Here is a 64,544-nt window from a genome sequence, read left to right on the forward strand (position 1 = left end):
TATATATTCAGAGAGAAAAACTTTTAGAAGCAAATTAGCCTGGACAAGTTAAAATAAAGAGCTTATTCAGAGAACACCTGAATGATAATTAAATATTGATAAAGGGAAAGGGAAAGGTAATTAAATTAATTGGTTGCTAAGGTATTTTTCCCAATTAAAAGTCAATCCCATAGGGTTAAATAAAGACTTTCTGTGTGTCGAAATTTCATTTACTATTCCATTATTCATCCATTCAAAAACAGCACATTTATGTAATGTGAACTATATGCTAGGCATTGTGGGAGAGGAAAGATCAAGGGGTAGGAGCATGCAAAGGGAAATTCATATGATAAGCAAGGTGCTTTTTTCAAATCATAAATATACAAAAAAATGCTCATCCTCACCAATAAAGAATACAAATTAATAAAAATATCAAATAGGATTGAGAAAAATTAGAAAGACTAATAACATTTAAAATTGGCAAAGAGAGAGAGACATTCTCATCTACTGTTTGGGAGAGTATAAATTGTTACAATTATTCTGGGGAGGCAAGTTAACAATATCTACCTAAATTTAAAATGTGCAAGCCTAAAATTCCAATTTTAAGAATTTATCCTATAGAAATAATTTCTTGAGGACATAAAGATAAACATACAAAGAGGTTTTGTTGCAGCATTGTTTATAATAGCAAAAAAGGAAGGAGGAGAGCAACAGAATAGTGTACACCTGTATTAGCTATGTATTGCTGTGTAACAAATTACCCCCAAAATTATCAGTTGAAAACAACAAATATCTATTACCTTATTTCTTTAAGGGTCATGAATTTGGTTTTGGCTTAGCTGGGTGCTTCTGGCTCAGAGTCTCTCATGAGATTACAGTCAGGATGTTGAACAGGACTGGAGGCTTTGAAGACTTGACTGGGACTGAAGGATCTGCTTCCAAGATGGCCCACTCCTGTCTGTTGGCAGAGGACCTCAGTCCCTCTCTACATGGACCGTGTGAACCTTTCCGTGGAGCTTCTTGAGCATCCTCATGACATGGAAGCTGGCTTCTCTCAGGAAAAATGATCTAAAAGACAGCAAGAAGGAAGCTGCAATGCCTTTTATGAACTAGTCTTGGAGATCACACATTATCATTTCTATAATATTCTATTCATCAGCACCAAGTCAACAAATCCAGTCTAAGCTCAAGGGAAAGTGAATTAGGCTCCATTTTTGGAGGAAAGTGTGTTGAATGATTTATGGATGTATTTTAAAACTCTTTAACTTGTCCTCTGGCCACAGATTAAAATTATTCTCACATAGAAAATATACTCATCCCCTTCCAACATCCCCCAACCAACCTGTTTCAACAATTTATTGCATCGGTTTAAAGTCCAGAAACATGTCAACTTAATCAGATCCAGGTGAGGCTTCGGCTTGTCAGGTGTCATTCCTTAAGTGAAACTCCTTGAGTATGGTTCCTTAGATCTCAAGCCCTGTGAACTAAAGAGACAAGTTATCCATATATATATACATCCATATACACATACATAAATACATACATGAGGGGATAACTCATCCTATATATATACGGGACAGGCACAGGATAACCACTCTGGACATTCTTGTTCAAAAGGAGAAAAAATGAGATGTCCAAAGCAGTCACTGTTCCATAGCAATTCTGAAATCCACTCAGCTACATGTTAGAAGTTCTTGATTCAAACTCATTCCTACTCCTGACCAGGAATGATTGTTCATGGCTCTTGGCTTCAAGAACCTCTGAAGGTCACCTGGTACATCAGGTACATTTTCTACTTTCCTGATTCATTCCTTGAAAGTTAGCCTATTTTGGAGCTGTGTAGTTTTCTCAGTAAAATTTTGGAGTTCCAAATGCCTGTTTTCATTGTGTACTATCTCCTTCAGTCTAAGCTGGTGTTATTTCTGTAATTATAATTATTTTTAGAAACTCTGTGGGCCTGCCATGAATCTTATCAGGGTTTACTTCATTAGACAAAAGCCACACCCACAAATCTCTTCAAGGTAAATTCTTCTCTACCTTGAACTTCTGCTGAACTATGGAAGGACAGTATCCTTTAGCTTCTTCAAAGCTCTGTTGTTTGAACAGTTCTCTGAGGCACCATCTTAGATCTTCCTGAGGTCATAAGCAAAGTATTTTAAAGCTATACTCTTAGCCTCATCTCTAAACTAGGCTTTCTTGGCAGTGGCCTGGAATTGATCTTTGCTGCAAACCCATTTCTTCATTTTAGTTTTGTTTGCCATCTGCAAAGACAGAATTTTTAAAAACCATCCAGTTCTGGCTTCTTTGTGTTTGACAATCCTTCCTTTGGTTTCTCTCTTTCCTCTCATATTTCATTACAATCAGCAAGAAGAAACCAGGTGGCACCTTCAGCATTTTACCTGGAAATGTCCTTAACTAGATCACCTGGCACATCATGTACATTTTCTACTTTCCACATTACCACAGGGGACAGTCTTACTAAACTTTCTGCCACTATGTAACAAGGATCCCCTTTTCTCCAGTTTCCCTAAAGCTGTTCCTCACTTTCCTGTAAGCTCTCACCAGAGTCTCCCTATGGCAACCAGGCCTCTATTAACACTTTCTGACACTCTCCTCAAAGCCTTTACAGCCTTTGCCCACTACCCAGTTCCAAAGCCACTTCCACATTTTTAGGTACTTATTAGGATAGCACCCAACTTCCAGGTATCAAAATCAGTATCATTATCTACTGCTGTGTAACAAATTACTCCAAAACATAGCAGCTTATAACAACCATTTATTATATCACAATTGCTGTGGGTCAAGAATCAGGAAGCAATTTAACTGGGTGGCTTTGGCTCAGGGTCTCTCATGAGATTATAGTCAAGATGTCAGTGGGGCTGTTTTCACTTTTGTAAATTGAAGTATAGTTAATTTACACAGTTGTGTTAGTTTCAAGTGTACAGCGAAGTGACTCAGTTATATATATATATATATATATATATATATATATATATATATATATATATATATATATAAAATCTTTCTCAGATTATTTTCCATTATAGTTCCATTATAGGTATTACAAGATATTGAGTACAGTTCCCTGTGCTATACAGTAGGTCCTTGCTGTTTATCTATTTTATATACAATAGTGTATATATGTTAATCCCAAACTCCTCCCGTGGCATTCTTTTAAAGGCTTCAGTGGGGCTGGAGAATCCACTGCCAAGATGGTTCACTTGAATGTGTACTGTCAGAGGGCCACTGTTCCTCACTGGCTGTTGGCATGGGACCTTAGTTCCTGGCCATATAGGTCTTTCTTCAGGGCTTCTTGAATGTCCTCATGACAAAAAACTGGCTTCTCTCAGAATGAGTGATCTGAGAGAGAAAGAGAAAAGGGGAAGCTGCTATGCCTTTTATGATCTAGTCTCAGAAGTCACATAATGTCACTTCCACCACATTCTATTCATTAGAAGCGAGTCACTAAGTTCAGTCCACACTCAGGGGAGGGGAATTAGGCTCCACCTTTTGGAAAGGAGTATCAAGAATTAATGGACTTCTTTTACTTTGTGAATGTATTTTAAAACCATATCGATACCCATTAAAAATAATGAGGTATGTTAAAAAATACTAACTTAGAAAAGCATTGTTGATATATCATTAATTAAAAAGAACAGAGCAAGCAATGATATATATAGCATGATTTTTTATTTTATTTTTATTTTTTATATATTTATATATATAGCGTGATTTTTTAATTTAATTTTATTTTATATATAGCGTGATTTTTTTATTTTGCAACCAAATCTTACATATGTAGGTGTAAGCATAAAAGTTTCTAGAAGCTTACAGATGAAAATGTTGATAGTACTTACAGAGGTATGGTAGGTGGTTGGAAATGAACCTAGTGGACTGCAGAGGAGTTTTACACATTACATTGAAAAAGAGGAATAATTACAAGCAATTTTTTACTCCTTCTTTGTGTCTTTCTGTGATTCCAAACTTGCTAAAATAAACATGTATTGCTTATATAATTAGAAGGTAGCAAGTGTGCATAACAGGGGAGATTTAACTTTTAGCTATAAACATTGGATTGAGATTGGAAGAGAATGGAGATGAGACCTTACCCAGATCTCAACATAATGATCAGAAGCCCAACAGAAACACCAGTTTGTTAGTACTGAAGACCTGATTTGTTGAAAGTGGATAAAATCAGCCCTGTAAATTGTGAAAAACATAATTTCAATTCTATCTGTTGGACGACAGGGTGTTAACAAGATTTTAAGAAAGAATATATAACAAAGGATTTCTGATTAATACAGAAGATTGAAACATACCTTCCCTACTCTCCTCTCCTGAAATTCCACTACAATGTCAATAGAAGATGAGCTAGACACACACACACACACACACACACACACACACACACACACACAGAAATAGAAGAAGAGGGGAGAGGGAGGTAGATACTGATAGAGAAAGAGAGAGGGAGAGAGAGAGAGAGATTGCAAGAGAGAGAGAGAGAATGAGAGAGAGAAGGAGGAGAGAGAAAGGGAAGGGAACAGGAAGAGAAAGAACAGGAAGGAAGACAGTGCTGTAATTTTGGCAGCTGGAAAGCTGATGGATTAGTGGTGACTGACTCCTTAGACCAGGGGAAGCTGAAATCTAAGCCTACAAGAGCTGAAGTACGTCAACTCATGCCAGGGATTTCCAGAAAAGAAAGCTCAGGAATTGAATCCACCAAGTACTTCAAAATATTGGGGAACAGGTAGGGAAGAAAACAGAGTGTTGATTGAACATCTACATAGGGTGTACCCAGATCCTTCCCTCTATACCATTCCCCAGCTGGATAACTGCCTCTTCTTGAATCTGGCAGAAAACTAGAGGTTTACTCTCTGGAGATGTCAAACCAGAGGTCTCCAGACTTAGGGCATTCAGCAGAGAGGAGGATGGAGTACCATACCAAAAACAGGGGAACTGAATGAAAGCCTCTATTCTAAACAACCTCTTCCATGGCTCAGCTCTTAGAATGCTGGCAGTCATATTTAAAGGCAGGAGATTAGAGGATTCCTCTCTGAGGAAAGTGATCAGCCAAAGAGGAAAATGAGAAAAACAAAATAAACTACTTGCACTTGGGAGACCCCTGATGAAATAGCTGTGTTCTACTCATTATCCTTCAGTGAAGCCAAGTCTTTAATAGGCCCTATTCTCTCTTCTCACAATTTTAAGTCCTCTTTCTTAAATATGAGCAAAATAAGAATAACAAGAGATTTGGGGAAACTTTTAACAGCAGACAGACCAAAACAAATAGAAAAAGTTAGCACAGATGAAACAACATAGGAAGCAGAAAAAACAAAAACAAAAAACTATAATCATCTTCACGGATGATTACATCCCTCCATTACATCCATGACACATGCACACAAAAGTTATAAAAAGAACATTTAGAAAACCAAATAGACCTTAGAAATTTTAAAATATGATACAAGAAATTACAATTCTGGAATAAAGTTTAGAATGCATTAATGATAGGTATATAGAAAGTTATCAAATGAAAAAAGTTAACTATTAATTCTAGGGAAAACATAACATTATAAAAGAAAAGAATATAATACAGTACTTAGCTAAGATAAAAATAATGTTCACATAGACAAAATAATGCAAACTCAAATAGTGATCTATTTAAAAATATGATATAGATAAATGTGTGGGTAGATGAAGGAGGAGTCTGTGTGGTGTCCAGGGGTGTCATGATGTATCTTCAACAGTGGGGAGAGCCTAGAAAATCTCTAAAATACAAAATTAATAAATAGTAGAATAAACTTGCTCATTAGAAAGCTGTGGTAGGTATTTGTCATTTCTTTTCAGGCTGTCTAACTCCTTTTGAACAACATACTGTTATATTTGGGGAATTTACTGCCATATGAATCCTGTATCCCCAAAATAAACTCCCAAATTCTGTTCCAGTGTCCTTTTCAGCTAGCACAGACCCATGTGACCTGGGCTCTGCCAGCAGACTCACTCCCGTGAGATTCTGATCTAGAAGTGAGCAACTTGAGGAAGGTGATCCCATATGGAAAGCATTTGGCTGGTGAGGGCTGTAGCAGAGCAATTCAGCTTTGGAGGGCGGCCACAAGGTTGAGTTCCAGAGCAGAATTGACATCCATGGGGCACGTGGTGGTAGAATGTGTCTTTTTTCAGGGGAGTCTGCTGTATGGTTTAATCACTGTTCTTGGAAGCTTAGCATCCCCATGAGCTACCCCATGTCTAGAGTCAGTCTGTTGTTTCCAAGTACCTAACAACTCTCAGAACTACAGAGGCAAATACGAAAAGAATAGCTAAAGAACTTGAGATGGTTACCTCTGGGAGTGAAAATCAAGGGTGGGAAGAGGTTGATCAGGAAACTACTGATTTTTGTCTTTCTCTTGGGCTTTCTAACCATGACTATTTGACTTTCTAGCTATGTACATATATAAGTTTGATAAAAATTAAAACTGAAACAAAAGAAAACAAAGAGACAATAAGAACTATCTTTTGGAGAGTATAAATGCACCACAGAGTGCTGCATCTCCTTTTTTTGTCTGTGGGAGACATCACCAACCGATAAAGCTCTCATTCCCTACAGAGGCTGGAATCTCACTCACAGTCGTTCCCAACACTTATTTTTAGATATATTGGAGTTCAGTCTTCAGTTGAAAACTCTTTGCCATTCTTGGCCTAAGAGGAGATGCTCAGTCTTGTGTAGGCCTGGCCTTGCATTTCTGAACTTAAGTGAAAGAAAGCCCAGAATATGTTTCACGGTATACAGAATTAGAACATATATCCTAATTCTGAGAAATACCTTTATTAAAGGATGTACGTCAGTACTATAGAACTCTGTTATTCCAGTGAAACTGCTACAGTTGAAAGAAGTCATTTAGGTTTCTGAACATTAACATGAAGATATACTTTGAAGCTTTACAGCACTATGATTAATAGAATTTTATTACCTCAGAGTTTTCAAAGTAGCTTAATCTCTTCACTAGCAGTATCGGCCTAGCATTTTATAAGAAAATCATGTTCCTTCAAGTCAACATATAATTAATTCACATCTGGAGATGAGGCTACTATGACAACATGACAATTTATTGTGGTTTGAACACCTTTGGAAAAGGAATTATTAAAAGGAAGAGAACAGAAATGCTTTGGGATAGAAAAATAGAATACCAGAATTATCTGGACAATTTTTAACAGTCATTTGCAAGGACTTATTGGCACTCTTTTATCTTGGTGTTCTTTCTTTCTTTTTTCATTTCTATGACACAGTGGTAGAATTATTTGTTCTCTAATGAAAATGAGTTTCTGTACAAGATTCAAGAAGCATACTTAAATTCATCAAGTACAGCATCTGTTAAAATCTCCTGGCATTAAAGAAAATGTTTAACTGGATTTATTTCCAACCTTTTTATGAAATGCAGAACAATTGAGAACTAATTAGAGATCTAATAACCCTCTCTACTATTTCTACAGGTTGGACCATTGCTTTATGTAGAGAGAGGTATATCAAAAAACCACTTTCTAAACAGCTTTAGGGTAGACATGAAATTGAATAGAAGGAATACATTTTTCTCTGAGTCTACTGTCTTCATTGTAAAGGTACAGAAAGACGTTAGCTACGAGATGAAAGCCTTATGTGAAATGTGTAGAACAGGAGCTAGTGGGTTCCCTCAGAGCTTCCTGACACAGCCATGACATCTGTGCTATTCCTCAAGCAGGACACATCTGCACTGTCTTTGATTCTTCCTGCTCTCTCACTTTTTTTTCTCAAATTGAAGTACAGTTGATGTAAAGTATTATATTAGATTCAAGTGTTCAACATAGTGATTTGACAATCAAATACATGACAAAATGATCAACACAATAATTCTAGTAATCATTTGTTACATACAAAATTATTACAGTATTATTGACTACATTCCTTATGTTGTCTATTACATCTTGTGACTCATTTATTTTATAACTGGAAGTTTGTACCTCTTAATCCCGTTCACCTATTTTGCCAAACTCTGCCTCCTCCTCCCCGGCAATCGCCTGTTTGTTCTTTGTATCAATGAATCCATTTCTGTTTTGTTTGCTCATCTGTTTTGTTTAGATTCCACATATAAGTGAAATTATACAATATTTGTCCTTATCCGACTCATTTCACTTAGCATAATACCTCTAGGTGCATCCATGCTGTCACAAATGGCAAAATTTTATTCTTTTTTATGGCTGAGTAATATTCCTGTGTGTGTGTGTGTGTGTGTGTGTGTGTGTGTGTTACATCTTCTTTGTCCACTCATCTATCCATGAGCATTCAGGTTGCTTCCATATCTTGGCTTTTGTAAATAATGCTGCAGTGAATATAGGGTGCATATATCCTTTCAAATTAGTGAAAATTTGTTTTCTTAAGGTAAATACCCAGAAGTGGAATTGCTGGATCATATGGTAGTTCTGTTTTTAATGTTTTGCAGAACCTCCACAGTGTTTTCCATAGTGGCTGCACCAATTCACATTCTCACCAGCAGTGCACAAGGGTTCCCTTTCTCTGCCTACTTGCCAACACTTGTTATTTATTGTGTACTTGATAACTACCATCTTAACAGGTGTGAGGTGGTATCTCACTGTGGTTTTGATTTGCATTTCCCTGATGATTCGTGATGTTGAGCATCTTTTCATGTACCTGTTGGCCATCTGTATGTCTTCTTTGGAAAAATGTCTATTCAGAACATCCACCCATTTTTTAAGTGGATTGCTGGGTTTTTTAAAGAAAAATATTGAGTTGTATGAGTTATTCATATATTTTGGATATTAACCTCTTATCAGACATTTTTGCAAATATTTTTCCCATTTGGTAGGCTGCCTTTATATTTAGTTGATATTTTTCTTCTCGGTGTAAAAGCTTTTTTAGTTTGATATAGTCCCATTTGTTTATTTTTCCTTTTGTTTCGGTTGCCTGGCTCCAATGCCAGCCAAGGGCACCTGCCAGGCCTGGTGAAGTGTGGGGGCTGCTTTGGAAGAGCACCGTGCTGTTGGGTTCATGGGTGAATCCAGGGTTAATTGGTTGCATGGGGAGACTCAGTAATGGCACCTGCCAGCACTGGGCCAGCTAGGTAGAGGGTGAGCTAGAAAGAAAAAAACCCAACCAACCAAACAACAAAACTGGCATCCACCAGCTCCTTTATAAGAAAAAGTTCCATCAGATCCCTGCCCTCAGGCACATACCCTAAACTTGGTCAATGAATCTCTAGGTGCCTTTCATACTGCTGCTTCTGTGCTGGGCCTTGGAGTTTTTGTGCGTGCCCCTTAAGTGTGGATTCTCAGTTTCCTACAGCCCTCTGGCCCACTTGGATATAAGTCCCACTTGTTTTCAAAGCCGGATGTCATGGGGGCTCATCTTCCCTGTGTGGGTGCCCCGGGCTGGGGACCCCAATGTGGGATTTGGAGCCCTTGCTCCTCAGGGGGAACCTCTGAGGCTGTGATTTCCCTTCTGCCTGTGGGATGTGGATCCCAGCCAGACCGTGTCTCCACCCCTCCTATTCATCTCAATGTGGCTTTTACCCTTTACCTTTTTACTTATTTATTTTTTGGCCACCACGTGGCATGAGGTATCTTAGTTCCCCTACTGGGGATGGAACCTGTGCCCCCTGCAGTGGAAGTGTGGAGTCTTAACCACTGGACCGCCAGAGAAGTCCCTACCCTTTATCTTTAGTTGTAGCCCTCTTTTTTGCTAGTCTTCAGGCTGTTCTCAGAGATAGTTTCCCCATATGTAGTTGTAAATTTGGTGTGTCCATGGGAGGAGGTGAGCTCAGGATCTTCCTACTCTGCCATCTTGAACCACCTCCACACCTTTACCCTGGCATTTTTCAGTCACACTTTCCTATTCCTTGGAATTTGATTGTGTCTGTCTCGTCTTTATTTTAATCACATGGCTAATGTGCAAGGGCACATGTTTATATCTTGAATTTTCTGGCCCACAAAGTCTCAGAGGAGGTTGCGTCTCAGGTCCTGGAGAGGAAGACCCAGCAGGGCATGGTAAATGAGATATGGGGCAATGTGGGTAATGACACAGTGTTAGACAAAGCATCAGAAAAACTAGGTTCCCAAATTCTGCCAAAGCAGTGGAGCGACTTTGGGTAAGCCACTTAACCTCTGAATTTCATTTCTCTCATCTGTGAAATGAGATGATTGGGTTTAATCATCTCTAAGATCCTTCCCTGCACCCAATCCCTTAATATTGATGTGGCATGTCTTAACCTTTTAGAATTCCTATGGATGAGTGTTAAACATAGAAAGTATGTAGGAAGGGTAGCCTGTATTCTCTTAGGGTAGAGGTTTTTTTAACCAAAAAACATGACCAGTGTTAAAGCAGTGCCAAGACAAGTAGAGTTCACGTAGGAATCCATCTGAGTAGTTTAAGGTTGCTATGATTATGTCTAGTTAGAAAAAGGTATTAAGAAGCTGAGTATAAAATATCTTTATAGGAACTATCTATGTAAAGAACAAAGCTTCAAGAAAAATGAAACGTAAACTCCCTAAAGGCATAAAGTGACTCACATATGTTTTTAGTTGTTTGTTTTTGAACAATGTATAAAAAGGAATAGTATACTTTTTTGGTAAGGATACTTAACTTGGTTGGGTAGGATATGGGGGGTGGGGGCAATTCAGATCACAGCCTTAGCCCTATCTCACAAATTTGGGCAAAGTAATTATTTTTCTTTATTTCTGGTTCATCATCTTTTAAACTTTGAAGGTTTACTGTTTACTTTTTAGTACTGTATAAAGGAAGGTAATTCAGCAGAGTGTTAGGGGACAAAGACTGTAGAGTCAGACAGAACTGGAGTTGAATCCCAGCCCCATGACTTACCTCTCATGTGTCCTTGGGAAAATGAAGTAATCTCTTTGAGCTCAGTTTTCTCATCTGCGAGGAGAGAACAGAAATCTTCCATTTTTGCCTGCCAGGCATTTTTCTACCTTCCCGTAGGGACACTCACTCCACGTGCTTAGCTCAGTAGGGGTTGAGCTCTGTTCTATTCGCATGGTTGGATATGACCTGGGCCTGGTCAACCACATTGCCCACCTCCCTAATCAATCTCAACTTCAGGGAGAGGCAGAACGCCCAAGGGAGCCAATCAGACAATTCCCTGGGATTTTACTCCCAGACTGTAGAGAAGATGCTTCCTTTTTGTTTGGGTTACTAAGGGGGTAGAATATAAGTTTGAGTCTATTGACGCCCACCATGATTGCTATAGGAAGAGAGATTTTGGCGAGATAGAGATGGGGATAAGGAAAGGGATATAGATGGAGCTCGAGACAGAGGAGAGGATAGAGATAGAGCTGAGGAGAGGAGTAGAGTTAGGGATAGGAATAGGAATACAGTTAGAGATAGGCATAGAGATAGAGTTGGAAGTAGGGATAGGGACGGGGATGAGGGTAGGGTTAGAGGTAGGGATACAGATAGTACCTTAATAGCACTGTTTGAGCCCTGGATCCAGCTGAACCACTACCCCCAGATCCTTTGGCTAATTGAGCCAGTAAATTCGTTTTGCTTAAACTAGTTTGACTTGTGTTCCTATCATTTACAACTAAAAGAATCTGAACATAATACTTATCTCGTGGAGTTATGGCAAAAATTAAATAGAACAAAGCATGGAAAGCACATACCACAGGGCTTGGCAGGGACAAGTTGCCACAGTAAGATGCTAAACAGGTGGTGGCCATTATGATAAGTAATTAAAGCTAACATGTACTTATTTATACTTTTATGCCATTTTTTACCCTAAGAAGGTTCAAGACAAAGAAGGTAAAATATAAAAATTTAAAACAGTATAGTATAAAATGTTGATATGTTTTTTTAAAAAAATAAAAGAGAGGCTGCCTAAAATCATAAGGCCACAGACACCCCAAAACACAACACCAGATGTGGACCTGCCCACCAGAAAGACAAGATCCAGCGTCATCCACCAGAACACAGGCACTAGTCCCCTCCACCAGGAAGCCTACACAGCCCACTGAAACAACCTTAGCCCCTGGGGACAGACACCAAAAACAGCAGAAACTATGAACCTGCAGCCTGCAAAAAGGAACCCCAAACACAGTAAGTTAAGCAAAATGAGAAGACAGAGAAACACACAGCAGATGAAGGAGCAAGGCAAAAACCTATCAGACCTAACAAATGAAGAGGAAATAGGCAGTCTACCTGAAAAAGAATTCAGAATAATGATAGTAAAGATGATCCAAAATCTTGGAAATAGAATGGAGAAAATACAACAAAAGTTTAACCAGGACCTAGAAGAATGAAAGAGCAAAAAAACAATGATAAACAACACAATAAATGAAATTAAATATATTCTAGAAGGGATTAATAGCAGAATAACTGAGGCAGAAGAACGGATAAGTGACCTGGAAGATAAAATAGTGGAAATAACTACTGCAGAATAGAGCAGAAAAAAGAAAAAAGAATGAAAAATATTGAGGACAGTCTCAGAGACCTCTGGGACACCAGTAAATGCACCAACATTTGAATTATAGGGGTCCCAGAAGAAGAAGAGAAAAAGAAAGGGACTGAGAAAATATTTGAAGAGACTGTAGTTGAAAACTTCCCTAATATGGGAAAGGAAATAGTTAATCAACTCCAGGAAGCACAGAGAGTCCCATACAGGATAAATCCAAGCAGAAACATGCCAAGACACATATTAGTCAAACTATCAAAAATTAAATACAAGGAACAAATATTAAAAGCAGAAGGGAAAAACAACAAGTAACACATAAGGGAATCCCAAAAAGTTTAACAGCTGATCTTTCAGCAGAAACTCTGCAATCCAGAAGGGAGTGGCAGCACAGATTTAAAGTGATGAAAGAGAAAAACCTACAACGAAGATTACTCTACCCAGCAAGGATCTCATTCAGATTTGATGGAGAAATTAAAAGCTTTACAGACAAGCAAAAGCCAAGAGAATTCAGCACCACCAAAGCAGCTTTACAACAAATGCTAAAGGAACTTCTCTAGGCAGGAAACACAAGAGAAGGAAAAGACCTACAATAATAAACCCAAAACAATTAAGAAAATGGTAACAGGAACATACATACCTTAAATGTAAATTGATTAAATGCTCCCACCAAAAGACATAGACTGGCTGAATGAATACAAAAACAAGACCGGTACATATGCTGTCTACAAGAGACCCACTTCAGACCTAGGGACACATACAGACTGTAAGTGAGGGGACGGAAAAAGATATTCCATGCAAATGGAAATCAGAAGGAAGCTGGAGTAGCAATTCTCATATCAGACAAAATAGACTTTAAAACAAAGACTATTACAAGAGACAAAGAAGGACACTACATAATGATCAAGGGGTCAATCCAACAAGAAGATGTAACAATTGTAAATATTTATGCACCCAACATATGAGCACCTCAATACATAAGGCAAATACTAGCAGCCATAAAAGGGGAAACGACAGTAACAAAATCATAGTAGGGAACTTTAACACCCCACTTTCACCAATGGACAGATAATCCAAAATGAAAATAAATAAGGAAACACAAGCTTTAAGTGACACATTAAACAAGATGGACTTAATGGATATTTATACAACATTCCATCCAAAAACAACAGAATACACATTATTCTCAAGTGCTCATGGAACATTCTCCAGGACAGATCATATCTTGGGTCACAAATCAAGCCTTGGTCAATTTAAGAAAATTGAAATCATATCAAGTATTTTTTCCGACCACAATGCTATGAGACTAGATATCAATTACAGGAAAAAATCTGTAAGAAATACAAACACATGGAAGCTAAACAACACACTACTTAATAACCAAGAGATCACTGAAGAAATCAAAGAGGAAATCAAAAAATATCTAGAAACAAATGACAATGAAAACACAATGACCCAAAACCTATGGGATGCAGCAAAAGCAGTTCTAAGATGGAAGTTTATAGCTATACAAGCCTATCTTAAGAAACAAGAAACATCTCAAATAAACAACCTAACCTTACACCTAAAGCAATTAAAGAAAGAAGAACAAAAAAACCCCAAAGTTAGCAGGAGGAAAGAAATCATAAAGATCAGATCAGAAATAAATGAAAAAGAAATGAAGGAAACGATAGCAAAGATCAATAAAACTAAAAGCTGGTTCTTTGAGAAGATAAACAAAATTGATAAACCATTAGCCAGACTTATGAAGAAAAAAGGGAGAAGACTCAAATCAATAGAATTAGAAATGAAAAAGAAGTAACAACTGATACTGCAGAAATACAAAGGCTCATGAGAGATTACTACAAGCAACTATATGCCAGTAAAAGGGACAACCTGGAAGAAATGGACAAATTCTTAGAAATGCACAACCTTCCCAGACTGAACCAGGAAGAAATAGAAAATATGAACAGACCAGTCACAAGCACTGAAATTGAAACTGTGATTAAAAAACTTCCAACAAACAAAAGCCAAGGACCAGATGGCTTCACAGGCAAATTCTACCGAACATTTAGAGAAGAGCTAACACCTATCCTTCTCAAACTCTTCCAAAATATAGCAGAGGGAGGAACACTCCCAAACTCATTCTACAAGGCTACCATCACTCTGATACCAAAACCAGATAAAGACGTCACAAAGAAAGAAAACTACAGGCCAATATCACTGATGAACATAGATGCAAAAATCCTCAACAAAATACTAGCAAACAGAATCCAAAAGCACATTAAAAGGATCATACACTATGATCAAGTGGGGTTTATCCCAGGAATGCAAGGATAAGAATCACTATAAGCAAATCAATCAACGTGATACTCCATACTAACAAATTGAAGGAGAAAATCCATATGATCATCTCAATAGATGCAGAGAAAGCTTCTGACAAAATTCAACAACCATTTATGATAAAAACCCTCCAGAAAGTAGGCATAGAGGGATCTTTCCTCAATATAATAAAGGCTATATATGACAAACCCACAGCCAACATCATCCTCAATGGTGAAAAACTGAAACCATTTCCACTAAGATCAGGAACAAGACAAGGCTGCTCACTCTCACCACTATTATTCAACATAGTTTTGGAATTTTTAGCCACAGCAATCCAAGAAGAAAAAGAAATAAAAGGAATCCAAATCGGAAAAGAAGAAGTAAAGCTGTCACTGTTTGCAGATGACATGATACTATACATAGAGAATCCTAAAGATGCTACCAGAAAACTACTAGAGCTAATCAATGATTTTGGTAAAGCAGCAGCATACAAAATTAATGCACAGAAATCTCTTGCATTCCTATACATTAATGATGAAAAATCTGAAAGTGAAATTAAGAAAACACTCCCATTTACCACTGCAACAAAAAGAATAAAATATCTAGGAATAAACCTACCTAAGGAGACAAAAGACCTGTATGCAGAAAATTATAAGACACTGATGAAAGAAATTAAAGATGATACAAATAGATGGAGAGATATACCATGTTCTTGGATTGGAAGAATCAACATTGTGAAAATGACTCTGCTACCCAAAGCAACCTACGAATTCAATGCAATCCCTATCAAACTACCACTGGCATTTTTCACAGAACTAGAATAAAACATTTCACAATTTGCATGGAGACACAAAAGACCCCAAATAGCCAAAGCAATCTTGAGAAAGAAAAATGGAGCTGGAGAAATCAGGCTCCCTGACTTCAGACTATACTACAAAGCTACAGTAATCAAGACAGTATGGTACTGGCACCAAAACAGAAATATAGATCAATGGGACAGGATAGAAAGCCCAGAGATAAACCCACACATATATGGTCACCTTATCTTTGATAAAGGAAGAAGAATATACAGTGGAGAAAGACAGTCTCTTCAATAAGTGGTGCTGGGAAAACTGGACAGCTACATGTAAAAGAATGCAATTAGAACACTCCCTAACACCATACACAAAAATAAACTCAAAGTGGATTAAAGACTTAAATGTAAGGCCAGACACCATCAAAGTCTTAGAGGAAAACATAGGCAGAACACTCTATGACATAAATCACAGCAAAATCCTTTTTGACCCACCTCCTAGAGAAATGGAAATAAAAACAAAAATAAACAAATGGGACCTAATGAAACTTAAAAGCTTTTGCACAGCAAAGGAAACCATAAACAAGACCAAAAGAGAACCCTCAGAATGGGAGAAAATATTTGCAAATGAAGCAACTGACAAAGGATTAATCTCCAAAACATTCAGGCATCTCATGCAGCTCAATATCAAGAAAACAAACAACCCAATTCAAAAATGGGCAGAAGACCTAAATAGACATTTCTCCGAAGAAGATATACAGATTGTCAACAAACACATGAAAGAATGCTCAACATCATTAATAATTAGAGAAATGCAAATGAAAACTATAATGAGATATCCTCTCACACCAGTCAGAATGGCCATCATCAAAAAATCTACAAACAATAAATGCTGGAGAGGGTGTGGAGAAAAGGGAACCCTCTTGCACTGTTGGTGGGAATGTAAATTGATACAGCCACTATGGAGAACAGTATGGAGGCTTCTTAAAAAACTAAAAATAGAATTACCATATGACCCAGCAATCCCACTACTGGGCATATATCCAGAAAATACAAAAACTCTAATTCAAAAAGATACGTGCACCCCAATGTGCATAGCAGCACTATGTACAATAGCCAAGAACTGTAAACAACCTAAATGTCCATCGACAGATGAATGGATAAAGAAGATGTGGCATATATATACAGTGGAATATTACTCAGCCATAAAAAGGAATGAAACTGAGTTATTTGTAGTGAGGTGGATGGACCTAGAGACTGTCATACAGAGTGAAGTAAGTTAGAAAGAGAAAAACAAATACCGTATGCTAACACATATATAGGGAATCTAAAAAAAAAAGAAAATGGTCAGAAGAACCTAGGGGCAAGATGGGAATAAAGATGCAGACCTAGTAGAGAATGGATTTGAGGATATGGGGAGGGGGAAGGGTAAGCTGTGACAAAGTGAGAGAGTGGCATGGACATATATACACTCCCAAACATAAAATAGATAGCTAGTGGGAAGCAGCCGCATAGCACAGGGAGATCAGCTCAGTGCTTTGTGACCACCTAGAGGGGTGGGATAGGGAGGGTGGGACGAAGGGAGATGCAAGAGGGAAGAGATATGGGGACATATGTATATGTATTGCTGATTCACTTTGTTATAAAGCAGAAACTGACACACCATTGTAAAGCAATTATACTCTAATAAAGATGTTAAAAAATAAAAACAATAAAAATTGGCTTATCAAAAAAACAAAACAAAAACACAAACAAACAAAAAAGAACAAGCTGGCTTGTTCAGGCAACAATGATCACAAGGATAAGCCCACATTCACGCATGCACTAGTGCATTTGTTTTGCTCCATAAAGATCTGAACACATACATGGGTGTGCATATATGCACATGCACATACACGTACACGCACACACTATACAACAGATCAAAAATGTTGCACTACAATTCCAAGTAGGTTGGTCACAGAGATTAATAATAAACATGAAGCAGCCCTGTCAATTCCAAAATCCAGAGGATTCAGCTTTCTTTTTAATAATGGCAAAACCAGAAACAGCCTTATAAATATTTTTAAACATAAACTCCTAGGCTGTATTCCTTACAAAAGTTTTCAAGTTCAGGGGAATTCTGAATATTTTATGATGTCAAAGGATTTGGGGGGATTTGGGAATTTTTAAGAGCTAAAATTTAAATATTTTAGGTAATAGTCAAACTAAGTCTAGTCATTAAATCACTGTTTTAGACGCTGTGTGTATCTGTAAATCAGAGACTGGTTTTCCGATTCCCAAGACAATAAGTCCTTAAAATAAACAGTCCAGTGGGTTTTAGCATCAGCAAAGAACAACTTACGAAATCTATGACACTGTTAGATTTCCATCTGTTCCAGGAGCTGTTGACGATACATGTGAGGTTACCCAGGCACTATTTCAAAATGATGTGAACTGTAGGGATCTTTAATCATTTGCAGAGTCACTATGTGAGGACGCCACATGCCAGGTGCAGGAGAGCAGATGCAGTCCCCAATTTACCAGGTTCATGTCACAATTCATTCCCATTATGGCAGTCTGGTATTCAAAATCTGCTTGAAACTAGACAAACATATGCTGGATGGCTGCATGTTTCTCAGGCTCATATATTATACCTAGCAGGTTTCTGGATAAATTAATTTATTCCTGATCTGCAAGAATCATTTGGAATTGTCTCTGGTCATCCATGTCAAAACCTTAAGGTGGTAGAGACTAAAGCAGGATGAAACTCCCAGGCTTCCCAGGACCATGACAGAGCCTTCCACACTTGATGCTAATATATTGTAAAGTATGTGCTAATGAATTACAAATGGTGTCACACAGTCTTTGCACGTTGTCATATTAATTCAAGATTTCAGAATTTCAAAATGCATTTTCAATATGGTTCAAGTGTATAAATATCAAGGAGGCATTGACCTTTATCAAAATGATTTTTTCCTGTGTTAAAAAGATCAAAATTTAACATAACAGGGCACACGATTTGACTTTGCTGTAAAGTGGTTGATGAGGAGAACTGTATCTGCCCCCAGATTATTCACATGAGGACGGTGAAACCTTTCATTTGCACTTTTTTTGGGAATGGCAGGAGTGTGGATGGGAGCTGGGGGAGAAAGAGGAATATTGCAACTAGTGAGAAAAGAGTAAACTGAAGGATGTCAGTTCTTTAATTAACATGCTGCTTGTCATCTTTAGCACAGAGAATAACAAAACCCTGCAGGCACTAAATAAAATGAGCCTTTGAGAGGTTTCTCATCCTAGGCAATCTACAGTTTGTGTCAATTTGGAGTCACTGATGCAAACATTTTGTTCAAATACTTTATTGTTTGCTAGCTGCATGACATCCACAAGAATGTTTTCAAGGTCAAATGAATATTTTGATAAGTCAGAGTGTGGGATTCTGTGAAGTGGGCTCCTTGAGGTAGATCAGGGACCTTGAATGAAGCAAATTGGAGCTTCACCTCAAGTCCCCAAACCACTAATACGCTTACACAGCTATCAACTCCCCCCCACCTTTTTTTTTTTTTTACTTTATATACTTTTTAATTGAAGTATAGTTGATTTAAAATACTATATTAGTTTCAGGTGTACAGCACAGTGATTCAGTATTTTTACAGATTATAATCTATTATAGCTTATTACAAGATAATGGCTATAATTCCCTGTGCTATACAATATATCCTTGTTGCTTATCTATTTTATACATTGTGGTTTGTATCTCTTAATCCCATGCCCCTAATTTGTCCCTCCCCCCCTTCCCTCTCCCCTTTGGTAACCATTAGTTTGTTTTCTATATCTGTGAGTCTGTGTCTGTTTTGACATATTCATTTGTTTGTATTATTATTATTTTTTAACATCTTTATTGGAGTATAATTCCTTTACAGTGGTGTGTTAGTTTCTGCTTTATAACAAAGTGAATCAGTTATACATATACATATGTCCCCATACGTCTTCCCTCTTGCGTCTCCCTCCTTCCCACCCTCCCTATCTCACTCCTCTAGGTGGTCACAAAGCACTGAGCTGATCTCCCTGAGCTATGCGGCTGCTTCCCACTAGCTATCTATTTTATGTTTGGTAATAACACCCACTTTGTCTCCAACAGGATTTACGACTGGAATCAATCAGTTCCAGCCTCAGGGGAGCCCAGATCAGAAGAAAATAAAACAGTAAAAATACTGATTTTTGTCTTACCTTGTCAGAATCTTCAATTTCAGGGGCAAATGTTTTGGGCACCTTTATGACCACCGCATCATTCCCCATACTATTAGAGCAGCAATCACATTGAACTTGTTCATTGCCATGTCCCCATTTTCTGGCCCAGTGCTCGGCACATAGCAAGTACTCAATAAATATTTGTGAACAAAAAATAGATTCAAGGGTCACACGATTAAAACTACCTCTTCAAACTAACTTAGGAAACATCCCAGGGAGTTTTAAGCAATAATTAAAATCTTATATTTTGACTCATGTCCCAGAAACTTCTTAAGGGACTTGTGAACTTCTAATATGCTAACCTCTCATTTTGTAAAGAATCGTTGTGTGTGCTTCTGGACTTATATGCTAACAAATAATTGAGGTATTTATCTACTCGTAACTGTAGAAAACGAGTCCAAACTGTAGGAGCTTTCTGTATTAAAACAACCCTCCCAAAAAAGATTTACTCTTTAGGGGAATAATATAAATTGTGGGACATTTTAAATTGTGATTACATAGACAATTCTAATAGGACATCACCCCATGGAAGAATAATACATTCTAACCAACATTTTCACCTGTTTCATTGGGAAGGGAAGTCCTTTCATGAAAACATCTTACACAGCAGCCATCAGGGGGCATCATTAGTGTGATCGTAGCATTGGGGAACCTCTGTTCCCCATCATACTGAACAACACCTTAACGTGGGTATCTTGGGTTGAACTCTGATTAGAGTTCCCATGGGTTTATTTGGGAGAAAAGGGGGAGAGTGAGTGATGAGTTCCCTCTAAGTAAAAATACAGTAGGACATCTCAGGCTCACTTTATTCTCCCCATTCTCCATTCCCAAGTACTGCCATCACTAATCAAATCGGTTTCATTCTTTCCTAGTTTATCATTCTAAAAACTATGTATTGGGCTTCCCTGGTGGCACAGTGGTTAAGAATCCACCTGCCAATGCAGGGGACACGGGTTCGAGCCCTGGTCCAGGAAGATCCCACATGCCGCGGAGCAACTAAGCCCATGCGCCACAACTACTGAGCCTGCGCTCTAGAACCCACGAGCCACAACTACTGAGCCTGCGTGCCACAACTACTGAAGCCCGTATGCCTAGAGCCCGTGCTCCACAACAAAAGAAGTGCAACAAGAGAAGCGTACTGCAACAAAAGAGTAGCCTCCGCTCACTGCAACTAGAGAAAGCCCGCGCACAGCAACGAAGACACAATGCAGCCAGAAATAAATAAATAAATATAAATTTAAAAAATAAATAAACAGGGCTTCCCTGGTGGCGCAGTGGTTGAGAGTCCGTCTGCCGATGCAGGGGACACAGGTTTGTGCCCCAGTCTGGGAAGATCCCACATGCTGCGGAGCGGCTGGGCCCGTGAGCCATGGCCGCTGAGCCTGCGCGTCCGGAGCCTATGCTCCACAACGGGAGAGGCCACAACAGTGAGAGGCCCGCGTACAGCAAAAAAAAAATAATAATAAATAAATAAATAAAAAATAAATAAATAAATAAGTAAAAAATATGTATTGTCCTTTGCTGGATACTTCCTAAAATGTGCATATTTAATACTTAATTTAATTTTTAAATGGTTGCTGTGGCACTGACTGCTAGTTATCGCCCAATACATTATATAAATGAGTTATACAAACATGTTATAAAAGATGATCTTGGTCTATTGACCCGTGGGTTGTTTATCACTTCACCGCATGTTGAGATCTATTTGTTCAAAAGTCTACTAGCATCATGCTCAAAATTGTACACATCCAATTCTTTTAAAAATAGCCCCAATAAGCAGATTTTTAGCCATTTAGAGCCCAACTGCTTTGTATACCCTGTGAAACCTTTCCCAAGGTTGTCATGATACCTGTCATGTCCTGATAAGGTAGAGCCCTGTGGTTATGAGATCCCAAGCTGCTACGGCCCTTCCGAGCTCTCTGACCCAGAGACTTATCACCCTCTCCTATCCTCCTCTCCTGTGAGGTCTCTTGCTCTTTTCCTCCTAGATGGTTGCCCCCACATTGTAACTTCTGGACTTTCTCCAGCAGTGATGGACTTCCCTTCTCACACAACTTCATCCAAGTGCTCCCCATGTGAGGACACAGTGAGGAGACAGCTGTCTATAACAGGAAGCGGACCCTCACCAGACACCAAATCTGCCAGTGCCTTGATCTCAGACTTCTCAGACTTCAGAACTGTGAGAAATAAATGTTTGTTGTTTAAGGCACTCAGTCTATGATTTTTTTGTTACAGCAGCCCAAACAGAATAAGACAACAATCATCATAGGAGAAAGATTACAGGCAAGGCTCAGAGAAGTGTGAGCAGGAAAGATATTTGGGGAACAGCAAACAGTCTAGTGGTTTAAATCATACAGTGCATGCAGGGAATGATTGGGAGACACGTTTGAAAAGTGTGTTTGGGTCACATTAGAAAGCCCTTAAATACCAGGGCCCTGAATGCCATTGATTTTGGCTGGCAGTAGAGGGTCCCTAAAGGCTCTTGAGTGAGACAGTGATGTGATGGGAGCTGTGTGCCTGTAAGATGTATCTGGAAACTGTGTGAAGACTGGACCAGAGAGGGGGAAGACAGGAGATTAAAAAGATACCACTTCAGTGGCTTTGTAGTTATCCAACAAGATAATGAGAGTCTGAACTAAAGTGGTGGAGGGGGAAGATACAAATAACATTCAGAGATTATTGATCATTCCTCCAACCGTAATACAGATGATGCCATCCTAAGTCTCTCATTCTGTCTATTTTTATCATTGATGCTATAGGTAGCCAGACAAACTGGCATTGCTTGTAGCATGATTATATTTCTTCACATCAAACACATCAACATACTCACAAAGAGATCTTGAGCTTCCCAGAAATAGACAGAGTACATAGGTAATTTACCAAACTGATAGAATTAAATACTCTAATAGAATAAAAACAAAATGGTTAACTGAAGAGCCTTGTTGGCTGGAAACAGCAATTTCCCATAAAGACATTTATTTCATTGAAAATGAAGTTCATAAGTTCATGTGTTGGTGGGGTATCTTTCTATAAAATACATTTGCATTTTTCAAAATACCTACTAGCCTCAAAAACTAATAAAATTTAGGTTAAAGATTTCACTTGGAAGGAAATAAGCATAGTGGGCTTCTACAATGCATGTGAAGTAATTATCTCAAATAACATTAATTGCCCAGGTGCTGCTAACAGGGCCCAGGCAACTGGGACATTAAAACTGCAGCCATAATAGAGAATTATTTCAGAAGTTACTTTAAAAAGCTTTTGCCTATTAGTCTCAGTGGGCTGTTTGCCTCTCTGGCATTTCTTTTACCTCTTCCTTCTTCCCCAAATTGTGGGGCAGTCCTTTGGTTCTTGAAAGTCACTTGGAAGAAACAAGTGACCTATGCTATACTAATTGTTTTCCATCACTGAATGTTTCCATTTCCACGGGGAATGGTTCAGGACTCATGATCTGACAGGGAATCTATGGAAGATCACTGGCTTTTCCTTGTTAATAACAAAAACTCTGACTCAGATTGGCTAAAATAATAAAGACTTTTATTTCCTCTTACAACAAGAAGTCTAAAAGTAGAACAATCCCAGCCATACCATAATAAGCTTTCCAGGGGCTTTCCTGGTGGCGCAGTGGTTAAGAATCTGCCTGCCAATGCAGGGGACACGGGTCAAGCCCTGGTCCGGGAAGATCCCATATGACGCAGAGCAACTAAGCCCGTGCGCCACAACTACTGAGCCTGCGCTCTAGAGCCTGCGTGTCACAACTACTGAGCCCGTGAGCCACAACTACTGAGCCCACATAGAGCCCTTGCTCCACAACAAGAGAAGCCACCACAATGAGAAGCCAGCGCACTGCAATGAAGAGTAGCCCCTGCTCGCCACAACTAGAGAAAGCCCGTGTGCAGCAATGAAGACCCAACGCAGCCAAAAATAAATAAAATAAGTTTATTAAAAAAAAAAATCTGCTGACCTTTGAAAAAAAAAAAAAAGCTTTCCAGGTCTCAGCTTTGTCTCCTCCATAGTTTGGTATTGTCCTCAGGATAGTTTTCCTCATGATCACAAGAAGGCTGCCAGTAGCAACTACCACAACACACTTCCTTTCTTATACCAAGCAGGTGAAATAGAGAAGGAACCTCTTGCCTTTTGATATAACTGGGCTAATTTAGGACATAAGCTCAACCTGAGATAATAACAGACCAGGAGAATACTTTCCTGATTAGCTTAAACCTTAATTCCTGATTCAATCATTGGTAAGAGGGGTAAAAGTACTATGATTGGATTATACTAGTCAGGATCCGTGCTAGGGGCTAGAGATGGGATGAATATCCCCCCAAAGCAATGTTCTCTTAGAAAGGCAGAAATTAGAGGTGGGAAGAGATGATGCAAAAAAATGTTAAGAATACATGTATACATGTAGCAACAATATGATCAGTGAGTTGCAAAATAGATTACTCTGCAGAAATGTCAAAGTAGGTGTAAGAGATGGCAGGGAACTGATTAGATGAGTTAATCCTATCAAGGACTTAAAATAGTAGAGGGTAGAGAGAGAGGATTAGGTGTGAAAATTTTTTAAAGAAAGAGATGCTGGTGTGCTATGAGTCTCAAGCCCCCATCCTAAGGGGGAAGAGTGTCTACTCCTATGGGGGCAAAGAATGTCACCTGCACTTCAGTTAACAAAGAATGTCGCCCGCCATCAAGCCATCAGCCATTGCAGCCATGCCCCCCTCCACCCCGCCCATGGTGTGCCCTGGGGGGAATTCCAATGGAGAAAAACATATTTTGGCCATAGATAGTTAAGATGCATATCAAAAGTATAATTCCAATGAGCCCAGACTCTTGGATCTTCTCACACTTAGAAAAGCACTAAAATCATTAACTTGATATGTCTGTTTCTTGGGATTAGCAGTAATCTTTTGATGGTCAACTACATGTTTGTTTTTGTTTCTGAGCAAAAACTCTTATATTTCATGGCTTCTCCCTTACCTCCTTGGAACAGTTCCTTGGAGCTATCTGAGAGCTTATCTCCTGGGCTATAATCTTCAGTAAGGTCTCAGGATAAAACATAACTTGCAACTTTTACGTTGTGTGGGGTTTTTTTTCAGTCAACACCTAACACAAACTGAGTAAGAGGGGCCGAAAGGGAATCATTTGGGTAGCTTGCTGTTTCCCCTGCAGTTACAGAATCAGCATGGATGTGGCTTGACTCCTCTCCTCAAAATCTACAGGCTGGAGATGGGTTGGCAAGCTGTTTTGGTGGCAGAGTGACGGAGGCTTGCTGCTATGCTATGATGGACCTGCACTCACAGAGTTTTGGGGACAAGGAATGTGGGAATGTTTCCTGTGGCCGGGATGTGGGCTATATGTGTGAACTTGAGAGCCAGTGGGAGAATCATCTTTAATCCTTTCCATTAGGATCATCGTAGAAACAAAGAGACCTCAACAGAAATGATACTGAGCTGGATCACCCATTCCCTAGAGCTTGTAGAGGAAGGAATTGCAGGCATAGCATGTGTTCGCCCAGATCAGAGAAACTGCAGGTGAAAGACCACAATGATATCAAGGTCTCTAAAAGTGAGTAACTTTAAACGTCTGCCAGACCCAGAAAGTGTGAAGCCGTATTACAAAGTACCAGTCAAATGAGAAACTCTCCTTTCCCTTCCGACCTCTCTGATATCCACTCCCCAAGGGAGCATATGCTGGAAAACAAGTTGGATAAAGAAGGAGGAAAGAAAGAAGGACCACACCCTAGAATGCCCTGCAGGTGGCCAGTCTATAGCAGGACCTGGTTTTGTTGATTTTAAATTTAAATCAAGTTCAGAGAGCATTTTAAATTATTGAATTGACACTGTCTTTGTATTCTAAAGTGACTTTTGAACCTTGTATTAGTTAAGAGAGATCCATAAATCATATGCTCTCCAAGAGTTTTCACCCTGGAATCACTTTCCCGTGGCCATGATCTGCATGAGCAAAAGGGATACTCTGTGCCTTGCCTTCAATATCCAGGAAGCTAGTGACTGACTCTCAGACCTCTGCTACAGCTGCCGCAAAAAAGCAAGTGCTTTGACAACTGTGCTTGCAAAAAGCAGCAGAAGCGTGGCCTCTTATGCATGATGTCACTTCCTCCCAAATGTGGCACGGGTCTATCTGCCTGATAGACTCTAGATCAAGCTGAAGGGAGTCTGGGCATGTAATCTTAACTTGGCAGGCTCCAGCAAGAAGCAAGCACACCCCTGTCAGGGGCTGGCATGGGATGGAGGGAGCCAGCCTGCAGTGTCTGCCGTAATGCCCACACCACACACCTGGTGGTCTACATCCTGAGTAGTTTCACTGCATGAATGTGTCTACTCAAGAGACAGGATTAATAAGAAATTGCTTCATGGCCTTACTGTACACTTGGAAGCCATCTACTCACCGGCATCCAGGTGACATCCAGGTGTGACCTCTCTCACTCTCTCCTGCCAACTGGCCACCTTTCTCCTGGCTCCTCCCTTTCCTTGAGCAATGAAGCTTCTCCCCACAGGTCTCTTCAGAGCCTGTTCACATCTTACCCACCCTTTGGGGTCTCCCTGAAGGGCCCCCGGCCCCAGGAGCCTTTCCTTGGCTTTCCAGGTTCCTCTGCGTTCCCTCTTTTTCTTCCTGTCCAGAACACTTCCATTTTGACATGGGATTATATAAGCCTTGGATTCGTCTGCTAATTCATTCATTCAACAAATGTTTAAGGAGCCCATACAAGGTGCTTTGTTGAATGTCAGGTGGTAAAGGCCTGGTGCCTGTCTTCTTAAAGCTTACAGACTATTATAGAGGAAACAGACATTAAACAAGTAAACAGCATGTAAATGTAGAATTACAGATTGCAATCAGAGCTATGAAAGAAAACTTTCAGATGTGTTGAGAGAGTCAATCAGTGGTCTGTCTCGAGTGGTCAAAGAAGGTGTCCCTTAGGAAGTGAAATCTAAAACAGGAGGTCTAAGTAGGGGCTAGCCAGATGAACAGGGGGAGCAAAAACATGCCAGGAAGAAGGAATCATTAAAGGCCTTGAGTCAGGAAGAGATGAAAGCATTTTAGGAATGGAGAGGACAGTACATTTGGGACATTGTGGCAAGGGGCAGGTGGCAGCAGTGAGAAAAGTTTAGAAATATAACCTGATTATGTGGGTCCTTCCTGGTTGTGTTAGGCACTTTGGACTTAAAGCTAAGGATACTGGAAACATTTTTGAAGGATTTATAGCAGAGCAGTAATATGACCCAATTAATGTTTTAGAAGAATACCCTAGTTCCTCAATGGAAAATGGATTGCTGAAGAGCACGAGTAGAAAAAAAGGAAATTAGCTAGGGAGCAATTACAAAAGCCCAGACGAAAAGTCATAGTGGTTGGCCACTAATGGTGGTGGCAGGGGAGATGGAAAGAATGGTTGATAATTGAGATCATAGCTTCATGTCTTTCGTGCATGCCAGGCATCTGGCTTGGTGAAAACCTATAGCTCTACTCAGTGGGTAAATATAATAAATCAATACAGTAATTAGTTAATTACATGCTGCTTTAACCTTTTAAAAAGAGGAGCTGATCTATATTGTTAACTGGATCAAACATCTCACAGCAGCTGAGAAAGCAATTATGTAGACATATAGTCAATCTGGTTTGTTTGCTAGGTCAGTCTGGTTACTTTGGCTATATTAACAACTGAATAATATAGACCATGTGGTTATCCAGAGTTCTGTTTAGTCACTGTACTAGTTCAAGATAACACCAGTTCTGTTTAGGTCATTTTCATTGCTCATTAAATAGAGCTTTGAATGCACAACTTAGGATTTTATAGTATATAACCGTGGTTCCTAAATATTTTTTTTCCGTAAACCAATATTCTTTTCTTTTCAAAAACTGGGGGAACTGCTTAATGTGACCCCCTTTAGTTTGTCAAGAATGGGTATTAGAAGAAACAATCAAGTAACTACTCTCAGAGCGAGGGTTCTTAGCTGCAAGCGATAGAAACTAAATTCTGTCAGATTTAAGTAGGAAAGAATTTATGATGAGAGTTTTGTGTGGCTCACAGAATCACCAGGAGGGCTGGAGACTTAGGGCCAAGCTATCAAGAACACTGTCCAAATCTTTGATGTGATGAAGATCGCACAGCCACTGCCAGGGCCATTAAGCAGTCGACGCCATAGGTTAATCACTAAGATCACCAACGCTGCCACTGGATGGCTCTGAGAACTGACACGTGGCCCTTGGAAGTAGATATAGCCACTGCTGCTGCCACCGTCCCTCCCCAGAATGGTTGCTGGGCAGTCCTTGCTTCACAGTGCCGTTTTCGGTTCAAAGACTGGTATGAACTTACCATTAGTGAAGCGTAGCTCAGGGGCTTGTGTCCTCACTGCAAGGAAGATAGGAAACTGAGCTTCCAGGGCTGGAGGCAGGCAGGGCTTCCCAATGAGATTTATAAAGTGCAGAATTTTCCAAATATAGGAATAGAGTTTGTACATCAGGATCCTAAAAAAAGAGTAACAACTACCATTTATTATCCCCATCAGTTCATATGAGAAAAAAAACATTTAGTTCTAAACTGTAAAAGGGGACAAATTACAGTATATAGAATAGCCTATTAATGGAATAAAGTGTTTTTTTAAATAGAAAACTCACTGTATTGTCCTTACTGTTTTCTTTTCTTTATTCATGGGGAAACTCTGCCTTGAGGCAGCTTGATTGACAGAACAATTTTGGAAACCCTTGTGTATAGAGGACACGGGCCTTGGATAACAAACTTGGTCTTGGCATTTCAGCTCTACCACTTACTTAAGCAGTTGTATAATCTTAGGTATGTTAGATCTGAAATTCAAGGTCATCCTTTTTAAAATGGGGATAATACTTCCTAACTCTTAGACTTGCTGGGGGATTCGATGACATAATATATGTAGATGTATAGCAGGACCTGGAACATAGGAGCCAGGGGTAGATGCTCCTCTTCTGTTCTTCCCATCTTGTGCTGTAAGGGGTCTGCATCCTGCACTAGAACCTGAGACTCTTAGCCCTTCCAGCCATGGGCTGCACTAGTGCTGTTTGCTGTTGAATCTCCAAAACCTAGCTCAACGCCTACAAAATAAGTGCTCAGTGACTGCTTGCCAAATAGACAAGTAGGGCTTCCCTGGTGGCGCAGTGGTTGGGAGTCCGCCTGCCGATGCAGGGGACACGGGTTCGTGCCCCGGTCCGGGAAGATCCCACATGCCGCAGAGCGGCTGGGCCCGTGAGCCATGGCCGCTGAGCCTGCGCATCCGGAGCCTGTGCTCCGCAACGGGAGAGGCCACAACAGTGAGAGGCCCACGTGCCGCAAAAAAAAAAAAAAAAAAAAAAAAAAAGTTATGGCCAGAGCGTGTGATAAGTGCTTAGTTAAGATGGAAATGGAAAAGTCATTAAATTTGTACAATAAGATATTGAGAGAGAGAGAGAGAGGGAGACCACGTTCCCATAAGTTTTATTATAATATACTGTTATAATTGTTCTATTTATTATTAATTATTGTTAATCTCTTACTGTGCCTAATTTATAAATTAAACTTTATCATAGGTATGTAAGTATAGGGAAAAACATACTGTATATAGGGTTTGGTACTATCTGCAGTTTCAGGCATCCACAGGCGCTCTTGGAATGTAGCCCTTGTGGCTAAGAGGAGACTACTGTATCTCATTCCATTTTGAATTTTAAATGCTGGATTAAAAATAACCTTCCTAGGCATAAAAGAGCAATCACACATAACAAATATTCACTAAGTCAAAATCTAAGGAAACTTAAAACTCAGGGAGAACTTCAAGTCATTTTTGCCCTGATTATTTTTATTGGCCCAGAAGAAACAAAACTTTATAAATGAGTCTCGGTTCTGATAGCCTTGCATTCCAATGGGGATCAAATTCCACTGTCTCCTACCCAAGGAGTTTCACTAGGTCCCATTTGTTTATTTTTGTTTTTATTTCCATTTCTCTAGGAGGTGGGTCAAAAAGGATCTTGCTGTGATTTATGTCATAGAGTGTTCTTCCTATGTTTTCTTCTAATAGTTTGATAGTGTCTGGCCTTACATTTAGGTCTTTAATCCATTTTGAGTTTATTTTTGTGCATGTTGTTAGGGAGTGTTCTAATTTCATTCTTTTACATGTAGCTGTCCAGTTTTCCCAGCACAACTTATTGAAGAGACTGTCTTTTCTCCATTGTATATTCTTGCCTCCTTTGTCATAGATTAGGTGACCATAGGTGTGTGGTTTTATCTCTGGGCTTTCTATCCTGTCCCATTGATCTATATTTCTGTTTTTGTGGCAGTACCACACTGTCTTGGTTACTGTAGCTTTGTAGTATATTTTGAAGTCAGAGAGTCTGATTCCTCCAGCTCCATTTTTTTCTCTCAAGATTGCTTTGGCTATTTGGGGTCTTTTGTGTCTCCATACAGATTTTAAGATTTTTTGTTCTAGTTCTGTAAAAAATGCCATTGGTAATTTGATAGCGATTGCACTGAATCTGTAGATTGCTTTGGGTAGTATACACATTTTCATAATATTGATTCTTCCAATCCAAGAACATGGTATATCTCTCCATCTGTCAGTATCATCTTTAGTTTCTTTCATCAGTGTCTTATAGTTTTCTGAGTACAGGTCTTTTACCTCCTTAGGCAGGTTTATTCCTAGGTATTTTATTCTTTTTGTTGCAATGGTAAATGGGAGTGTTTCCTTAATTTCTCTTTCAGATTTTTCATCATTAGCGTAGAGGAATGCAAGAGATTTCTGTGCATTAATTTTGTATCCTGCTACTTTACAAAATTCATTGATTAGCTCTAGTAGTTTTCAGGTTGCATCTTTAGGATTCTCTATGTATAGTATCATGTCATCTGCAAACAGTGACAGTTTTACTTCTTTTCCAATTTGGATTCCTTTTATTTCTTTTTCTTCTCTCATTGCCATGGCTAGGACTTCCAAAACTATGTTGTATTATTCCTGAACTTAGAGGAAATGCTTTCAGTTTTTCACTAGTGAGAATAATGTTTGCTGTGGGTTTGTCATATATGGCCTTTATTATATTGAGGTAAATTCCCTCTATGTCCACTTTCTGGAGAGTTTTTATCATAAATGCGTGTTGAATTCAACAATTTTTGTTGAATTTCAGCATCTATTGAGATGATCATATGGTTTTTATTTATTCAATTTGTTAATATGGTGGATTGCATTGATTGATTTGCATATATTGAAGAATCCTTGCATCACTGGGATAAACCCCACTTGATCATGGTGTATGATCCTTTTAATGTGCTGTTGGATTCTGTTTGCTAGTATTTTGTTGAGGATTTTTGTATCTGTGTTCATCAGTGATATTGGTCTGTAATTTTCTTTTTTTGTAGTATCTTTGTCTGGTTTTGGTATCAAGGTGATGGTGGCCTCATAGAATGAGTTTGGGAGTATTCCACTCTCTGCAATTTTTTGAAAGAGTTTGAGAAGGATAGGTGTTAGCTCTTCTCTAAATGTTTGATAGAATTCACCTGTGAAGCCATCTGGTCCTGGACTTTTGTTTGTTGTATGATTTTTAATCACAGTTTCAATTTCATTACTTGTGATTGGTCTTTTCATATATTCTATTTCTTCCTGGTTCAGTTTTGGAAGTTTGTACTTTTCTAAGAATTTGTCCATTTCTTCAAGGTTGTCCATTTTATTGGCATATAGTTGCTCATAGTAGTCTCTTATGATCCTTTGTATTTCTGTGGTGTCATTTGTAACTTCTCCTTTTTCTTTTCTATTTTTTTTTTTAATTTGAGTCCTCTCCTTTTCTTTCTTGATAAGTTTGGCTAAAGGTTTATCAATTTTGTTTATCTTCTCAAAGAACAAGTTTTTAGTTTTATTGATCTTTGCTATTTTGTTTCTATTTCATTTATTTCTGCTCTGATCTTTATGATTTCTTTCCTTCTATTGATACTAACTTTGGGTTTTGTTTGTTCTTTCTCTAGTTGCTGTAGATGTAAGGTTAGGTTGTTTATTTGAGATTTTTCTTGTTTCTTGTGGTAGGATTGTATTGCTGTAAACTTTCTTCTTAGAATTGCTTTTCCTTCATCCCATAGGTTTTGGGTCATCGTGTTTTCATTGCCATTTGTTTCTAGGTGGAAATTCTGTATCTTGATTGAGGTGGTGGTAACATAGGTATATACATTTGCAAAACTCAGTAAACTATTCTTTATATGGTGTACATTGTTATCCATAAATTATGCCACAATTCATATGATATAACAAATTTAAAAATAAGCACAGATGTAAAACTACAAGGAAAAGGAAGAAAATGATTATCCCAGTGATTTCCTCCATCTAGAGGAACATATGGGGGGGAACTTCTAGAGTCCTGGCAATGTTCTATTCTTGACCTGAGTTGTGGCTATCTCAGTTTCACTTCATAGTTTTTTTTTGTTAAACTGTAAACATATGTTTCATGTACTTTGTGTGTATGTAAGTATGTGTATGTATATATTTCACAGTAAAACAAAAAATGAGACATAACAAATTTCATAAAAACAGTGTTTTCCTCTTTTGCACTCATGGAGTGGAAAATCATGAGGCAATCCTCATTACCATTCACAGTTAGGTAAGGGGTACAGTGAACAGAACATGTTACAGTGATCATGTTGGTGGAAGAACCTAAGCTTATTTATTTAAAACAATTTATGGCAAATGCCTTGTTTCAAAAAATATTTTAGTTGCATATAATTTCCCTCTGATGTAAGTATGGGATTTGGTCCCTGCTTCAGTGCCGAGTACAAGAGAAATTTCTCTAGATTTTGAGACGGAGACTCAAGTTAAGAGAGGTTTAACACCCTTGTAAAGTAAACTAGATTCTTTGGATTATGTTTGGACTCTGAAATATATACTTTCCAGATAAGTGTTTTTTGTTCATGCTTTTGGTTTTTATTATTACCATGTTTATATTCCCAATAAATTGCCATATTTTTTCACAGAAATGAGTTGATGATTTTATCAGCCAGGATAAGTTAGATTATGCCATGGTAATAAAAAATGGCAAAATCTCAGAGGATTAATAGAATACATGTTAAGTGCTCAGTCACACCAAGTTTCCTTTTGGCCTGGGTGGTTCTGCACACAGGGGTTCTCTATGTGGTGCAAGGTCAGGATGCTGGGCTGCTTCAATCTCATGGTACCTCCATGTCAAAAGGCACTTCCAGGACCACCAATGCGGGGTTGGGGGGCAGGGGGAAAGGAGAGCTGCACAGTCAAGCACTGGCAATGAAATGCTTCCGCAAGCAAGTGATGCATGCCATGCATTTCATTGGGTAAAGCAAATCACATGTTTATTACGTTCTGGGGAGGGTTGGGGGGTGGGCAGGGAAGCATAATTCCCCTACGTGGTCAGAAGGAGAAGAGAACCGATGTGTTTGTTAGCAGTATAATGTCCGCCTCCATTACATAGCAGAATTAGGCCAAATTAATGTTATATTTTGTAAAGATGAATTGAGTCCCACTCAAATGGCAAGCATAATGATGATGGTAATATCTTACTTTTGTTTAATACTTTGGAAGTTATGAAGCATTTTCTCAACATATTTTTCATTCATTTATTCAGCAGAGTTTAAAGCAATGGTTATGGGCCAGGCACTATGCTAGGTACAGAACATGTGAATAAGACAGAGGCTCTGCCCTTCTGCATGATAATCATGTGGTAATTGCAATATCGAAGCTTGGATGGGTACAATGATGGCCAGAAGGAGAGTGCTCTGTATCATCAGGGAAAGAAAGAGGAGGACCTCTTACATGAAGTGATACTTACTTAAGTCTGGGTTTCAAAGATAAGTAGAAATTTATCAAGCAGAAGGGATGGGGAGATGGGAAAGACAATATAGAGAGTGAGAAAAGCAAGTAAAAAGGCATAGAGAGTTATCTTACATATTCTCCCAAACCTCCAGGAATTCGGTACTTGCCCCTCTCGCAATTGTATAGGTAAGGAAACTAAGGTACAAAGGAGGAAATGATTTTTCTCAGCTCACAAACTTACTACAACGGAGACTAGAACTGAAGTCTTTTAATCCTATGTTCTAAACACACATCATTAGCATCTAAACAAAAAACACATTTTAAAGTATTGAACGTATATAATTCACTCAACATATCTTATCCATAATTAATGGCTGGCATAAAATCAATATTCAGTAAAGCATGGTAAAATGTTAAAGCTCTAGATGACCCTGCCTACTATGCACAAGGTATTTTTGCTCCATATGGGCAAAAATTTCATCTCTCTCTTTTTTTAAAAAATTGAGGTATAATTGACATATAACATTATATTAGTTTCAGGTGTACAATGTTATGATTCAAGATTTGTGTATATTGTGGAATGATCAACACAATAAGTTTAGTTAACATTCATCATCACACATCGTTAAAAAATTTTTTTTTCTTGTGATGAGAACTTTTAAAGTTTACTCTTTTAGCCACTTTCAAATATGCAACACAATATTATTAACTATAGTCACCATGCTGTATATTACATCCCCCTGACATTTATTTCATACCTGGAAATCTTTACCTCTCATGTCCCTTTTTTTATAATCATATCTGTGGTTTCAAGTACAGTATCTGATACGTTATAGGTTCTGTATAAGCATTTATGAAAGGAAGGAAGGAAGGAAAGAAGGAAGGAGGAAGGGAGGAAAGAATCTCTAAGTCCTTACTTTTAAACTAATGGGAAAAGTTTCCTTAATCTATTTGAGCACTAAAATAATCCCTTAATTTGCATTCATAGACCTTCCAGTCCACTATATGTTTTTGTGTGAGACAGTTCATTTTTCACTATGACGTACAGTAGATAGGACACAGAAGCATGGGTCACAGGGAAAAAGCCCAATGCAGTGCTTTGAACATGGTAGCTATTCCCTAAGCATTCATTGAATGGCTGAATGGCAAAGTCAGGTCGGTCATTATTCATCTGAAACAACACATCTGTGTGGTTTAAACCTTCAGAGACTAGAGATTTATTGCACATTAGCGATTACTTCAAACACTGGAGATTAATGAGGCATGAGATATTACTTCGGACTTCAGTGATCTCAGGAGTTTAGTAAACACTGCAAGCTCTCCAGTCAGTATTGAAAGGTCTGATGGGGCCACAGCAGCCCTTATTTATAGAAACTCTGGTTCTGCACCAGTGATGGGTCTGCCCTTTTTACTGTGAGAGAAGATTCAAAAGACTGTCTAGGGTGATTGCACGTCAGTACTTATCTCAGTGGCATATCAAAATGCCCCAGGCAGTCACCTTCAGGAGTGTGGCTATTCAGATAGCCTTGTAGCTGAAAACACAGAAGCTAAAGGCCACCTATCAGTCAGCAATGAGTTTTAACAACTTACTATGCACCAAAGAGTACATCAGTCAGTCATTGAAATGGATACTAGAGAAACAAACACAAGGAGTATTCTTTGCTCTTAAGAAGGATGCAAACCAGATGGGGCAGTATAAGAGGATAATGAAAGAAGTCTTGAATCAAGTGTCAAATAATCGGCCAATAGCTCTACAAGAAAGGAGAGGCCACAGGGTACCAGGAGCTCCTAGGAAGACTTAATGAAGGGAACGAGACTTGAGGTTGCTTAGTTTTGGACACTCACTCCTGCCTTCGGACTCCTGTGATCCAGGCACACAGTACTTCACCCATGTGAAATACACACATATATTTCCTGCGACATATATGAAATTATAGGTGTCATGAAGTTATTCATGGGCTGCTCACTCTGCCTAGAATATTTTTCCTCCACTTTTCAGCCTGGCTGAATCCCTCTTCAAGGTCCAGTTTAAAGATGGCTTCCTTTCCCAGGGTGCTCCCCACCTCCTTCGGCACCCGGGCAAAAGTTAATCACTTCCTCCTTAGCGCTCCGACAGCCCTTTGTACGTGTCTCAGACGCAGCACTAACCACGCTGCACTGTAATGAATCGTTCATGTGTCTGCTTCCCCACTTCATGCAGCCTGGCAAGGCATGAGCCCTCATTAAATGCTGCTCGTATGGGTGGATGGATAAATTAACTGCAGGAGAGCTTTCAAATGAGAAACCAGTGGGAGATCTGGTAAGATGGGTTCAGACTTTGAAGGACCTTTTAAAGACAAGCCAAAGGGATGGGGGGAAGGAAGGAAGGAAGAAAGGAAGTAAAAGATATGCTTAAGTAGGTTAAGGGAGAAGACTGGAGCTGGATTATTTTTTTAGATGACCCAGAAAATAAAAGCCCTCCATAATCCCACTTCTCAGTGTTATCTACTATGAACATTATTTGTGTCTCCCCAGCAGTTTTTCTATGCATAGAAATACATTGGCAAATTTCCCTACAGTTTACATTACCACTATTCATGTAGGAGAGTGTCCAAAAATCCAGCCACACAACAAATATTTATCGTGTGCTCATGAATTACTATATAATTGTAGACAAATCAAACATTATCCCTGCCTTCCATGGATTTTACAGTATAGTGGATAAAACAGCACCTAAAAAATTATATATTGTTAAGTAGATGATTAAAATGTGCAAAGGTTCATCTCCACCATTGCTTTGGATGTTTTCAGCAGAGGCATGATATGATGAAAGCAGCACTTAGAATGATTAAGATGCCAGCAGAATAAATTGAAAAGGATAAATGTTATGGGGAGCTGGGCATGGGTAATGGCAATGAGGATAGAGAAAAAAGTGAACCCAAGAAATACTTTAAAGCAAAATTTCTTAATCTGTGGACCATTTGGGGCTACAAGGATAACTATAGAATTCTGAACCCTCAAGTTTAGACTTTATGTATAGTTTATCTATGTATTTTTCTATGGACAGTAAGTTTTATAAGTTTCATTAACCTCTCTGTAGGGCAATATAGTATAGTGTTTTAAAATCACTGACACTGGAGTTAGAAAACCTAGGTTCAAACACTATATCACTTAGTAGCTTTGAAACCTTAGTAGAGTTACTTAACCTTCTAGAGATAACAAAGCAACAAAAGAGCAATGATGTAAAGTACCTATAACCCAACTGTTTTTATTCTACAGGGTCCATTATCCAAAAGATAAAAATCAATACTTTAAGTAAAGAATGGATGGGAATTCCCTGGAGGTCTGGTGGTTCAGACTCTGAGTTTCCAGTGCTGGGGGCCTGGGTTCGATTCTTGGTCAGGGAACTAAGATCTCGCAAGCCACGTGCCACAGCCAGAAAAATAAAATAAAATAACATAAATAAAAATAAATAAATAATAAGAAAGAATAGACAAGGCTTGATGTCAGACTGATAATGAGGGAGGAGAGAGGAAAAGGAGTAGAAGAAAAGGGATTCTGGCAGAGGAGGTAAAATGGATTAAGATTTACCATAGGAGCATGAAGGACTCCCAGAACAGGCCACCTGTAGTGCACAGTTTTCAGAATGCAAGGAGGGGCCAGATTATAGACTTGCTTTTGCAGGTTTAGAGAGTTTGGATCACTTTGCTGATTATCAAAGATGTTGACTCATTTTCACTGAATACTAAAAGCAGATGTGGCAGAGTGGGGAAGGGAGGAGGGAGGAGAAGAAAGCTGAATGGGAGAATGGGGGTGGACAAGAAGACTTCCAAGGTCCTTCATATTCTGAACATCTATGAGTAGACACTACTGACATTGCAACTGATGAAATCATTATACTTGACTGGGAGATGGGGAGGGACTTCAAGACTTTGTTTACAAATAATAATGTAAACATTACTATTAAAAATAATAATGTTTACATTATTGTTATTATAATGTAATATAATACATTACACTATAATAATAATGTCTCTATCTCAACAGAGACACCCTGACAAGATTCTAAGTTGTCAAAGATCATACAACTTAAACATGTGTATCTCATTGCCAGACCACACCATCTATAGTATACTGTCAGTTAATGTATTTATCTTACTATATTTTCTCCTTTTCCTTTTATAATTTTAAGACTAAACTAGAGAAATGCTATAAACTGACCATTAAATTATTTTTGTTATACTTCCTTCATTGATTAATACGTGTGTATATCTTTCAATTGTCTTAGAAATAATAGAGTTGTATTGCATTGTTTTGTGTTTTATAATCTTCTTTTGACTTAAAAATATTTTTTAATGCACAAAAAATAGAAGTGACCTGGGTCTCTCTTGTTGTCTAAGTAATCCTTAAGATCTGTTAAGCCACTGTGATAAAAGTGGCAGAAAGTGGCACCTCGGGCTAGGAGAGCACAACATTTTTAAAGGACTCTGGAGAATTTCTGCTCTAGCTGTACCTTGAACGCTGTAAAAAAATAGAAGAAAGAAAGAAAGGAAGGAAGGAAGGAAGGAAGGGAAGAAGGAAGGAGGGAAGGGAGAAAGGAAGAAAGAAAGAGGGAGGGAGGGAGGGAGGAAGGAAGGGAGGAAGAAAGAAAGAAGGAAAGAAAAAAGGAGAGAAAGCAGGGTACCTTCAAGATGGTGGCAAAGTAAGACATGGATATCATCCTCCTCCCCACAAATACATCAGAAATACATCTACACGTGGAACAACTCCTACAGAACACCTACTGAACGCTGGCAGAAGACCTCAGACCTCCCAAAAGGCAAGAAACTCCCCACGTACCTGCGTAGGGCAAAAGAAAAAATAGAGACAAAAGAATAGGGATGGGACCTGCACCAGTGGGAGGCAGCTGTGAAGAAGGAAAGGTTTCCACACACTAGGAAGCCCCTTCGCGGGCGGAGACTGCGGGTGACGGAGGGAGTAAGCTTCGGAGCCATGGAGGAGAGCACAGCAACAGAGGTGCAGAGGGCAAAGCGGAGAGATTGCCGCACAGAGGATCAGGGCTGACCGGCACTCACCAGCTCGAGAGGCGTGTCTGCTCACCCGCCGGGATGGGCGGGGCTGGGAGCTGAGGCTTGGGCTTCGGAGGTTGGATCCCAAGGAGAGGACTGGGGTTGGCGGCGTGAACACAGCCTGAAGGGGTTAGTGCACCACGGCTAGCCGGGAGGGAGTCTGGGAAAAAGTCTGGAGCTGCCTAAGAGGCAAGAGACTTTTTCTTCCCTCTTTGTTTCCTGGTGCCGGAGGAGAGGGGATTAAGAGCACGGTGTAAAGGAGCTCCAGAAACGGGCGCGGGCCGCAGCTATCAGCGCGAACCTCAGAGACGGGCATGGGATGCTAAGGCTGCTGCTGCCGCCACCAAGAAGCCTGTGTGCGAGCACAGGTCACTCTCCACACCCCGCTTCCGGGGAGCCTGTGCAGCCCGCCACTACCAGGGTCCTGTGATCCAGGGACAACTTCCCCGGGAGAACGCAAGGGGCGCCTAAGGCTGGTGCAACGTCCCGCTGGGCTACGCCGCCGCAGGCTCACCCCACATCGTGCCCCTCCCTCCCCCCCCCCCCCCGGCCTGAGTGAGCCAGAGCCCCCGAATCAGTTGCTCCTTTAACCCCGTCCTGTCCGAGCGAAGAACAGACGCCTCAGGCGACCTACATGCAGAGGCGGGGCCAGATCCAAAGCTGAACCCCGGGAGCTGTGCTAACAAAGAAGAGAAAGGGAAATCTCTCCCAGCAGCTTCAGGAGCAGCCGATTAAATCTCCACAATCAACTTGATGTACCTGCATCTGTGGAATACATGAATAGACAAGGAATCATCCCAAATTGAGGCAGTGGACGTTGAGAGCAAGATATATATATATATTTTTCCTTTTCCTCTTTTTGTGAGTGTGTATGTGTATGCTTCTGTGTGTAATTTTGTCTATATAGCTTTGCTTTTACCATTTGTCCTAGGGTTCTGTCTGCCCTTTTTTTTAATGTTTGTTTATTTTTTAGTATAGTTTTTAGTGCTTCTTATCATTGGTGGATTTGTTTTTTGGTTTGGTTGCCCTCTTCATTCTTTCTTTGTTTCTTTATTACTTGTAAATTTTTTATAATTATTTTTTATTTTAATAACTTTATTTTATTATTATTATTTGTTCATTCTTTTTTTCTCCCTTTTATTCTGAGCCATGTGGATGACAGAATCTTGGTGCTCCGGCCAGGTGTCAGGCCTGTGTCTCTGAGGTGGAAGAGCCAAGTACAGGACATTGGTCCACCAGAGACCACCCAGCTCCACATAATATCAAACGGCGAAAATCTCCCAGAGATCTCCATCTCAACACCAAGACCCAGGTCCACTCAATGCCCAGCAAACTACAGTGCTGGACACCCTATGCCAAACAACTAGCAAGACAGGAACACAACCCCACCAACTAGCAGAAAGGCTGCCTAAAATCATAAAAATGTCAGAGCCACCTCAAAACACACCACTGGATGCAGACCTGTCCACCAGAAAGAGAAGATCCAGCCTCATCTACCAGAACACAGGCACTAGTCCCTCCACCAGGAAGCCTACACAACCAACTGAACCAACCTTAGCCACTGGGGGCAGACACCAAAAACAACGGGAGCTATGAATGTGCAACCTGCGAAAAGGAGACACCAAACACAGTAAGTTAAGGAAAATGAGAAGACAGAGAAACACACAGCAGATGAAGGAGCAAAGTAAAAACCCACCAGACCAAACAAATGAAGAGGAAATAGGCAGTCTACCTGAAAAAGAATTCACAGTAATGATAGTAAAGATGATCCACATCTTGGAAATAGAATGGAGAAAGTACAAGAAATGTTTAACAAGGACCTGGAAGAACTAAAGAGCAAACAAAAAATGATGAACAACACAATAAATGAACTTAAAAATTCTCTAGAAGGAATCAATAGCAGAATAACTGAGGAAGAAGAATGGATAAGTGACCTGGAAGACAAAATAGTGGAAATAATTGCTGCAGAGCAGAATAAAGAAAAAAGAATAAAAAGAATTGAGGACAGTCTCAGAGACCTCTGGGACAACATTAAACACACCAACATTTGAGTTATAGGGGTCTCAGAAGAAGAAGAGAAAAAGAAAGGGACTGAGAAAATATTTGAAGAGATTATAGTTGCAAACTTCCCTAAAATGGGAAAGGAAATAGTTAATCAAGTCCAGGAAGCACAGAGAGTCCCATACAGGATAAATCCAAGGAGAAAGACGCCAGGACACATATTAATCAAATTATCAAAAATTAAACACAAAGAAAATATATTAAAAGCAGCAAGGGAAAAACAACAAATAACATACAAGGGAATCCCAAAAAGTTTAACAGCTGATCTTTCAGCAGAAACTCTGCAATCCGGAAGGGAGTGGCAGCACAGATTTAAAGTGATGAAAGGGAAAAACCTATAACCAAGATTACTCTACCCAGCAAGGATCTCATTCAGATTTGACAGAGAAATTAAAACCTTTACAGACAAGCAAAAAAGAGAATTTGAAAGCTAAGAGAATTCAGCACCAACAAAGCAGCTTTACAACAAATGCTAAAGGAACTTCTCTAGGTAGGAAACACAACAGAAGGAAAAGACCTACAATAATAAACCCAAAACAATTAAGAAACTGGTAACAGGAACATACACACTGATAATTACCTTAAATGTAAATGGATTAAATGCTCCAACCAAAAGATATAGACTGGCTGAATGGATACAAAAACAAGACCAGTACATATGCTGTCTACAAGAGACCCACTTCAGACCTAGGGACACATACAGACTGAAAGTGAGGGGATGGAAAAAGACATTCCATGCAAATGGAAATCAAAAGAAAGCTGGAGTAGCAATTCTCATATTAGATAAAATAGACTTTAAAATAAGCATTATTACAGGAGACAAAGAAGGACACTACATAATGATCAAGAGTTCAATCGAGGAAGAAGATATAACAATTGTAAATATTTATGCAACCAACATAGGAGCACCTCAATACATAAGGCAAATGCTAACAGCCATAAAAGGGAAAATCGACAGTAACACAATCATAGTAGGGGACTTTAACACTGCACTTTCACCAATGGACAGATCAACCAAAATGAAAATAAATAAGGAAACACAAGCTTTAAATGATACATTAAACAAGATGGGCTTAATTGATATTTATACAACATTCCATCCGAAAACAACAGAATACACATTTTCTCTAGTGCTCATGGCACATTCACGAGGATAGATCATATCTTGGGTCACAAATCAAGCTCTGGTAAATGTAAGAAAACTGAAATTGTATCAAGTATCTTTTCCAACCACAATGGTATGAGACTAAATATCAATTACAGGAAAAAATCTGTAAAAAATACAAACACATGGAGGCTAAACACTACTTAATAACCAAGAGATCACTGAAGAAATCAAAGAGGAAATCAAAAAAAAAAACTAGAAACAAATGACAACGAAAACATGATGACCCAACACTATGGAATGCATCAAAGGCAGTTGTAAAAGGGAAGTTTAATTACAATCCTACCTTAAGAAACAAGAAACATTTCAAATAAACAACCTAACCTTACACCTAAAGCAATTAGAGAAAGAAGAACAAAAAAACCCCAGAGTTAGCAGAAGGAAAGAAACCATAAAAATCTGCACAGAAATAAATGAAAAAGAAATCAAGGAAATGATAGCAAAGATCAGTAAAACTAAAAGCTGGTTCTTTGAGAAGATAAACAAAATTGATAAACCATTAGCCAGACTCATCAAGGAAAAAATGGAGAAGACTCAAATCAATAGAATTAGAAATGAAAAAGGAGAAGTAACAACAGACACTGCAGAAATACAAAGGATCATGAGAGATTACTACAAGGAACTATATGCCAATAAAATGGACAACCTGGAAGAATTGGACAAATTCTTCGAAAAGCACAACCTTCTGAGACTGAACCAGGAAGAAACAGAAAATATAAACAGACCAATCACAAGCACTGAAATTGAAACTGTGATTAAATATTTTCCAACAAACAAAAGCCCAGGACCAGATGGCTTCACGGGCAAATTCTATTAAACATTTAGAGAAGAGCTAACATCTATCCTTCTCAAACTCTTCAAAAATATAGCAGAGGGAGGAACACTCCCAAACTCATTCTATGAGGCCACCATAACCCTGATACCAAAACCCAGGCAAGATGTCACAAAGAAAGAAAACTACAGACCAATATCACTGATGAACATAGCTGTAAAAATCCTTAACAACATACTAGCAAACAGATCCAACATCACATTAAAAGGATCATACACCATGATCAAGTGGGCTTTATCCCAGGAATGCAAGGATTCTTCAATATATGCAAATCAATCAATGTGATAAACCATATTAACAAATTGAAGGAGAAAAACCATATGATCATCTCAAAAGATGCAGAAAAAGCTTTTGACAAAATTCAACACACATTTATGATAAAAACCCTCCAGAAAGTAGGTATAGAGGAAACCTACCTGAACATAATAAAGGCCATATATGACAAACCCACAGCCAACAACATCCTTATGGTGCAAAACTGAAACCATTTCCACTAAGATCAGGAACAAGACAAAGTTGCCCACTCTCACCACTGTTATTCAACATAGTTTTGGAAGTTTTAGCCACATCAATCACAGAAGTAAAAGAAGTAAAAGGAATCCAAACTGGAAAAGAAGAAGTAAAACTGTCACTGTTTGCAGATGACATGATACTATACATAGAGAATCCTAAAGATGCAACCTGAAAACTACTAGAGCTAATCAGTGAATTTTGTAAAGTAGCAGGATACAAAATTAATGCACAGAAATCTCTGGCATTCCTATACACTAATGATGAGAAATCTGAAAGAGAAATTAAGGAAACACTCCCATTTACCATTGCAACAAAAAGAATAAAATACATAGGAATAAACCTACCTAAAGAGGTAAAAGATCTGTACTCAGAAAACTATAAGACACTGATGAAAGAAATTACAGATGATACAAACAGATGGAGAGATATACCATGTTCTTGGACTGGAAGAATCAACAGTGTGAAAATGACTACTACCCAAAGCAATCTACAGATTCAATGCAATCCCAATCAAACTACCAGTTGCATTTTTCACAGAACTAGAACAAAAAATTTCACAATTTTTTTGGAAACACAGAAGACCCCGAATATCAAAAGCAATCTTGAGAAAGAAAAATGGAGCTGGAGGAATCAGGCTCCTGGACTTCAGTCTATATTACAAAGTTACAGTAATCAAGACAGTATGGTACTGGCACAAAAACAGAAATATAGATCAATGGAACAGGATAGAAAGCCCAGAGATAAACCCAGCACATACGGTCACCTTATTTTTGATAAAGGAGGCAAGAATATACAATGGAGAAAAGACAGCCTCTTCAATAAGTGGTGCTGGGAAAACTGGACAGCTACATGTAAAAGAATGAAAGTAGAACACTCCTTAACACCATACACAAAAAACAACTCAGAATGGATTAGAGACCCAAATGTAAGACTGGACACTATAAAACTCTTAGAGGAAAACACAGGGAGAACACTCTATGACATAAATTACAGCAAGATCCTTTTTGACCCACCTCCTAGAGAAATGGAAATAAAACCAAAAATAAACAAATGGCACCTAATGAAACTTAAAAGCTTTTGCACAACAAAGGACACCATATATAAAACAAAGAGACAACCCTAAGAATGGGAGAAAACATTTGCAAATGAAGCAACTGACAATGGATTAATATTCAAAATTTACAAGCAGCTTATGCAGCTCAATATCAAAACAACATACAGCCCAATCCAAAAATGGGCAGAAGATCTAAATAGACATTTCTCCAAAGAAGATATACAGATTGCCAATAAACACACATAAGGATGTTCAACATCACTAATCATTAGAGAAATGCAAATCAAAACTACAATGAGGTATCACCTCACACAAGTCAGAATGGCCATCATCAAAAAATCTACAAACAATAAATGCTGGAGAGGATGTGGAGAAAAGGGAACCCCTCTTGCACTGTGGGTGGGAATGTAAATTGATACAGCCACTATGGAGAACAGTATGGAGGTTCCTTAGAAACCTAAAAACAGAACTACCATACGACCCATCAATCCCACTATTGGGCATATACCCTTAGAAAACCATAATTCAAAGAGTCATGCACCACAATGTTCATTGCAGCTCTATTTACAATAGCCAGGACATGGAAGCAACCTAAGTGTCCATCGACAAATAAATGGATAAAGAAGATGTGGCACATATATACAATGCAATATTACTCAGCCTTAAAAAGAAACGAAATTGAGTTATTTGTAGTGAGGTGGATGGATCTAGAGTCTGTCATATAGAGTGAAGTAAGTCAGAAAGAGAAAAACAAATACTGCATGCTAACACATATATATGGTATCTAAAAAAAAAATGGTTATGAAGAACCTAGGGGCAGGACAGGTATAAAGATGCAGACCTACTAGAAATGGACTTGTGGACACAGGGAGGGGGAAGGGTAAGCTGGGACAAAGTGAGAGAGTGGCATGGACATATATACACTGCTAAATGTAAAATCAGTAACTAGTGGGAAGCAGCTGCATAGCACAGGGAGATCAGCTCGGTGCTTTGTGACCACTTGGAGGGATGGGATACGAAGGGTGGGAGGGAGGGAGATGCAAGAGGGAAGAGATATGGGGATGTATGTATATGTATGGCTAATTCACTTTGTTATAAAGCAGAAACTAACATGCCATTGTAAAGCAATTATACTCCAATAAAGATGTTAAAAAAAAAAGGAGAGAAGGAAAAATGCAGGTTATTTTCCATTTACTGCTAAGCAAATGTTTGTCTTCAATAAGACAGGTCACAAGTGCTCTTTGAAAATCTATTTTTTATTTGCCTAGGAACTTAGGAAATAAAAAGAAATTAAAATGTATGGTTTTCTGTTCTCAAGCTCTCAATCTAACTGTGTAATCAAGATTTATGTCTAGGAAATAACTATGAAATAAAAGTAGACAAACCCTGGACCGTCCCTTGGGATGCTATTTTCCTGTTTCTTTCCTTTTATGGTGTAGGAGGACAGTTTGTAATAATGTCTTTAATTATGTAAAGCCCAAACTGTATCTCCAGGCTGATGATGCTAAATGCATCCCATTTCCTGAACACAATGTGTAAAGCACTAAGCGCACGCCATGTTCATCTTCCCTTCCAGAAAAAAGATGGTTCCTCGCACCCAAAGTTACCTGGATTAGTGTCATGTGACCCTGTTACCTGGCCAAAATTGATTGAACCAGAAATCAGGGTCAAAAGTAATTGTCAAGAACTGAGCATAGTAATAGAACTAAATATTTAATGAGCACTTAAGTCTGTGAGTCAAACACTATGCTGAGGTCTCTGTTGGATTGTTTTATTTAATCTTCACAACAGTCCTATGAGATTGGCCAGAATATTATCAAATGCATCCTAATAACAATACACATATAGTTACAGAGATACCCTGACAGGATTGCAAAAGTTGTCAGTAATCATCCAACTTTAACTGCGTGTCTCATGACCAGCCCACATCATCACAGAGGCTTAGTAACTGGTCCAATGTCACAGGCTGGTAAGTGGGGCTGCTGGGGCTTGAACCCACCTTTCTGTTTGCCTCACTCTAGAGCCCTTACTCCTCACCCTTAGCCTGAGTGGTCAGCTCAGCCTGTTCAACAAGGATGTTCCATATTGTTTGGCTTGGCTGAATCAAATCCTCTCTCCCTGGAGGGTATGTTGAATGTGACATTTTTAGAGAGAGAGGATGGAAGTAACAGAATTATAAAAGAAGTAAAAATAAGAGAAAAGGCTTAGGAGAATGGACGTTAGCAGAAACCAGGAAGATTGAGATGATAGCTATGTCATTAGGGATAAGGCAAGGTCACAGAAATGCTGAACACACTAAAGGACCCTGAAAATAAGTTCATTTGTATCATTTTTTAAAAGATTCCTCATATAAGCAATATCATACTTCACTTAGTATGATAATATCCAGGTCTATCCATGTTGCTGCAAATGGCATTATTTCATTCTTTTTAATGGCTGAGTAATATTCCACCACATATATATGTACTACATCTTCTTTATCCATTCCTCTGTCAATGGACATTTACGTTGCTTCCATGTCTTGGCTATTGTAAACAGCACTGCAATGAACATTGGGGTGCATGTACCCTTTTGAACCATGTTTTTCTCCAAATATATGCCCAGGAGTGGAATTGCTGGGTCATAAGGTAGCTCTAGAGAATGAATTTATGGTTACCAGAGGGGAAGGGTGGGGGGAGGGATAGATTGGGAGTTTGGGATTGACATGTACATACTGCTATATTTAAAATAGATAACCGGGGACTTCCCTGGTGGTCCAGTGGTTGGGACTTCACCTTCCAATGCAGGGGGTGTGGGTTTGATCCCTGGTCAGGAAGCTAGGATCCAACACGCCTCTTGGCCAAAAAACCAAAACATAAAACAGAAGCAATATTGTAACAAATTCATAAAGACTTAAAAAAAATAAGATAAAATAGATAACCAACAAGGACCTACTGTACAGCATGGGGCACTCTGCTCAATATCCTGTAATAACCTAAACGACAAAAGAATTTGAAAAAGAATAGATACATGTATATGGATAACTGAATCACTTTGCTGTACACCTGAAACTAACACCACATTGTTAATCAACTATACTCTAACATAAAATAAAAATTTTAAAAAAGAAAAGTAAGCAAATAAAAAAAATAATGACCCTGAAAGATATTCAGCATTCCAGCTTCACTAGGCCTGATGCTGTGACACCTCTTCAAAGAAGTTACCTGAGCACATCTCTGCCCTCACTCCCTGAGCAGCCCTACGTGACACAGAAATGACCTTTGGCTTGGGCAACAATTAGGTTCCTAAATAAACTGTCAGAGAAGAAAGTTAACTCTGGTACCTAAAACACATGGAGTGCTCTTTAATTAATGACATAGATTACCCGCATTTCAAGAGAATTTAAGAGCTAATTTGACTATGAATTCACACCAGTTAAAAGCTTACTTGAAGCAGTTTCTGAGACTGAGAGTCTTGGTAGTTTTCCAGCCCCTCAGCTTCTTGAAGTTCTCTCCCAGCATTAAATTAGGCCACCGTTGAGTGAAGATATAGTATTATAGTTTTTGCTCTAAAGGAGAGTCATGTAAGGAGCATCATTTGAAATAATAAATTCACTTTGTTTCACTGGAAGGAAAAGTTCATTTTTCCGGGTGAATTCCTTTAATCATAAAGAGAATTTTAATAATGGATCTCAGATGCCTGGGACCATTTATACAGCTGCTGTTCAAGTACTTTTTGTTCTCACTTAAAAAAAAAATGACCTGTTTTATATGTTTTACTATGATACGTTATCCCGGACATTTTTGAAAGTGTTAGGTTGAACCATCTGAAGTTGGCAGTAGACAATCATTTTTAACCTGTAGAAGGAGCAATTCCAGATGGTTCAACCTGTAAATCAGAAGTAAATACTTTTGGATATACATGCATGGGGAAAATTCCCAAAGGGAATATGGCAAAATTTTAATGTGAAATCCTGTAGTGGGACAATATACGCTTTTTATTTTTTATTTCCTGCTTTTTGTATTTCCTAAATTTTCTATTGCTTCTACTTTGCTCAACAACATTGTTGCTTCTTTCTCTTTACTTCTTTCATAGATTGTGACTTAATACCCTGTACCTATTACCCTGTACTTATTATCCACAGTAACTACCTCGCACTTATTACCCTGTGATTATTATCTCGTATTGCACTTTTTTAAAGGAACAAACCCTGTGTGTCTCTTCTGTGAATTTCTTGAGAGCAAATACTGTGTCTATTTTATCTTTATAGTCACTGTACCTGGCACACAGGAGGGATTCAACAAATGTTTTACCAGTTGAATGAATAAATGTATCTATGTCTGGCTTAACCAAATCAGAACACAATTCATATACAGTTTTTTCAAGTAATTGATTTTTCTAAAAAAAATTGAATAAAGCTTCATAATGACTTCTCATACTTTACATCTTCTATTAATGTGCTAACCTTTGGATGACATACATTCTTATATTATATTCAGGTGACATTTACATTTCTTTTCAGCTTATTCTGACCGAACAGTAGCTTTTAGCATTGCCTGACTATAGCTCGAAGATCATACTTGGATGTTTTCCAGATTTTTTAAATTGAACAGAGGCCATGTTCAAAGGATGTGCTTGACTCTTGTCCTTGTGGCTTGGAATTGTTTCTTTTAATGAACCTAGGATATCCCAATTCTACAGCAGATAACCTTGAGGGCATTTTGACTCAGAGCTTTCCTCTGTGTTTTACATCAGTCAGCCTGTGTAGTTTACAGCATCTCTTTAAGAATGACCAGTTTCAGATCATAATGATGCCTTGGGCTGAAATGTATTAACAGAGCTCCACTTTCCCATGTACACAGAGGCGATAGGCTGTGATAAAAGCCAATGCTTCTCAAAAGTTAATGTGCATACGAGTCACCTGGGAATCTTGTTAAAAAGCAGATTCTGATTCAGTTGGTTTGGGTTGGGCCCGAGGTTCTGCTTTTCAACAAGGTGCTGCAGGTCTGAGTCCACAGTTTGTTTGTTTGTTTGTTTTTCTTCCTTTTTTGCGGTACGCGGGCCTCTCACTGTTGCGGCCTCTCCCGTTGCGGAGCACAGGCTCCGGACGCGCAGGCTCAGCGGCCATGGCTCACGGCCCCAGCCGCTCCGCGGCATGTGGGATCTTCGCGGACCGGGGCACGAACCCATGTCCCCTGCATCGGCAGGCGGACTCTCAACCACTGCGCCACCAGGGAAGCCCAGCCCTGGGTATTCTTAAGTGCTCCAATTTTGGAGTCTTAAGAGGGTTCATCTCTAGTAAAAGTTCCACAGGCTGGTGGCATTGCATATAAGCCCTGCCCCAGGTTAGCTAAAGTTTCTGGTGGTTCTCCATCCCCCTTCATCTTTCTAAATGCCCTCTACAAGGTACCTCACAGAAGCTTAGGGTTCTCACTGTGGCTTTCTACCTGGGCATCCATAGCCTTTCCCTATTCTCCAAATGTCCTGTCATGCATCCAATCAATCCAAGTTCCCACTTGAAATTAATTTGAAGAACCAGTGCTCAATAATGTGTCAACAGACAACACAGTTTAATGTGGTGATTTTCAATTTGAAAACAAAGGTCTTTGGTTTACATCCTTGCCCTGCCATTCACTAGCTATGGTTCTCAGCAAGTCATGTAGTGCCTGTGGTAGGCTGAATAATATCTCCCAAAGATCCTAATCCCTGGAACCTGTGACTGTTACCTTGTGTTGCAAAAGGGACTTTGCAGATGTGATTACATTAGGATTTTGAGATGGGGAGATCCTGGATTATCTTGGTGTGCCCAGTGTAATCAGGGGAACCCTTATAAGGGGGAGGCTTGAAAATAAAGTGGGAGAAGGCAATGTGAAGATGGAAACAGAGATAGGAGTGATGCAGCCACAAGTCAAGACAGCCTCTAGAAGCTAGAAGAGGCAAGGAACAGACTCTCCTGGAACCTCCAGAAGGAACCAACCCTTCTGATTGATTTTAGTCTCGTAAAACTGATGATAGACTTCCGGCCTCCAGAATTGTAAGAGAATAAATTGCATTGTTTTAAGCCACTAGGTCTGTGGTAATTTCTCAAACAGCATTGGGAAAGTAATACAAAGTTTCTGTTTCTTAGTCTGTAAAATGGGGCTAATGATAGCAAGGCTAATAGCAGCATTGACATGAGTTTTCAAAGGGATGCCATCCTAATTGAGGACACCCGAATCAAATGCACCTTGTCTATAAAAGCAGTGCTCAAAGAAGAGGACAGACAGATTTAAAAGGAAAGTAAAGAGATTTTATTTTGTGTTAGGCACTAAGTTTCTGTTCTGAAGGAACTCACAATGAGCTGGGCATAGATATGGAGTCATCACAGGGGCACGTGTAAAGGTTCAAAAATACTAGAAGAGTCTTTTGGTAGAGGAGTTAAGAATAGCCAGCACTTATGGTGCTACTAACCACTTTAAAGTGCCTACAGCCATGCCTGTACCTTTCCTTAAATACACCTGTCCTTCATACTGTTACACAAGCCCACAGGGGGGTAGCTAATTCTGCTTGGGGATGGTGTGGTGTTCAACTTTATGTGTTGACTTGACTGGTGCTCAGATATTTGGTCAAACATTATTTTGAGTGTGTCCGTGAGGATGTTTTTGGATGAGTTTAACATTTCAAATGATGGATTGAGTAAAGCGGATTGCCCTCCCTAATGTGGATGGACCTCACCCAATCAACTGAAGGTCTGAATAGAACAAAAAGGGTGACCTTCCCCAGAATAGGAGGGAATTCCTCCTGCTTGACTACCTTTGAGCTGGGACACTGATCTTTTTTTCCTGCCTTCTCGCTCAAACAGACATCAATTCAAGACTGCTGGCCTTCAGACTAGAACTACACCACCAGCTCTCCTGGGTGTCCAGCTCACTGACTGCCAATCTTGGGACTTGTCTGTCTCCATAATTGCATGAACCCATTCCTTATAATCAGTCAATCAATCGATCGATCTCTCTCTCTCTCCCCATCTGTATCTCTATCTCTATATACGCATCCTATTGGTGCTTTTTCTCTGGAAACTCTAATACAGATGAGTATCTGGAAAGGCTTCACAGAGGAGGTCACTCTTCAGAGAGATGTTAAAATCATGGATAATCTATTTCTAAATATTCTACTTCATAATTATAAATTGTCAATTCCTCTGCCATTCATCCATTTCAAAATACATTTAGGGTTGAGATGAATTTAGGGAGTGCTTATTGTGTGCCAGGCACTTTGCTAGGCACAGAGGTGGTATCAAAGAAGACCTCAGCGCTGACCCTCTAGTGAGGAAGTAAGGTTTGACCCTCTAGTGAGGAAACAAGACAGAGCAATGTCATGTGCACACATGATCTTTTGAAAGTGGCAGTCCCATTCTTACAAAAGAAAAACATGATGCCCAGTTAAGATTGCCAGATAAAATACTGCATGGTTCATGCAACTATTTGTTATTTATCTGAAATTCAGATTTAGTTGGGCACCCTGCGTTTTTAATTGCTATATCTGGCACCTCTATGTCCAGTTCTCACCCTACATCCAGAGGAGTATAGAGATTGGGAAGACATGGCTCTCCTTTAGGCTCAGAAAGGAAGATGCTCTTCTCTTCTCTTCTAGATTATGGCATTCTGTCCTGCTGCCTCTACCTGGGACTTGCACTGCAGACATTGCCCTTCACACTTGCTGGCAGAGCAAATCCCCTATATATCCTTTCAGAAATGACGGAGGGAAGTCCTGTTGGGACACAGAAGAATGCCTGGGTCTCTGCCACCAGGGAGTGGAGAGGACCTACATGACCTGACCCTATTCTGCTTTCCCCAAAGCCCCACCTTCCTTGATTTGCTGTTTGAGGTACTTTTAGTTAGTTAAGGTCAGGGCCAGGTTGGGAAAGATGCAATCACTGCTCAACGGAGGTTGAAAGCAGGGGATTTGGAATTAGCAAGCCTGCGTTTGAATTGTTACTCTGTCACTTAACTCGCTCTATGAACTTGGGCAGGTGACTTAACCTTCCTAAGCCTCCATTTCTTCATTGATAACGTGGGGATGATCACTCTGCTATGAGGATTAAATACAGTGATGTGCATAAGGATGGTGTCTGGTACGTAAGGACATGTGCTCAACAAATTGTTGCTGTTATTATTAACACTTCTGGGTCTCTTTTACATCTAGTTTATTACTAATTTTTGTTTCAAATATGCTAATGCTAACATTTTTGTGCATTGGCTTTTCTTTAAGTTTTGAATTTGTTTCTTGGAATAAAAGCCTAGGAGTGGGATTATGAGGTCAAAGACTATCAGAGGCACAGACACTGAGCACAGACTCTGGAGCCAGACTACCTGCGGTCAAACCTCGGCTGTCCCTACTGCCTGGCTGTGTGAGTTGGGACAGGTTCCTTCACTTCTCTGTGCTGTGGTATTGTAGAATCTAAATTAGTGTTAGTTGTTATTATGACTATGTGATGGAGCTTAGCGTAACGGGCAGGTTATCTTCAAAAATGATAATAATTTGATAACCTATGTTAACTATCCCATCAGACTAACAGCGGACCTTCTTCTTTGTGTATCATTTTATCAAAAGTGTTTTCACATTCCTTCTCTGCTTTTTAAAAATCTAAATCTTGGTTTTTTGTGTCATGTATTTGTTTATTTTTGTTTTTCACCTTATCTGTCATTTCCATCACAAAATTTTCCATTGTTTCAAGGCTAAAATTTGGTACTTTGAGAAGTGAATGGGGAAGATCTTTTGGGAAAAGGAAGCCTTTTTAGTTTTTAATTCATCAACTTCTTTTTTTAGTTCTAATTAATTCCATTCTTACATTTTCCTTAGGTTTGTTTGTGGTTCTCTTTTTCTGATTTTTTGGGTTGAGTGTCTAATTGATCTATTTCCATTAATTATTTTTTACTGGAGTATAGTTTATAATGTTATATTAGTTTTAATTGTACAACACAGTGATTCAATATTTTTATAGATTATACTCCATTTAAAGTAATTGTAAAATATTGGTTATATTCCCTGTGATGTACATTACATCCTTGTATGTTATTTACTTTATATCTAGTGGTTTGTACCTCTAATTCCCTACCTCTATCTTGCCCCTCTCTCCAGTCTTCTCCCCACTGGTAACCATTAGTTTATTTTCTGTGTCTATGAATCTGTTTCTGTTTTGTTATATTCATTTGTTTTTATTTTTTAGATTCCACATATAAGTGAAAACACAATATTGTCTTTGTCTGACTTATTTCACTAAGCATAATACCTTCCAGGTCTATCCATGTTGTTGCAAATGGCAAAATATCATTCATTCTTATGACTGAATAATATTCCTGTGTGTGTGTGTGTGTGTGTGTGTGTGTGTGTGTGTGTGTGTGTATCACATCATTATCCATTCATCTGTTGATAGACACTTAGGTTGCTTCCATATCTTGACTACTGCAAAAAATGCTGCTATGAACATTGGGGTGCAAATTAGTATTTTTGCTTTCTTAGGGTATATGCCCAGTAGCGGAATCATATGGTACTTCTATTTTAATTTTTTGAGGAACCTCTATAGTGTTTTTCATACTGGTTGTACCAATTTACATTCCCACCAACATTGAACTACAGTTCCCTTTCCTCCACATCCTCACCAACATTTATTATTTGTTGTCTTTTTGACAATAGCCATTCTGACAGGTGTGAGGTGATATCTTATTGTGGTTTTGATTTGCATTTCCCTGATGATTAGTGATGTTGAGCATCTTTTCATTTGCCTGTTGGTCATTTGTATGTCTTCTTTGGAAAAATGTCTATTCAGGTTTGCCCACTTTTTAATCAGGTTGTTTCTGGTTTTGTTTTGGTTTGTTTGGGGTTTCTTTGATGTTGAGTTGTATGAGCTCTTTTTCTTTTTTTTTTTTTTTTCGGTACGCAGGCCTCTCACTGTTGTGGCCTCTCCTGTTGTGGAGCACAGGCTCCAGACACGCAGGCTCAGCGGCCATGGCTCACGGGCCCAGCTGCTCCGCGGCATGTGGGATCTTCCCAGACCGGGGCACGAACCCATGTCCCCTGCATCGGCAGGCAGACTCTCAACCACTATGCCACCAGGGAAGCCCTGGGCTTTGTTCTTTTTCTACTTTAGATGAAAAGGTTAGGTTGTTTGAGATTTTTCTTGTTTCTTGAGGTAGGCCTGTATTGCTGTATATTTCCCTCTTAGAATGACTTTTGCTCTGTCCCATATATTTTGGAAAGTTTTGTTTTTATTTTCACTTGTCTCAAGGTATTTTTTTAATTTCCTCTTTAATTTCTTCATTGACCCATTGGTTTTTTTTAGTAGCATATTGTGTAGTCTCCATATGTTTGAGTTTTTCCCATTTTTCTTCCTGTAATTGATTTCTAGTTTCATACCATTGCTTGGAAAAGATGCTTAATATAATTTTCTGTTCTCTGAATTTGTTGAGACTTGTTTTGTTTTGTGGCCTAGTATGTGATCTATCCTAGAGAATGCTCCATGTGCACTTGAAAAGAATGTGTAGTCTGCTGGTTTTGGATAGAATGTCCTGAGGTTATCTATTAAATCCAACTGGTCTAATGTGTCATTTAAGGCCACTGTTTCATTACTGATGTTCTGTCTGGATGACCTGTCCATTGATGTAAGTGGGATGTTAAAGTCCCCTACTCATTATATTATTGTCAATTTCTCCCTTTATGGCTGTTAATATTTGCTTTATATATTTAGGCGTTCCAAATTAGGTGCATATATGTTTACAAATGTTAAATACTCTCCTGTATTGATCCCTTTATAATTATATAATGCCTTTCTTTGTTTTTTTATTACAGACTTTGTTTTAAAGTCTACTTTGTCTGATATGAGTATTGCTACCCCAGCTTTCTTTTTGGCTTCCATTTGCATGGAATATCTTTTTACATCCTCTCACTTTCAGTCTGTGTGTGTTTTAGCTCTGAAGTGAATCTCCTGTAGGTGGCATACAGAAGGGTCCTTTTTAAAATCCAATTGGCCATCCTATGTCATTTGACTTGAGCATTTAGTCTAATGACATTTAAAGTTATTATTGATAGGTATGTACTTACTGCCATTTTGTTATTCATTTTCTGGGTTTTTATAGTGCTTCTCTGTTCCTTTCTTCTTCTTTTAGTCTCTTCCCTTGTGGTTTGACGCCTATCTTTGGTACAGTAAGTCTCCTACATATGAGAAATTTATGTCTGTCAAAGATGCAAACGTGTGTTCCAACAACGTCAGATGTGAGTGAAATTGCAGCTTGCCCTCTGTCTCCTATTGCTGACGATCCTTCAGCTCTACCATCTCCCACCTCCTCTCCCTCCTCCAGTCAGTAACTCTCCTTGCTTGTTCACTTGATGCCAGCCCCTGTATGCCAGCTGTTGTACTGTACTACTGTACTTTCCAAGGTACTGTACTGTAAGATTAAAAATGTTTTATTTTGGGGCTTCCCTGGTGGCGCAGTGGTTGAGAGTCCACCTGCCGATGCAGGGGACATGGATTTGTGCCTGGTCCGGGAAGATCCCACATGCCATGGAGCGGCTGGGCCTGTGAGCCGTGGCCGCTGAGCCTGCGTGTCCAGAGTCTGTGCTCTGCAACGGGAGAGACTACAACAGTGAGAGGCCCACGTACTGCAAAAAAAAAAAAAAAAAAGTGTTATTCTGTTGCTTGTTTTCTATGTATTATTTGTGTGAAAAGTATTATAAACCTATTACAGTACAGTACTATATAGCCGATTATGTTAGTTGGGTACCTAGGCTAACTTTGTTGGACTTACAAACAAATTGGACTTATGAATACACTTTTGAAATGGAACTCATTTGTATGTAGGTGGCTTACTGTGTGATGTTTGTGTTTCTTTTGCTCTAGTTTTTGTATATCTATTGTAGGTTTTGATTTGTGGTTATCATGAAGTTCATATATGTTGACCTATATCTACTTGTATAAAACTGATAGTTATTTAAGTTCAAACACATTCTAAAAGGTCTACAATTTTTACTCCCCCGCCTATGTTTTTTGTTTTTGACATCATATTTATGTCTATCCTTTAACTGTTTATTGTAATTTTAGTTGATTTTACAACCTTTGTCTCTTAACCTTTGTATTAGCTTATTTAGGTGGTTGATCCACACCTTTACTATATATTTGCCTTTATCAGGGGGATCTTCCCTTCCTATAATTTCTTATTTCTTGCTGTAGACTCTTCTATTTCACTTAGAGAAGACTCTTTAACATTTCTTTTAGTGTCAGTTTAGCATTGATGAACTTTTTTAGTTTTTGCTTGTCTGAGAATCTCTTTATCTCTCCTTCAGTTCTGAATGATAACATTTCTGGATAGAGTATCCTAGATTGTAGGGTTTTTGCCTTTCAGCACTCTAAATATATCATGCCATCCCCTACTGGCCTGCAACTTTTCTGCTGGAAAGTCAGCTGATACCCTTACGGAGGGTCCCTTGTATGTGGCCCTTTGTTTTTCTCTTGTAGCCTTTAGAATTCTCTCTTTATCTTTAACTGTTCCCATTTTAATTATGCTATGTCTTGGTGTGGGTCTCTTTGGGTTCATCTTGTTTGGGACTCTGTGCTTCCTGGACCTGGATATGTTTCTTTCTTCAGGTTCAGGAAGTTTTCAGGCATAATTTCATCAAATACATTTTTCTACTCCTTTCTTGCTCAGTTTTCCTTCTGGGACCCTTATAATGTGAATGTTAGTATGCTCATTCATTATTACTTAATAATGAAAGAACTTAAAAATACAAATTTACCTCTGAGTGTAAATTTGGCCATATCTCAGGTGTTTGATATGTAGTGCTATGATAGCTGTTTTCTAAGTAGTCTGTAATTACAGTTTGATTTCTCCTTTGCTCTAAGTTTCATGGAGACAGTTTTATTATTTTCAGAAAGTTGAATTTTTTTGTTCACACTTGTCAATAATTTCTGTTTCTATTGTATGTTGATAAAGGATATTGATGGAAAATTCTGTTTATTTTTAGAATTTATAGAGATTTTCTTTGTGGTTTCCTATATAATCAATTTCTATAAGTAATCCTCTGAGCACATGAAAAGGAAAAGTGCAATAGTCTAATTTTCCTAGGTATAGAATTCTACATATATATTTATTTCATTACCTCATAATTAAATTATTTCTCTTGTCTGTATTAAGATTTTTAAAATGGGTGACCCATGGATGAGCTTCAGGAGATCTGTGTGCACTTTTTTTAGGGAGAAGGCTCACAGTTTTTTCAAGTTCTCAAAGGGATCTGTGGCCCCCAAAACATTAAGAAACTCTGCTCTATATCCTACTTGATCTGTCAAAGAGTAAGAAAGGAGAGTTAAATTACTAAATATAACTTAAAATCAACACTAAAAATTATTCTGAAATAAATAAAAATTATAATTATTTTATTAAGATACAGGATTCCTGAGAAACGGTTATATTGATATTTACTACTTATACATCCTGTAAATAGTGCTAAGTGGCTTTGCTTATTTTATTCCAGGACCTTGAATGAGATTCATAAGGAAGCTGGGCTTCTATAGGATAGCAGAAAAAGGGCTAAGTCCCTTTAGCAAAATTTATTCTGGAACAAGTTGGTCACATGTTTTCCATTTTCCCTGTGAGTTTTGCCCTCAGTCTTTTGCAATCTCCTCTGATGAATTCTTCATTTCTTCTTTGAATACTCCTCCTCAGTTAATGCTCTGAGGAAAAAGTCCCATTTTCGAAAGCTAATCATGTCCTTAAGGTGACTCAGTTCAAAGTCACGTACTTCCTAAAGTGAGGCAGAGAGGTAAATGCATCAATTTCTAGGATGGGAATGACAGCCACTTAAAAACCAACAGCCAAACTATAGGTGTACATGGAACAGAAAGTATCTGCTGACAAACAAGTCATGCATTTTTAAATGATGTACATGAAGAATTTAAAGTCCACCTTAAAAGAAAAATTGAAGAGGTCTTAAAAGGAACAGTGATGATTGAAATTATGATTTATGCTCTACAAAAGTCCCTATACCTAATCCTTAGAAGAATTAGAAGTTCTCAGTGCTAACTTATCCAATAGATACGCAATACTAGGCTCCTATGCATAATACTTTCAGGGCCCATGAAAATACCTTAATTTTAATTTTGTTTAAAAGCTGAAGAAAAAAATGACTATAACAGTAATAATGTATATATAATAATGAATACAGTCTGAATTGCATTTGCCTTTATACCAATGCAGTCATAAATATAACTGATAAATATATATTATACATAATATACATATATATTACAGATGTACATCATGGGTCCCATTTTTTTTTTATGGAAGAAAAGACCCACGAAGGCAAAAGTGCCTACATCCCATTAAAGTCATAATGGGGCCATGCAAATAATTATCTTCTCAACATTGTGAATGGTCAGTAACTAAGTAGATGCCTTTTGAAAGTTTTTGATGTATGTTTATGCATGATTTTGAGGCATTGTTTAAAATAAATTATATTCTCTTAGTAGAATGAAAATTAAGGCTGTGTAGCCTCTTTATATCTGTGTTTCTTTCTTCCTGTTTGCTTCACTCTGGCTCTTTCCACGAACTTTTACTTGCTCAGTTCTTGCACATGGCTCAATAGTCCCCAGCCCCAACTCAGCATCAGATCTACCACTGACATCGGTTTTTTGTGGATCTGAGTTCAAATTCTCTGCTGGAGCAGCCTCTAGTCAGCTGTTCACTGTACATCCAATTAGCTGTGACTAATCTTTCTCCTCTCATTCTTCCCCCCACACTCTTGCATGCCCTTCAGTCCCCATGGTATGTGTGGCTGGCCCTCCTGCAAGCTGTGTTGGGGCAGCTAACGAAATATCTTCTACTGTATAGTTTTAATATGACTAGATTATACTCACAGCAAAAAACAATTACAGGAAGAATGAGCCTAGCAGTAAGTAGTGGTCTTACTATAATTATATTATTATACTTTCTCATGCCCTTGATTGTCATTTTGCTGCCTATTCAACACATAGAAAACAGGAGGCTCCTCCCCAGGAAATGCCACTTGCAGAGACTATGTCCAATCTAGGCATCAGTGAAGAGCTACGTTTCATAATCAAGCAGGATTCCTGCCTTGAGACTAAGCCATTATCTGAAGATTTACAGACATCCCTCTAAGTCCCTTTTTGCTGGATGAGTGACCTATCTGAGTATTCACATCACATATGCTTCCTGTCACTTTGGGGTTGTAATAAGCCTTCTTCATTAATGGCTATGTATTAGGAACATCTGAGTAGATGTGACTTTAATAGCAATTTGAACTTTATTTAATTATCACAGTGTCACACACTTTTCTACCTTTGTAGAATTTTAATACTCAATAAGCACAATATTGTTCCACTATAAAGAAGTATGATTGGTGCATAGCAATTTGGTATTACTAAGACTTGTATTATCTATCTCAGGTAAGATGAACTATGAGATACAAAACTTTTATCTGTCATATTTTCAATTTATAAGTGTCACTCCTATTTAAATTGAAGAACAGGAAAGCTTATGGTCTTTCGTGATAAGAAGAAAACCTTGAGCAAAAAATACTATATCAATGACAGTTGTTTTTCCTTTAATATTATCTTACTAACAGAGAAGTAGGAAAAGTTCTTTTATGGATATTGTATCAGCCATGGTTAAGTTTTGAAGAGCAGAATCTATTCAACAAGTTTAAGAGAAAGGGATTAATTAAAGGATGTTTTATCATTTACTGTACCATTGGGAGGCAAAAAAAAACAATGGCCCTTTTTTGAGGGCTGAACTTCCAAGATCAGCTCCCAAGATGAAACTATGGAAATGGGTCAAGGGAATAGTTGCCTCTGCAGTGGTCAAGAGGCTGCAGATTCAGGAAGCTGATATCTTAGCTCCCTGCTCCTAGACACATTGCCTCTCTGCCAATGCCACTGTCCATAGCCAAATGGTGTGCCATCTTGTCTCTCTTCCCATATGGCTTAGGTCTGAATCAAGCCTCATTTGACTACACTTGCTTTGTGAAGGTCTAACTGCAAGGAAGTCTGAGAAGTGTGGTTTTTAGCTTTCTGGCCTCTATATGTTAAAAGGGGACTAGAATGGGGGTTGAATGAGCCAATTTAGAGTATTAACCATGGGTACGTGATTGGGTAATATTGAAAACTTGAGTAACAAAGGTGCAAATAAGATATGGTCATCTTTGGGGTTTATTTTTCCCCTTTCAGGACTGGAAATGTATTAATCACAATCTTTGGTTCATGATACACTCATATCAGTGACCTGTGTATGGACCCCAAATTACTTAATAGTAAATTAATATCATGGACCCACCCATCACCAAAATAATAGCTAGGTCCTTGACAATAACCAACATGTAACCAAATATTCCCTGATACTCCCTTACCCTAGGAAACCATCACCCTGAATTTCATGTTTTATTGCATCTATAGGTATACTTGCAAAATACCTTTTAAAAAATTTTAGTAGTTTCTGTACTGTTATAAAGATGGAATCATACTCTATGTAACATTTGGTTCTTACTGTTTTCATTGAATATTCTGTTGCTAGATTCATCTATATTTTTGCGTTTCACTGTAGTTCATTTCAACTGTTGTATTCTATTGCTGAATATGATAATATTCCATTATGTGAGTATTCATCCATTTTTCTCTTAATAGACATTTGGACTGCTTCAAAATTTTGATGCTGTGAATAGTGCTGCTGTAAACATTCTTTCATACATACAAGAGTTTCTCTGGGGTATTTACCAAAGATGGAATTACTGGGTCATGGGAATTTTTTAGTTTGGATTGGAGTTCTACATGTTGAAGGTCATCAAAATATATATAATTTTCAGCCAAGTCTGGTTTAAAAGTAATAAACTAGGGCTTCCCTGGTGGCGCAGTGGTTGAGGGTCCGCCTGCCGATGCAGGGGACACGGGTTCGTGCCCCAGTCCGGGAAGATCCCACATGCCGCGGAGCGGCTGGGCCTGTGAGCCATGGCCGCTGAGCCTGCGTGACCAGAGCCTGTGCTCTGCAATGGGAGAGGCCACAACAGTGAGAGGCCCACGTACCGCAAAAAAAAAAAAAAAAAAGTAATAAACTAATATAATCATCAAAGAATATGAAGGGCTTAGAGTTTTTTCTCAAAAGGCCTATATTCCATTGGAAGAAACAATTAATATTTTATCTTTGGTATTTTTTGTACCTACTCATCTTCCAAAATACTTCTTACCCCAGGGACCCAACATACCTTTCCTACTCTCATTTGAGAGTGGTCAGCTAATAGAAGTTCCTTGATATTCAACAAACAATCATGCTTCTTAGACTACAACCTTAGGACCATGATCTCCATCACATTTCTCCAAAACCAATTCCTGTTCACAGTACACTCCCTTAGCCATTGAAGCACAAAGCTATTCTGCCACACTGTAGGGAAATCTTGGGGTTCCAACCACATTAGTAGGAAATTGATGAGGACACAGGGTGTCCATTAAATCCAGCTTGATTTAATGTAACATAATCATCAGAGGGTGATCAGGTTTTTGATTTACATCAGGCTGCCTAAGCTATAGAGGGAACTCTTAAATTTCATATCTGTCATAGGATGGGTTCCCCTGGAAAATGACTCTGATATAAAGATTTATGTGCATGTGTTTTATTGGGAGGACTCTCAGTTACAATAGCTGTCAGGGAGTGAGGAAAGCAGGATTGAACAAAAGAAGTTAAATTGCAATACAGTTGCAAGAGAGGCCTCAGCTGAATTCCTGGGAAGCTCCGACTGAGATGAACCTTTAGAGATGTCCTGAATTCAGCAAGGGGCCAAGACCTTTGTACCACATATAGAACAGTTATAGGATGCATGCTGCCCTTGGGAAGGGGGTGTAATCTTGAGTGAGTCAGCTCCCTTTGACCAACGGTGATTCATGGGGAAGGCCTCTTGGCAGCTGAGAGGAATGACTGCTCAGTTCTGAAGAGGGATCTGGGGAGCATATCACAGCGTCCGCACAAGTCCATCTCTTGGGCTACATGGATCCATTTGCTTCTTACAAATTCACCCCATCTTGGAACAACAACCTGAGGATTCTTGTTGGTCTATTTTCTTGGGGAAAGTCACAAGAGGAAAGTTAGTGGCCTAAACTATATGCCCCTTCAGCTTATGGTCATAAGTGATGCTCCAAGTGTTGCTCCTTCCTCTACTGCCCATTCTAAATTCCCCACACCCCAGCTAGCACCTCTGCTGGTCTAGGTGGCTGACCTGGTGTGACAGTTCAGACTCTCATTACCGTGGGGTCTGAGCCCCTAGTCAACATGCAATTCTTGGGCCATGGCTACTGTTAAAATTAGGTAAGAGAATAACAAGGGATACTGCAGTGGTTCATTGGGATGCTAAATATATTCTTTTTTGCTCCTGCTGTGTAAGAACATAGCAGCTCTATTCACAAAGGCTGAGACATGGAAACACCCTAAATGTCCATCAACAGATGAATGGATAAAGAAGATGTGGTGTGTACACACACACACACACACACACACACACACACAATGGACTACTACTCAGCCGTAAAAAAGAATGAAATAATGCCATTTGCACCCACATGTATGGACCTAGAGATTATCATATTATACTAAGTGAAGTAAGTCAGAGAAAGACAAATACCATATGATATCACTTATATGTGGAACCTAAAATATGACAAAATGAACCTACAAAACAGAAACAGACTCACAGATATAGAGAACAGACTTGTGGTTGCCAAGGAGGAGAAGGGGTGGGGAGGGGGTGGACTGGGAGTTTGGGGTTAACAGATGCAAACTATTACATATAGAATGGATAAACAACAAGGTCCTACTGTATAGCACAGGGAACTATATTCAATATCCTGAGATAAAAAAACCATAAAGGAAAAGAATATAAAAAGAATGTATATATATATGTATAACTGAATCATTTTGCTGCACAGCAGAAATTAACACAACATTGTAAATCAACTATATGTCAATAAAAAATAATTCAGTGGCACCCTTACTTGTCACCTGGTGGAAGCATTACGTATCTGGGAATCAGAACCTCTAAACATGTAGAGCATATAATGTGAAGATAAAAGCATAAATTACCCCAATGGGTCACTGGTGGTGATGATAAGTGGGACCGCTTCTACTTCTACTCCTTCTTGGACCTATGTAGTCTACATATTGGGTCCAGTACCTTACAGTGATTATTGGTTTAGTATACATATCAGGCCCTAAAGGATGGTACACCATACTCATAAAGCATCATCACCAATCTGGTGTCTTAACTGTGCCTTCAAAGAGCTGTTCCATTGCTCTATCACGCCAACATCCTCTGGCTGGTGTGATATGGAATAGGACTATTGGATCTCATGGAATAAGTCCCTTTGTTGTGAATCAGGTCCCTTGGTCGATTGCAATGTTATATGGGATCCCATGTCAACAGATCAGTTATTCCATGAGCCCTCAGATGGTAGTGCTGGCTGAAGACATGCAGGCAGGAAAGGCAAATGCATACTCAGAATATACATCAATTCTAGTCAAGATGAAGTGCCAGGGTCAAAGTGGTCCCATTTACTTATTTTGCCGTCAAATGGCCGGTTAGTCTCTTCAGGAATGGTATAATAGCAAAAGCTCAGTCCTTGTCTCTGTTACTGACAGGTTAGACATTTCACAACAACGGTAGTTGTATTAGTCTTGGAAAGTGGGAGCCCAGGTTATGAGGCCCACGCACAGCATTTATCCTTGAAAGCATGGCTCCTCTTGTCATGCACTCATTGTGCCAGTAGTGGGCTGGCCAAGTCATTCTGTCTACTTGGTGATTTAGTGCTTATTTCATGGTGGATGCTGTCTAATGTGATTTAACATGTCATACAAAAATCTTCACACTTTTCATCCACTCCGTAAGGTCCATACACAAGCCTCTTGCCCAGTTCTCCTGGATTGTGACCTAATCTTTCTTCTTCTAAGCCCCTGACCATGAGTTTGTACAGACGCACACACACACACATTTAATCTCGGGACAGTTGTCTTTCCACACAAAGTGTCTGGTCAGGTACATTTTCTGAACTCTTTGGGAGGATTTCCCTTCATTATTGTCTTTTACAGCCATTATTGATTGGGGCTGCAGTGCAGTAATAGTCTAATTTCAGTTTCACCTACATATTGAGCTGGCTCACCAATGAACCAAGTTTGTTCTATTTCCTCTTTCATCCCCAGGTCATAAAAGACCCATCTTAGTGTGAGCTAAGGGAGAGGCAACAGTGGTGGATGGCATGGGAGTCTAACTGACCTGATCATTCAGCTTACTTATGCCCTTTGTCCCTGTTCACACTGGTCCCAGATATACCACTTCCATCTTTTGG

The 64,544-nt window shown here is 39.0% G+C and overlaps 1 long non-coding RNA gene across 1 annotated transcript; it reads right to left on the bottom strand.

The window, feature by feature from the left end:
- Positions 1 to 204: 204 nt before the first annotated feature.
- Positions 205 to 28,195, bottom strand: LOC132429030 (uncharacterized). Its single transcript, XR_009520270.1, has 4 exons — positions 28,085 to 28,195; positions 10,847 to 10,900; positions 1,322 to 1,463; positions 205 to 1,047 (listed from the first exon to the last, which is right to left on the bottom strand). It is a non-coding gene; the product is annotated as an uncharacterized lncRNA (long non-coding RNA).
- Positions 28,196 to 64,544: the final 36,349 nt, after the last annotated feature.

The sequence above is a fragment of the Delphinus delphis genome, chromosome 8 (genome assembly GCF_949987515.2).
Source record: "Delphinus delphis chromosome 8, mDelDel1.2, whole genome shotgun sequence".
Taxonomy (NCBI): domain Eukaryota; kingdom Metazoa; phylum Chordata; class Mammalia; order Artiodactyla; family Delphinidae; genus Delphinus; species Delphinus delphis.